Source organism: Vicugna pacos, chromosome 14, assembly GCF_048564905.1.
Source record: "Vicugna pacos chromosome 14, VicPac4, whole genome shotgun sequence".
NCBI lineage: Eukaryota > Metazoa > Chordata > Mammalia > Artiodactyla > Camelidae > Vicugna > Vicugna pacos.
In genome coordinates this window covers 23345612-23417700 of record NC_133000.1, presented here as the reverse complement: position 1 = coordinate 23417700, position 72089 = coordinate 23345612, and the positions used below count along the sequence as shown (strand labels likewise).

The 72089-nt window shown below is 35.5% G+C and overlaps 1 long non-coding RNA gene across 1 annotated transcript; it reads left to right on the top strand.

The window, feature by feature from the left end:
* Window positions 1-27549: 27549 nt before the first annotated feature.
* Window positions 27550-60841, top strand: LOC140701143 (uncharacterized). The gene is made up of 3 exons (XR_012080045.1): window positions 27550-27585; window positions 58816-58945; window positions 60534-60841. It is a non-coding gene; the product is annotated as an uncharacterized lncRNA (long non-coding RNA).
* The last annotated feature ends 11248 nt before the right edge of the window (window positions 60842-72089 follow it).

Genomic DNA, 72089 nt, shown 5'->3' with positions numbered 1-72089 from the left:
CAGCAGGTACAATGGGATCAGCATCTGATTAAGTTTATGATGATCTCTACTGAATCTTCAAGATCCAGCCCCCTTTCACATAGGCCAAACAGGCAAGTTCAATGTATATACATTACTTATCACCACCCTCGCATCATTAATTTCTGCAATCCTCCCAAAGCTGTAGTGCTACATCTGGTTTACTACCTTTCCAGTTTTTTAATGGGCCATGGTGATGTCTTGGCTCTCCAGAAAGCACTGTCAATTCAGAGCCAACATTGCAATTCCAATAAATTCTGGGCATTTACGTATTCCTGTACACAGGTACTCCATAAATGTCTGCTAGTTCCTTTGAAAACAGGCTTGAAAGAATATTATAGCATATATTTGCTGCAATAGTGTGAAGTTCTTTTCCAAGAGGGACCAGTCTCCCTTACAGTCAAGGTGCTCTATGGTGGTGCCTGGCTTCAGTCTAGAAACTGAGTGCAAGGCCATGATTTTTCATTGTAGTGACTCATTAGATTTTTGGCCAACAGATCTAGAAGGCTTTTTCCCCCTGCTATACAAGTCATATAATATTCTAGACTGCCATCCATCTATTTGTTTTCTTTGAAGGTGATGATTAATTACATACATAGAGACCCCTATAGGCCAAAGCTTTAAGCAGTTATCAGTGTGTCCTTGCTGTTCTTCACAATAAATTGTTGGAAGATATTCTCCAGGAATATTTTCATGTTTCTATATGCCCCAGCCTTTCTAAGTAAGAAGTATGTTTGAATAGTGAAGGCCTTGGAAGCTAGAAATAACATATCCTTTTGGAGACATTTAGATAATTCTCTCATTGGAGCCATTTCCTTACATTCATGTTGATATCTGACTATTTATGGGTCACATAGCAATAAGGGGTGATTTCTTAGGATCCTGAGAAGAATCAGTACCCTCTAACAAATGCTTGCACCAGGGGAGATTATCACGGCATTTTTCAAGCCAAGGAAGGCTGATTTCCTCAGGCACGGGTGATCAGTCTACTTAAATGAAACAGGGAAGCTGAGAGTTAGTAATAGGTTCGAATCGTCAATTTCTTCTAAATTCAACCTGTTCATAGGATTAAGCTCCAGTTTAATAAAACAATGAGCTGAGAGGCAGTCAATGATAATTACCACAGAATAGAATTAATTTTTCAAAAACAGAGCGATTACAAACAGTTATCACAGATGTGAAGGTTTAAATAAGACTGTGCCAGGAAAACAAGTTAGTTATTTGGATCAGAAATAGCCAATATTTCACTCTGCTCTCATTGTGCATGAAACACAGTTTATCAATACATTCTCTGTCCTTGAACTGCATTGAGATACTACATGATCTTCTTCAACAAAACAGTATAGGTGCAATCGTAATTTTATGTGTAAAATAAAAATTGTATTGTGAGATAATTTAATATAATAAAATATGTTTTAATATAGATTGATGACATTTGTTTGCATTTAATAAAAGCACTCATTAAAATTAGTACCCATAGGGTGTGAAGATGAATGGTGTACTTTATACTATTAACTTTTTGTAGAAACTAAAGAATGCAAAAAATTAAGTCACTGACCCAAAACCACTGAATGATTTAAGAATTCTCACTGTTGACTTATTCTTGACCAACATAGATTACTTTTTTTTACGACAATAGCTATTTTCGTGAATTACTTTCATTTTTCTCATACAGGGCGATAGATACTAATGAACATTATTACTGTGTTATATATTATATGATGGTAATTTCTGTCTCAAAGTCCATGGGAAAAAAAGAGAGAAAAGATATATTTCAATGTGGAGGAAGAGGGAAGCAGATATATATTTTGCATATGAATATGCTTATTAAAGTTAGGAAAAATTGAGATAAATCATGAATAATTTTCTCAACCCAAATGAAAATAAAAGGTAAAATATTCCCAATGCATCCTTTAGTCCATCTTCCATTTTCATGCTTTATTGCATCAAGTGTTTCACTCCTTCCTTCTCAGTCACTTTTAACTTACAAAACTGTCTATATATCTTTCTCTATTAACCGAAGAACCCCTGGCATGCGTACTGCTTCAGTGCTTACCTTACTAGGATAAAACTTTCCAACAAATATTGTCTGAATACTGTCCTTCTGCCTTCCCACTCATGTGTGACTCCCGTTTGTTCTCCTGAGAGCTACTGGCTCGTTTCCTGCTGTGAGTACTCAAAGACCTGTTCACCTTGAGATTATGATGCAAAATAGCCTAATGGTTTTATATCCATCCGTGTTCCTTTTGTTTCTGTCACTCAAGTATTCTGCCAACATCAGCGCATGGGTTAAAATGTGATTAAAATCAATATTATTTGTGACTGGTATGCTATTTTTTGTTATATTGTTGATGGACTACTTCTAAATCAATGTGACTTGTAGTCACAGTTATGACAATAATTTGCGAAAGAAAAAAGGAAAAGGATGATTTTTTTACATAGTGCATCTTTTACTCTTTCCTGTTAGCTGTGATCACATGCTCATTCCGATAGGTATCACCCTGAGAGCTACATGCAGATTAATGAGGGGAAAAATGCACCCCCTGGTGAGAATTGTGAACTACCTGTACAGATACAGATGTCTTTCTATCTGTCTTCTGGAATTCTGGTTAGGGAAAACATGCACCAGAGTATAAAGGTTCTCCCCTTCAACCTTTAGTTATTATCTGGCAACCAATAACATTTTCAATCCAAATTGAGTTAGAAAATAATTTTCCATGTTATTCTGACATTGGAAGGTCAATTTTCTAACTTCAGTTAAATATAAGGAAACAATGATACTGATAATAACACTAATAGTACTAATTATAAAGCAAGGAATGAACCAAGCTCTCTGCCAAGTGTTCTCCATGAATTGTTTCACTGATGTTCATTACCATGCTATTAATCGAGAAACTAAAATTAGATGTATTGAATAATTTGTTCAAAATGATCATGCATCAGTAAAAGAAAAGAAAAGGACTGTCATTGGCTAAATCCATGAACAATTCCACAAGCAGACGACATTCTGCTATTTTCTCAAGACAGGGAAGCTGAAGCTTGGGAAGGGCAGGTGTAATCTGTAAATGTAATTAGTAACTGGGTCATTTTACATGTGAGAAAATAGACACCAAAAAGCTAAACAGTCCAGCGATTTATCAGGCTCACCAAAGTGAGTCATTACATAAACAGGAGCCTTAGTAGACTTCGAATCCTGTCTTTGTAGAGGTAACAAATCAGACTATAGTCTCTCTGACTTACTAAATTGGGTCAAGCATTTCTACATTAAGGCAAAAATTCACAGGAAAACAACTGCTCTCCTTGACCACTGTATTTATACCCTGTATCTTCTAGGTACAGCTGTATCAGTGAATTTCAACTGATACAAGGTTCTTAGAGTGCGGATCATGACTGTCTCAGACCTACGGACTTCAGTCACTGCTTTAGTAATAATGATAGCTATGTGTCAAGCATTACACTGAGAGATTTACATTTATTTACATATGTTTTCATTTTCTATTCTCAGAAGAATCACAAAAGGTAAGTTTCCTTATCACCATTTGGAGATAAGGGAACTTATGTTCCATGAAGTTAAGTAACTCGTCCAAGAGTCCAAGATCTTCCAGCTGGTATGTACCAACCCAGGATTTGAATGGAATTCTTTCTCTGACAGTCTTTGATCTTAGTAACTACTGTCTAACATTTTGTCTTTAACTATCTTGAAGCAAATAAATGTTATTCTGACAACCATGGTTTTGTCAAAATAATGTACTGGATTCTCTATACACAAATCGCTAGATGCACGAATATAATTAATAACCTGTATTACTGTAAATATTTAGTTCCTTTTAAAAGTAGGAGTTGTACTGATAGTTCATGAAGTTCCTAGCTTACTACAGGCTCTCAATGAATATTAAATTGCAACAACAGATCATTCAGCAACAAAACAGCATCACGCAGTTAAAAATCAAAGCAGGACAACCCACTCTAACATTGCTATATGCAAACATTCTCTTTCACATTTGCTTTTGATCCACACATGTTGTTGCTGTTCAAACAGAAGGACAGATGTTACAGGATAATTTACCTTTATAGGTAGATTTAATCTACACTATGCTGGAGTGAAAACATTTGACAGTGCTCTTTAATTTTGAGGGGTATACAGGGATACAATAATCAGGAAAAAAAATCCTATCTTTAAATGACAGGTCTTTGCCTAGGCTAATGGAGAAAATCTGCAGGGGCTGGGGGTGGCAGTGGGGGCTGATCTGACCTGTTTTATAATATTGTAGTGATGTGGGATGTAATTAAAAAAAAAAAACAGACCTAAATGTGAGGTTCCCCCGTCAGTAAAGGCAGAGTTTGTCTGAGGTATGAAAACACTCGGTCTCTGTGTCAAGAGAAAGAGCTCTGCATTGCTTTGAAGCATCCCTGGCAGTTGATAATGGAGAGCTGTTGGCAATGATTTGGGAGGCAGATGCTTACCTGTCCTCCTACAGTGTACAATCTTGGCTGGATGACAAGGTGAGGAGAAGGAGAAGCTGTCACAGAATGGGGGCAACTGGCAGCTGAAACCCTAGCGGGGAAGGGTAAACTGGTTGCCCAGGGCTGCTTGCTTGACTGTAGCCGACCTCATCAATCACGCCAACATATGCAGCTGCCTGCAAATAAACAGGCTTCTCAGACGGGAGACAAAATGAGGCAAATTAAAAGACCAATAATTTAAACAAATCCGTTTCCAGTTTCACCACAAAGATGGATGGAGAAATTGTGCTGAGAGACCCAGATTCCTGGTTAATTGATAAAAGTCACTGATACATACTAATGCCATCCGCTTAAACATGCCAATTCTAAAACAAGATTCTTTTATAAATTCTTTAAAGTCATTCTTTAAATATAGGTGTGTCAGATTTTTAGAAATCTATTAATTATTATTGTCTCCTAGATTTCTCTAAATTTCTTACTAAAATAAACATTGCAGTTCTAAGTGTCCTACTGAAGCATAAGTCTTCTGGTTCTGTCCAAAACCCCAGCTGAAACCAGTGGGAATTTGGCTGCAACGAGGACTGCAGAAGTATCTTCATAGTGTAAGACAGTACTTTCTATTTTCATTTCATTCTCCTTTGTCCTATTGGTCTGACAATTAGCTAATCTCGAAATCGCTTAAGACGATATCGCTTCCATCTGTTACTTCATCATCACAATCTCTCATTTACTTTTTTTATTCTGATTAGGTTACATTAACCTGTCTTGATTCCTTCCTAATGTATAATGCATATACATTATTTTTGTTGTGAACATTCCCTTCTTATTCCTCATCGTCCTGCAGCAACCTTCTATTTTACATCAAGAACACAAATTACTTGCAGTCCTTTCCTTTTTTGGCTTAAAACAGACTTCCCCTGGGATCTCCTGACTAACAACCACAGATTTCCTAAGGTTAAATGATGAACTCCACCGTGAGAGACTTGGTAGTTTTTACTCCTTGTTATCACATCTCTTCTCGAGTCTATCACTTACCCTTCATCTAATTTAGATCTCTCTAAAAGGACCAAAGAGCTCACGTCCTTCTCGCTGATGCACTTGGTATTTATACGCTTCTGATTGCTACCGAGTGCCCTACAGAGAGCACCGAGGGGTCTGATGAGACAATATCGGAAGGTGGTGATTTTCTTTTTCAAATCTGACAGTGGTGCAGAAATTAGAGAGACAAAACTAGCCTGAGGTCAATGTAATTCTCCCGTCTCTCAGGCTCATCTCCTTACACAGGTGGCGTTACAGCTGCTGTTATGTCTGCAGGGGAATCACAGTCGCTGGCAGCCCCTTACACAGCTGGCAGCCGGATGCAGGGACATGACAATCAGGTTCGACACTGCTAATCGGGAAGCATCCACCTTGCCTTCCAAATGTCTGCATTGCTTTAACCCACACTACCAGACGGGCTGCTTTTGTTTTTGTTGTTGCTGTTTTAATCATGGCTGAGAGTTCAAATTTTTCCTCACCTAGTCAATTGCTTAATGATCTGTAATCTCATTTCACCAGCTCTCTCCACCTTAGGGACAAATAGACATCTTTTGGAAATGAATTAGCTAAAGATTGTTAATAATTTTTAAGCTAATAGTTCTTTTTAACCTTTCTTCAGCATCTGTAATAGCTTGGGTATAATAATATACCCTGAAGGAAAACATGTTGGATTTCAATATAGCGGCATTTCACAGTAGTAATTATTGTAGGAAACTATGGAAAACATGGCATTTAGGGGAAGGAAAAGAAGGGATGATGAATTCAGTAACCAAAACAATGACGATGACATTTTGCAACATCCACAGGTAAAACACAGACATCAGGGTACTCTTATTTATTGTTTTGGACATCTTCCTCGAGAATAAATATCACAGATTCTTTATGGCTTACATTGGATTGCATCTCTCTGTCAGATGGTTACTGTAGTCGTTTGAGAATCCCTGGGACTAATTGTCATAAGCGCATTGACAGCTGTGAGTTTTTTCAGCCCTCTAATTCAGTATTAGTAGTAACCTGGGTTCCACAAATCTGTCCTTTATCACAATTTTCCTTTGACTTCAAAGAATGTCCATGGTACATGTACACTCTAAGCTTCATTAACTCTGATGGCCGTGCCATATGCTTACAACAAAAATGAGATTATGCACATAACTTAGCCCAGGCACAGGTTAAAATAGTCATGAAGAACCACCTTACACGTTGAGTGTGACACGCAGTAAGAGCACCGTGAATCGGCTCTAAGCTGCAGTGCATGAAATCCCACTATAATTAATTAGTGTTGTTATAGCAACACTTTTGATAGTATTGCTTGACACCCAAAGGATGCAGTGACATGGGGTAAAGCATATAAAAAATAATTTTGTCAATATAAACCTCAACCACTCTCATCCTACTATCTTTTTTTCCCTTTTTATTTTAGTCATGTTCCCCCTTTACTTGGATGTCTCCCTTCTGCAGAAACTGACTAGTCCAAACTCAGCACAGCAGCAGGTCTTAATATCAGGGTGCTCGTGCGAATACTGAGAAAGCTAGCACTAGTTTTCGGTCGTGAGAAACAAACACAGTATTTATTTAAGTTAAAATTAACTTTGTTATTTAGCATGATTGGATACAACATGGAAACAGCATGCCACATTTGACTACCAGTAATCACTCTCCTGCATCCAGAGTGCACCGTTAGGAGAAAAACAGTATTTTTTATAACAAAATATCAGACTAGCTAAGCTTGCTATCGTATTTGTAAAAAAAAAAAAAAAAACTGAGTTGGAAAGGAATTGATAGGCTATTTGGTGCAGCCTTTCTAATTTACAGATTGAGAGACAGGGAGGACAGAATATCCAGAGGTCTCACGAGTAGTTAACACAGAACTGGGATGTGAACCAAGGTCTCCACATTCCCTAATCGGTATTCTTTACACCAAATTACAAACTGCCTTCTGTTACACAGTACAACACACACAGCATCCTTTCTAAAGATATAAAACAGATCTAAGGAATGCTGTATGGCAAGGCTAGCTGCAGTGCGTGACAGGCTGGCTTGCTTGGTGGTAGAAAACCTGCACTACAGAATCAAGGTGCCAGGTATCTGTCTGTATACTAAGGCAGGGTTAATTTCAAGTGAAACTGAGTAGGAGAGAGAACAGAAAGCCTGAACATGTTGAACTGTATGAATTATTATGTTATTTCTATATCTATTTAATGATAAATTATTTTATTCTTGTTTTATCTTTCTTTTGAAAACGTTTCTCTGTGCAATGTTTTCTTTTTACTGCCTTCTTATGAAACAGAGAATAAACTCCCCGTCATTGGTCAAAATTTTATGAATTTAGGCTTATTTTTAGTTGTGTAGGAAAAAAAAAGTAAGTGGGTAAGGGGAAGACCCTAAAGATCATGGTGAGAGAATGTGTATTAAGGCTCGCCTCTTAGTTACCCTAACAGCTAGAGGAAACCAGACCATCTTTCCATGCCTCTCTTTTCTTATTTGATAAAGCAAAATTATCATTAATATCTTCAATTAAAAAAGAATTCCTTGAAACTAAATTGAAGTGATTTATCAATTAATGCTTTCGAAGCATAGAAATATCCACCTGATTACCTTTGATTCTATTTCTTAGCCTCCTAATACTGACAAACACTGCTTCTGGTACTAAGTGATCAGAAAGCATAGTTTATTTACCAAACCAAATATGAAAAAAAAATATCTAAACCAGAGGCAAAAAAAGAACAGACAGGTGACATGTATGACGTTAGAGATAGAGCCTCACTCGAAATGCACTTAGCAGTCTCCTTCACAAGCGTTCACTCAAGTACAGCTTTCTCTGCTGGCTCTATGTTGTCCACCAGTCCCACAGTATTCTCCGCGAACCTGGTTATGGATCCTCCTTGAAACTCATTAATCTACATTTATTGCCAATCTAATTGTCTCCTTTCCCAGATTGCTACTAAACTGAAAGCAAGAATAGAATTGTTATCCATCCATCCATCTTTCATCCTTTCTCTCCGCCTCTCCCTTTCTCTCATCCCTCCTATCTTTCTATCTGGGTATACTTGGTACCTAATAGAATGCTTAGCTCTGGGACAGTGGTTCTAAACCTTGAACATTTATTGGAATCATCTGGAGGTGATTTTAACACAGAATGCTGCCCCAACCTCAGAATTTTCAGTTCAGTAGGTCCGGAGTTGCACACCTGTGGGTTATCATTTCTACTAAGTCTCCAAGTGACGCTGATGCTGCCCTTATGGGAACCACACATTGAGAATAACGCTCTTTCTTATAAAAAGTGGTCAATATATGTTTACTGAATAAAAAAAATTAGACTTCTATACTAGTGTGCCCCACACTGTAATCTCTTCCATTGCTAAAGGAGGCTTTGGTCAATTTGACGGTCAACTCTAATAAATGTTTTTAATGACTCCTGTGAGAAGGCAGTGAATGAAACACATTGTGGGTTTCACAGTACTAGTAAGATAATACCAGACCTAAATCAGACAAGTAGTTTTATAAAAGTTACAAGATCAAGGACAAATTATAAAAATTATCCTCAAAAGTCTATGACTTTTTAAAGAAAATAGTCACAAAAGATAAAAAATTTAAACATATAATGTACACACTCTTGCTTTCACTAATGTTTCTAAATTGTTTCCCTGTGAAACTTGAGTATCAGGCTAGCAACACCTGCTATAAGTTTGCTGATTCTTGTTTACTAAGCAAAGCTCTTGATCTTTGCCTTTTGAACAGCTCACTCAGTAAGCAGGCAGAGAAAATGTGAGTTTTATTAGAGCAGGGCTAATATATGCATTGCTAACAAAGCCAAGAAAATAAATTGCATTTCAAATTCTTCATTGAGAAGCCAATTGCTAAATATTCTTCCCACGATTTTTAAAATTTGTGTATTTACAAATGAATAGTAAAACTGGCCATTGATAATTATGCATAACCTGACCCAGTGACTGACGTCATGGTATACAAGCATAGACTATCATGTGAGTTCCAAAATTTAAATTCCCATCATGCATTTTATGACAATTATTAGTTCATTCTGAAAAACTAAACACATTTTCACATTTCTAAAGGATTTTGCATGAAAAATGAAGATAAACTCATTTTTCCCTCTGATTTTATTTTATTTTTTTCTATCACTTTGTTTTACATTCTAAATGAGGTATCCATTGATTCTTACTCTTTGAGAATAGCTTACTTTCTCACTGAAAGCTGATTTATTATTTAAGACTGTGGTTCTCAAATGGTACTGCCTAAGAAATCACCTGGAAGACTTGTTAAAACAGAGTGTGGGGCCCTAGTAAGATATTTTAATTCACTAGGTCAGGGGTGGGGCCAGAAAATGTGCATTTCTAACCAGTTCCCAGATGACAGTGATGATGCTGGTACAAGCATTCTGAGGAAAATTCACTGCTTATATATACATGAGGGCACTTGGTGTCTTATTCATTTTTGTACAAATCTCTGTACAAATTTTGTTCTTTAAAAAAAGAAAACAGAGAATAAATTATAACTTGTACCTTTCCAATTATTTATGTTCATAATTGATGCCAAACCAAAATTTTTAATTGAAATTATAACTGTGACTTGCAAATTCATTAGTCATGATTCTTTAACTATTTCTCCCTGATGAAGGGGAAGGCCTACATCTACAAAAATACTATTCTAACAGTGGTATTAATAAATGCAACTATAGATATATAAACAACATAGGTGATATTTAGGAGATCTGAGTGGATCAATTTAAACTTTAAAGCAGACTAAAATTTTTTAAATTGTATTTCTAATCCATCTAATACCAGATTGGCCACAAAAAAGAAGAATAAAGTTTAAAAATAACATTTAGTAAAATACACAATTTAAGACTACATGGAACATTTTTATGAGAAATCTGTTATTGCTCAATTTCATTTACATTTAAGTTCAAAGGGATAGGGGAAATTAAAAGTACTAGTATTTGAAACTTGGAAGTTGTTCCTATCAAATATGCTAGTAGGAAGTCTATTCCTGGAGAGAACCCTACGAGGTCAATACCTTTGTAGAATTCCACCAGAAGGAATAGATTATGAAATTCCTCACACAGAAATATTCCAAATACAAACTAGAAAGTGGTAATCTTAGGGGTAGCTGAAGCGAAAGAGTGTGATTTGAATCCTTAACAAATTGGCTAGACTGATTCAGAGAGTCAGTCCTAGAGATATGGAGAGGCAAATAATCATGAAAAGGAAATAGTTACAGGGAGGTATTTATCAGTCCTGGGGAACCAATAGGGAATTGAGTTTAGAATGAATGAAAAATGTCTGTAGTAAAATGGTCCTGAAATCAATGTTTTATAGTAGAAAATGCACCTACTAACAATCTCACTTTTTTTCTCTCTCTTTAAATCAGTATTGGTGTTAGAAATTGAGGCTGGCTTAGATCTTTCAGGTAAAAGTTAAACGAATCCAACGAGATGGGGACTTCAGGGTCTGAAAAACCAACTGGAACCCACATAGCACAATTTTAATGTTTTTTTTAAAATTATTAGTCTTTCACTACTAGGCAACTTCTAGAACTAATTCCTCAAGCCCAGGAGCTTAAGATTGAGAAGATCTTTGTAAGTAATATAGGAAAACTGTGAAAATGACTGTAAAACAAAACATCTGTGCTATTTTAGGGACATTATCAGTGACTTTTCCAGTTCACAAAGAAAGAAAAGATGAAATTAAAAGAAAAATAGTTCAGATGGCCATGAGCAACTGTTAGTAAACCACTATTCACAGTGTATGGTTTTGAGATACCATTTGAGAATGAAAGGCTAGTTTCCATTACCTCACAGGACTACTATTAGGAGAAAGAATACCAAAATCTGAGGAAAGCAATTTTCTACTTGAACAATGACTGTTCAGTAGTATAGATACAAAAGCTTTAAATGCCTATATGATAAAGTAACGCTGGCTAGGAATAAACATATATATTGATAAGTTAGTTATAGTACACAGGAAAACTCTAAATCAGGATTTAGAAAATCAGATTTTTTTCCCTAGATTTTTATTAATTTACCACTTAAATCTGCTTCCAATCACTTAACATTTCTGAATCTCAGTTTCCTCATCTTTAAATTATACACTGATATATTCAAGGCCATTTGAGTTCTTACACTCCTTCTTGAGTATATTAGTTACTAATAAATAATCCATCAACTAATGTGGATAATAGTTTTTATAAAGTAAAACATGTTTGGAAATGCTGAGTTGAAGCCTAACATGAATAGCAGCAGAAGTGAAGCAGAGGAATTTCAGCCTAATTTCTCATCTGCTGAATGATCAATAGTCTAAAGCTCTGAGAGGCCAGCTACTGAGAGACAGCATGAGAGCATGGCAGAGTCTGCATGAGTTCCAACAAAAAGGAGTTTAAAGTGAATGGGAGTTAGTAGCTGAGTGGGTAAACAGACGTAGTGACTAGTAGAGGACGGAATGTAAAAGAAAGGGAAAAACAGATCAATGGAATGTTAGCTTAAGAATCAACTATAGGAAAGGAGTTTCTGAGGGAGTTCAAAAGCGTTCATGGAGTTGATGTCATTCACATTTACAAGATCCTACAAATGAGGCAGCTTACTGAAAAGCAGCTACAGAGAAACTGACAGAAGTCAGAATCCAAAACAAAGAGCTGGGAAAAGCTCTCAAAAGAACCATTCCAGTAGGAAAAGAACATGAAAATGTTCCCTTTTTTTCCTTCTAACAAAGGACAATTAAAAAGAAAAAAATTAAGACCATGTCCATTCTGGAGTCCAAAATGAAGATGAAACCATCATCAGTATCAGTAACTTGAGAAGAAACTGTTGGGGGGTAAAAAACAAAAAAAAAAGGAACGGTGCTTGCACCCGGAAATGGACCATTCTTTGAGACCAAAGTATGAGTAGCTCCTCTACATTTACTATGTATTAAACCTTTGAAGAGTGGTCTCCTTCCTGGAGAACATACTGCTAATTAGTGTAAGGTCAGTGCTTTTGTTCTGCAGAGCAACTTGTATTCATGGATTAGATTTCTTGGTGTGTAACCATGTGCTCTGGGGATATACAGAACGTCTCCTATAGTCCCATGCTTTAGAGGAGTCTGTGTTTGTGTGATGAGGACAACATGTATGCATGTTTGTTTTTACCCTGTTTATAGAAGAAAATACCTTCCTATTTAAACATGAACATTAAATATTAATAATAAGTAGAAACTATTAAAAAAAGATCTGTAAAAGACTGAGGGGGTCATTCATGCCTTTAAATGATGATTAACAGATATACACAGAGTTTCTCAGACAAACAAGAGAAACAATCCTTTTATTCTTCTAGGAAACACAGGGTAATATACAGTTGTTGACTGAAAAAAAAAATCCACCATATGAAAGCTGTGAATTGAGTTTATTCAGTGTCTTACTGAGGACTATAGCCCAGGAAACAGCCTCTCAAGATATCTCTGAGAAACTGCTCCAAAGAGGTGAGGGAGGTGGTTAGTGTATGTGCGATTTTGGTGAAGGAGATATGTATGACCAAGCTCACATTTCATTAGAATGTTGCTGCTAGTTATGAGGAATGGATATTTTAGTTAATGGTTTTAGTGCTTTTCTAAGTATGGCAAGAAGCAACAATACAGGTTCATAAAAAAAATCTCCTAAAAATATCTATGTGAAGACCTGTTCTGCCAGTTTGCCTAGAGAACAGAGTGTCTCATTCCTGATCTCTCCCCTGAACTCCTTTCAGAGTCTGTTTAAGGTCAGCAGCTGTACTGACAACTAAACTCTGTAGAGCCAGATGGCTAGCGACAGTCTTCAGTTGGCATAGAACTTAATATAGAAGTTGACGTGGCACAGCTGCATGGAAGAAGTATCTATTCTTTTTTCAATTCAACAGACATTTATAAATGTCCTAAAGTTAATAATAAATATGTATTAAAACAATGGGTTGGTACTCTAAGAGAAAAGAAAGAATGAATAAATTATGGCTGATATTCTTAACATTGGCAGTTTTGCAAAGTATGAGCTGCGGACATGACATCCAGGTAGAAATGCCCAAAATATAAATGGAAATTGACAGTTGAAATTCAGGGTAGTTGCAGCACTTATGTATGTGGTTTTTGTTTTCTGTTTCTTTGTTTTAAGTCATATTTAGAGAATTTCTACAAAAAAAGAGATTAAGTAAATAAAAGAACACGTTTGAAAGAATTATTCACCTGTTGAAGGGTCAGGTACGTTTTGATGGTGGTGCCTTGGTATGGTATTTGAGAGGAATGTAAATGTAACTATAACCTGATCACCAAAGGTTTTAATATCCATACTATTTAATTTCAAGTATATTTTATAGGTAGTAGAGAGATACAAAAATGTCATTAGCAAAATTAACAACATCAAAATGACTATTTACATAAAGAGGTGAAAGTAGTGATTCTCAAAATATGATTCTTATACCAGTGGCATCAACACCACTTTTTGAAAATGTTTATTCTTGAGCATCGCCACAAACCTATTAAATCAGATGTCTAAAGGTGGAGTCCAGCACTTTGTTCTAAAGATTGAGTCTACCATCCACACAAGTCTGATGCTCACTCAAGTTTGAAAGTCATAGTATTAATGGAAAAAGATGAGTTGAGTATAATCTGAACTCTTTGGGAAGATACTGATGTCGTTAACCTCACATAGGATATATGGTAGACAGAACAGGTTTGGGGAGGAAAATTTAAATCTTAGTGTTATACATTTTTTAGCTTTAAGTAATAGCAGGCTGTCCATGTGGAGATACCCAGGAACATACTGGAAAAAGAATTTGTAAATCAAGGTAAGATAAAACCTTAAAATGTAGAATTTTGTACATATTTTAGATATATTTATTTACATATACTCAGATAAATATATTTATATATATTTAGAGGTGAATAGCCATCCATCAGTATGCACAGATGTTATAGAATATTATAAAGAAAAAAATAAGGATAATGGAAACCTTGAGAGATACCCATGTATCATGGCTTGGTTGAGAAGGAAAATCTAATGAAAGAGAGAAAAATTTCTGTGTCATCTTTAAAGATAGAGGAAATGAAGAAATATTGGGTGAAACAAAAAAAAAAAAATAAGATATTTGGAATACATGAGAAGTAAACAGTTTTTTTTTTCCAGAAAAAGGAATTGTGAGTGAGCTGAAAGTAAAATGAGTGGAAAATTAGAAAAGAAAAGAAAACTATAGTTGGGGTTAGAGAGAATGAATTTGGAGGAGATTCAATTGTCATTCATGTATTTTTGTAGAACTACCAAGCCAACCTGGAGCAGTATTAAGAAAATGAATAACAATTATTCCATAAGTTATCAAACCATGAGATTGATATGATGGGTAGAAAAAAAAGAAAAAAATAGATACTCAGAAAATCAAGTGATTTACCCAAACCTAAAATGTTAGCCCACCTAGCATTCCTATATTATGGTCCTAAATTTAACTGACTATGAATCAAGGACACTTCAGTTTTGTTTCATGCTAATACTTCAAATTCTTCTTGGTTCTCTTAAGATAACAGCATTCAATTTTTTTCACTATATGTTAATTTATCAACACCTCATGGTAGCACTTATATTTATCCGGCACTTCTGTTTTAGTCCTGCTGATAACATTTCCTTTCTTTAATATCGACCTACAGTATACTTTCTAAGGACTTATTTTGTACTTATCTCCAAATTCTCTCTGATATCTTCAACAGAAATTTCACTATCGTTAGCACGTAAGTTCTTGGGACTGATCTATCTCCGCTGTGCAACAGGGAAGATTCCTTCATCTAGGATGCCTATGATCACATCACTGATTGTCTGAAGCCTGGGAATGGAGGCAAGTCAAGAGGAGAGATCGCAGGAAGTCATGAAAGCATTATACAAGTGCCATTGTTAATGGAGTCAAATGACAAGGAAACCAATAGAACCATTCATCTTTAAATTCCTAAGAGTGATGATAGGATAGAAGGCAGAATAATTAATTGCCAGCTGACTAGCACTTAGGTGTTCCAAAACATATAAAACAGTGTCAAGATAAGTGGATAATAAGTAACATAGAGGGTAGAAGGGAGATGTGCATACCTTACGTGAAGTATTTTATAGACGGAAGAGTTATTAGGAACCAGTGATGAAACTGTGGTCTAGGGAAGTGCAGTAAGGGGAGAGTAACTCCTCTAAACTTCTGATACCCATGCTCTTGGAAAGTGTTGCTACAGAGGAAGAAAGTGACATTTGCGAACTCACCACCTGCTCTCCTATTTTCCCTGTTTGGAAAATTCCAATTTACGCTTCAAGTATTAACTTATATTTTACCTCTGCCTGGGAGGCTCTCCTGTTCTCTCCCTAAGAGACATCCAGTTAATTTAGGTGTTCTGTGCTTACTCTTCGCAACTTATGATGCCTACATTGAATGTGTCCACAGCATCTGGTTTAAAGCTTGGAACAAAGTATGTAAGGAATGAGTATGTGTTAAGTTAAAAAAAAAATAAAATTTCATTGAGTTTCTTTGTTAACTAAAAAATAATTCAATTACACAGAACTTGCATAGAAAGCATATGTATAAATAAAAGTTAAATCCATCAATATTGCCCAGTAAATTAAAGATGAGTTTGCATATTTTGCCTATTATAAGATATGAAGGAACAAGAAGTAGTGGCCAAAGGTTCGTAAACATGATCTAATGACATGAAATCATAGAAATATATTGCTTTTACTAAAGCTAATTTTATTTTTTTTAAATTTGTGATAAACAGTAAGATATATTCTCTTCAAAAACAAACATAATTATTCTAGACAACAAAGTATACAAGATCGGATAACAAATTGACTATTCTTAGATATCTATTACTACATCAGAGAAGAAAAGGAAAATTAGAATAAAAATTAGAATAAAAATATTTGGACATGGCTAAAACCTAAGTAGGGGAATCTGATAACTGGGGTTGCAAACAGATTGATTCATTATTGCACCTGGCAGTGATGAAAACATAAGCTGGTTTGGAAGAACCACATATCCACCGCATATCGAAAGTTGTAAAAACACAATAGTTCAAATACAACTACTTAAATAGTTGCTCTTCCAGAATACTAGAAGTATTTAAAGGAATACTAGAAGTATTTAAAGTAATACTTACAAAAAATATAGTCAAAGGAAAATCCACAATGAAAACTGACTACAAAACTGACAAAAGCAGACAGTAACATTCTACAAGAATTGTTGGAGTTAATAGATCTCTGATTCTTTTTTTTTTTTCATATGATTCAGAAAAATAGCTAAAGCAGAACTTCTTAGGCCTCTAAAACAACTTTGCTTTGTCATTTTGCTGTCATTTTAGATCAAATTTCCTTACTGTCTGAAGGTTTTCCTGTCAAAAGTTGAGTATACTCATAAGGTTAAATAAATAGACCAGAGACAATGACAATGATTGATTTATAAAAGTGTAGAATCTTGGATCTTCATATCATTTTAGTGGTCATTGAGTCTAGACACATCGTTTTCAAAGGTAAAGGTGCTAGAGAATAGATAAGGTGTGAAGATTTGTTCATGACAGATATTCAGAGTTAAACTCATGGCAAAATTGGAATCAGAACTTGGTCCTCCTAACTCATGGCAGTGCTTCTTCTATGATAGCACACTGCCTATTACTTACAAACAAAACACAGTAGGAAAATTTTCTAATTTAGCAAATTAAAAAATGTAAGAGATCATTATGAAAACAAAGTACCAAATAGTTTAAAGTATTTAAAATACAAGTTAAAAAGAATCTCTCAAAACTAGAAGAAAGGTAGCATATAAAATAAAACAGCACATAAGAGTTTTGAAGGTATATAGTAGAAATATATTCTGAACTATCAAGTTGTTTAATCAGTAATCTAGAAAAATGGACCAGAAAAGTCACCTGATTTTTTCTGCATTTGATATTCAATTTCAAAGTACTTTAATTCCACCAAAGGTCAAAGAAACTGTAGATAAGAAATTGCTAAGTTAAAAATACAGTCAAGAAATAGGAAAAAAAGTTCCCCTCAGAGCATCACAAGTATTTCATCAGATGGGGGAATAATTTAAAAAACATTAAATAAGAGAGCAAAACCAGAAAATCATCATCAACATCATCATAATCATAATAGCAGCCTCCACTTCTGGGAAGATGGAGTGTAATTTTCACCACTCCTCCTGCTAAGTGCAACTAAAAACAATAGGAATTATACCAAAACAAAACAAAGCAAAATAAAAATCTTATTCAACACAATAACACAAAAATAAGGTAGATCATCAAGGGAACTTGGGACCTGAGAAACTACATGATCACAAACTTTGGGGGATTTCTTTCTGCCTCATATATGCAAAACTTGGAGCTGAAGAAGCCAGCAATCTAGAAATGCCAATGAGCACAGACATTAAAAGCCAACAAAAGCCTGCTCTCTCTAGGTAAAGACAAACAAATGGGCAGGCTAAGAAGGCCGAAAACATGTAGACAACAACCAGTCTAACCCATCCCCATTAAACAGGAAAAAACTTGGCCCCACATGCATCACCCTAGCAAGGGCTGAGGGCAGAGCCTAGATTTCCACTCTCTGGAGCCTGAAGCAAGTCATACAAATATCCCTGCATGGATGATGTGAGAAAAGGCCAAGAAGGGTGTTAGCAGTTTCAACCCTGATGACTTATAATCAGCTTGCTCACAGAAGCGTCAGTGGAGAACCACAGTGGTAGCCTGGACTTCCAGTCTTCTCCTCAGCATTGATCAGGAATCCCCTCCCCTCATTTCAGATGTCAACAAAGGCTGAGTAGAAAACCTAGACTTCAACATTTATCTGGCAGTAATGAGGTGCCATCCCTCTCTCCCCTACTTGAGGGGTGTCAGAGAAAGCCAGCTAAAACGAAAGACTTAAATAAGCTCCAGAGCCTCAGATAAAATATAAAGTAGCCTGGTTTCATCTGAAAAATCTCTCCTCTTAACAAGAGCCAGGAAAATCTCAATTTGAATGAGAAAAGCAATCAACAGATGCCAACATCAAGATGACACAGATGTTAAATCTAATTTAAAACCTAAGTCCAATTTAAAATTAGATTTTTAACAGTTATGATAAGAATGCTTCAGCTAGCAATTACGAACAAAATGGAAACAAACAAACAAAAAATACAAAGCCTCTGCAAAGGTATAGAGAGTCTCATCAAAGAAACAGAAGATATAAACCAGAACCAAATGAAAACTTCAAAACTCAAAAATGCAACAAAAGCTCAGTGGGGGCATTCAACACCAGAATGGAGGAGACAGAGGAAAGAAATCAGTAACTGGAAGACTGAATAATAGATATTATCCAATCTGAAAACAGAAAGCAAACAGACTCAGAGGAAAAAAAAAAAAAAACAGGCTGAGTAGTGGGTTGTCTTTTTGTGACACGACATTGTAAACTGACTATACTTCAATAAAAACATATTAAAAATACAAGTATTTTTTTTAAAAAGAAAAAAAAATGAGCAAAGCCTAGGGACCTTTGGAAATGCAACAAAATATCTAACTTTATGTTTTCAGGGCCCAAGAAGGAGAGGAGAAAACCTGCAGGGCTGAAAAAGCATTCACTGGTTGAAAACTTCCCAAATGCGGTCGGAGATATAAACTTACAGGTCTAACAAGCTGAATGAAACTTAAACTGGGTAAAACCAAAGAAATCCACACTAATAGACATTATAATTAAACTTCTAAAAACTAAAAGTAAAAAAAAATCTGAAAAGCATCGAGTGAAAAATACCATTGTAAAGAAAAAAATTATTAGAAATATAGTATTATTCATAAGAACCAATGGAGGTCAGAAAAATGGCACACCAATTTTTGAGAACTAGAAGAAAATAAATCTGTCAACCCAGAATTTCAGATACAGTGAAAATATCTTTCAGAATCTTTCAGGAATATATCCTTTTAAGTATATATTTAAAATCACTGGGTGGGGGGTGCGCAAACATATCTCAAAAAAGCATTACGTGAAACACATGCACAAATGAAATCTTAAACTGGTATTCTATTAGCACCACCTATGTTAGTGTAACTATGTTAATGCCATTATTTAAATAACTAATTATGGCCCTCATTACCATGCTTGCTTCCACTTATCCTATAGTAAAGAGAATTATAAGATGGCCATCACTCCCATGATCATGCTCCATTATACATAAAAAGGGATTTTTCAGATATAATTAAGGTCCCTTATCAGCTGACTTTGAGTTAATGAAAAAGGAGATAACATGAGGTGGGCCCGACTTAATCAGGTCGAGAAGCAGCAGCAGCAGCTCTCCTGCAGGCCCGGGAAGAGCAACAGCCACGTTACGGGCTGCGGATAGAAGCGGCTACGTAGCCAGCACCGCTGAGGGTGATGTCCAGGAGCTGCAAGAGGTCTCCAGGCAGCGGCTGGCAAGAAAACTGGAACCTCAGTCATATCATCTCAAATTAATTCTGAATTCTGTCAACATCCTGACTGTGCTTGGAAGAGAACCCTGGGCCTTAGATGCAATCACGTCTCCACCCGGTGCCTTTCCTTCACCCTGAGAAGAGGACCCCGCTAATCTGAAAATGGTCTCCTGACCCGCAGAAACGAGATAATAAATTGTTTGTTTGTTTAAGCAAAAGCATTACCTGGTTTACTTGTAGGGTCAGTTTCCCCATATTAGACACAGAAGAACGCGAAGCTCCAGGAAGACCGTGCCTCACCGGCTTCCTCCGGCTGCCGGAAGCGCTTCCTGCGCAGGACGACTTCCAGGACGGCTTCCAGGACGACTTCCAGGATGCCCCGCGGCTCTTCACGCCGCGGCCGCCCGAACTGGAGCAAGAGAAAGCCCCGCTCATTCGCTACTCTGCCTCCTCGGCTGCGGAGGCAGAGCAGCGGACGCAGTGTGGACTTCCGGTGCGAGGTCCCCTAGGAGGAGGCGAACCGCCGCCAGCTCTGAGCCCCGGGCCCACGGCTGGGCCCTCCCACCTTGGCGCTGTCTGTCTGCATCCCTCCCACCTTCCCCGACCCCATCTCTGGAGGACTCCGGACTGTGGGCCTCAGCCTCTCATTCTTCCTGGAGCTTGAGCCACCCCACCGACCCCATGCCGCTGCTGCTCCAGGTATGGCTAAAAATCCTCAACTACCAAGGGCTCAGGACTCACATAGTGACAGCCCCAGTCGCCGCAGCCCTGCCTGGGCCAGCCTCTGGCGATGGGACTGGGCCTCAGTGGAAGGTAAGGAGGAGATGTACCCTTCTGTCCGATCCAGGCTCTTAGACTTAAACAGGACAAGGATGGGTGGGCCTTTTGGGGCAGTGGCCACCTGGCATCCCCTTTGGCTGTGGGCAAGCTCTCATAATTCTGGAAAGGGAGAGAGCGTCCAAGTACCAGCCTCAGTGCTCCCTGGGCATTCCCGGTCACCAGCTAAAAGGGATCTCCGTCCGTCACGCCCAGCAGTCTTATGTGTCTCGGAGCTTCTAGGTACCCCAGTGCCTCCCACTAACTCCCTCCACCATCCCAGCTCTGCACTCTTCACGGCCAACCCTACCCCATCCTACTGTAAATGGTTCCTTGGCTGTTGGAAAAACAGAAGCAGCAGGTGGGATGCTGCACTTCGGTTCCCTAAATCCACAAATAGGGAGAAAAGTGAAGTGACAGAGGGTTTATTTAAATCATCTGTGTCCCCTATTAGACTGTAAATTTCATTTTTGGGGGGAGTGTGTGTGTGTGTGTGTTATGTATGTGTGTATATGCTGTATCAAAACCTTGCAAAGTGCTTGTCACGCTCTTTAGGTGTTAAGTGAGTATTAGATGAGTAGAAACTTTTTTTGAGATAGGCATTTATCTCAATGCAATTTATTCCACATTTAAACCTTAGGTATTGATCACTTAGGTATGGTCAGTGCCACTGAGACTTTCACACTGAAGGCTCTGTCATCTAACAGAACTGCCCAAATGGGCTGACTGTTTCAGAATATGCTGCAAAATATTTGTACCTGCTATTTTAAAAACTGGGAGAGGCTTCACTTTTATTTTATTTATGTATTTTAATTGAGATACTGGAGATTGAACCGAGGACCTCTTGCATGCTAAGCATGCGCTTTACCACTGAGCTATCCCCTTCTCTTTATATGCATAATACTAGAGTTTCAAAATTATCTTTCTGAATTAATTAATCCATGTGATAGCTAAACTAAGTAACAGCTATGACAGGCATTCTGCTAGGAGCTAGAGTAACAGTGGGAATTATAGAGTCACAATGGGGATAAAACAACTGGCAGTGTCTCTGTCTTCATGAAGACAATGACCTTCTGATGGGGACAGCATAAATCAAAGAATTTCACAAAGAATAAAATATGGGTGCTCCCAGAATTCAGTCTTTGCATTATTGGACTCAGTGCACTACCTCTTCCAGTATTCTTCCTTAGAGTAGAAATAATATTTAGTTTGATTTTTGTTGTGGAGAATTTAGAATGCCTTGTATCTCCTGTGCTGTCATTCATCCTCCCTTTATTGTAAAGCCAGCATTTGCAGTATTGTATCTTTTAAATTACACAGACGTACTCTGACAAGTACAGAAGACATAACAAAGAATATCCCCATCATCTCTAAACTGTTTTTAAGACAGCTATTTCTCTGTATATTATAAATGTGAAAAATTATAATCTGAGCTTTTGTCCTGAAATGATCAGTGCCAGGTTTTAAATGGCAAGCTCTTGACTCTTACTCCAATATGCCTTGATTAAAGGAGCAAATCTCACGTGTGTGTGTGTGTGTGTGTGTGTGTGTGTGTGTGTGTGTATAGTATATACCTACCACTTAATGATTATGGAGATTTTGAGCATATTTCAAACTTTAAAAAAAATCAGTCTTTTTGCCTGGTCTCAGGCAGCTTTATCTGCTGCATGTTAGCAAGGTAATTAAACATCTTTTGAATGTCTCCAATTCTATTTTGTCTTTTTTGTCATATACAGTATTCTGTGTACTTGTATACTTGTATAAGGAGGGACTCAGAATTAGATTAATCTAGATTCAGATTCAGGCCACATGATTTATCAACTGGCAAAAATTACTTGAAAAAGCTTACTTTCTCCCCTCTAATCTGCATTTTCCTTGTCTGTAAAGTGAAGGTAGTGATAGCCCTTGTATTTAATCCCATCCAAAACACCATGTATTGTAAGTGATGCTTTACTCACCGCTGAAAAAGAGTAAATGTGGCTGATTAATTGCAACAAGTCATCAATAGCAAAATGCATTCTAATTTCAGAAATGTGCTTCTTAAAAAATCACAAAGACATTTCATCTTTGTTACATAATGCAATATAGTATATGTAAAATACATAACATAGTTCCTTAGATCTTTTGAATGTCAGTTTCTTTTCTGATTCACCTTCAGTTGGACTCTTATTATAGCAGTTTTGATGAGCAGATTAAATGTGGTGTATAAACATGATAATATCCTACAAATCCATTGCCAGTTCTCTTGCTTACTGTTGCATTATATGATCAGAATCTATGAATATTTACTCGAGCACTACTATTAATTGACCTTATGATTTTAGAGACATAACTTAATGTTCTTAACTCAACTTATTAATTACCAAAAGGGAAATACAAGCTTACAAACATATTATTAAGTTTAAAATAGACAGTCGATTCTAAAATAATTTCCAAATATGATATGTTAAGTAGGAGTGGAAAGAATGCCTAAAGCAAATGAAATCTGTGTAGGAGTATTAATTCAAAAAACATTTTTGCCTGTGTAAGTGCCACTGCATGAGGAACCCTCTCAAGAGAAAGACAAAGGCAAAGAGCTTGAAAAATCCTCTTATCCTTTATAGGTAAAATCTCCAGAGCAGTGGTTTGGGCAGATGGGAAATTTTTCCTCCCTGTGCTGTATCTGTTCAGTTGATAAAAAGAGGACTTTGATCTCTGAGACTGTCAATCCAGCTCTTTTTACGAAAAACTTGCTTAAAGTAAATAGTAAAATTAGCAAAGCAGCTATTAAAATTCCACCCCAATTGGCTATGCTCCCAGTTCCAAAACCCAAAACATAATGCCCATCTGATTATTCAGATTACGCTTAAGACTTTTCATGTGTGTGTTTAAAAAAAAAAAACACCCCTATAAATAACCAATCTAGTTGAGAATATTACAAATCTTCCCTTTCAAATTCTAATCATATTAGATGAGTTAAAGTAAGATCCAGCAAAAATCCTTTCAGTGACATTTCTATTGATACAAGCTCTAAGTACTAAATTCTGAGCTGCATCCAGCCACTAGAGTTTTGTGGATAACTATAAAATATTACTCTTGAGCTTAAAATCACTGCTTGCCAATCATCTGAAAAGCACACTGATCTGTAAAACTCTTGTGTGTGTGTGTGTGTGTGTGTGTGTGTGTATTCTTTCTTTTTTAAGCTTGATATGTTAATCTATTCACTAAGGCTGTCTTTTCCCACAGCTAGTCTCTTTCAGATCTTTTTTTTTTTTTTTAAAGTTGTCTGCTGGGGTTTTCAAGCAAATTAGCAATATATGTGAAATAAAAAGTCCACCTAAGACATCCAATTACTTGACAATCTTGTTACATACAACGGTGTAGTAGATACATTAGCTTTCATCATTCCATTTTTTTGCTATTTAGAAAAGATAGGACGTATGAAAACTCTGTTTCTAGGTCTATGTTGCAGTCAAGTTTCTGGAAATGAGTGGATAGATTCACTTGTTTACTTACAGAAAGCAAATGTGTAGCAGGGGCGCCCCTTGCTGCTGTTTCAGCAAGTGACAAGGCAGAAGAATTGAGTGTTTAAGGCATCCAGAGTCAGCATTTCCGCCCTGAGGGCATCTGGAGGCAGAGTGGCTGTAGTCAGGGTAGCAGTGAAGTGCAGCTTGGTTACAGTGACTCTGACTTCCTTTGTCTGCACTTCCGGTACTTTAAAGTCTCCTCTATTGAATTCCATTCATGGGAAATAACTAACGTGGCTTCTGTTTCTTCTGTGAAATCCTGATAGCCAATTTGCTACTGGTAGTGCATTGAATTTTAAAGTATTTTTCCAACATATGGAGACATAAAGGGAAAATGAAAGATTACTGATAATATGTATTTGAATCAAGAATGAAAGAGTGAAAAGTCTAGGGAATCAGTTATACGTTTCAAAGGAATTAATATTGCTGTGTATCTCTGAAAATTTTATTCATGGTTAAATGATGTGGCATAGTTCTTGACCCAAAACTAATCATGTCATTTCAGAAGGAAAGAACTTAACACTATCAAGTCACTTAGATTTGGTTTGCAAAAAAAAAAAAAAAAAAAACTGAGATCTAAAGAGTGATGTGATTGTCTCAATATTATATAGTTAGGGTCACATGTATGAGTAGAACATATCTCCTAACTTTTCTTAAGACTCACTGGGACACTATAAAGAGTCCCAACTTTGAGAGTTTCAGCTCACTTACATTAAAAAAGAAGAAGGAATAGGCAAAGAACATGAAGATATTTATTTACTTAGCATCCAGAAATACTACACAGCATGCACACAATATATTTTTAACATAAAAGTGCAAAATATATCTAAACATTTAAAATTAAGTACCAGTAAACAAATAAAGGGAAAATGAATAAACTGTGATTTTGAACAATGTTGGAAAAAACAGTGTAGTGGTCAGAGGAACTGTTTGGGAAGGCATACATTCATTTTCAAAACAGAAATGCTTAGGATGCATGAGGTCCTGGGTTCAATCCCCAATACCTCCATTAAAAAAAAAAGGAAATACATAAACCTAGTTACCTGACCCCCCCCAAAGACAAAACAGAAACCAACCAACCAACCAAATAAAAACAAACACACACACACACACAACAGGATAATCCCTGACCAAATGTACATTTTTCTGAGTTCAAGATTAACTTGAGAAAAAAAAATACTGTAAAAGAATAAAAAGCATAGCATTGAAAAACTGCAATAAATGCCATCATAGATATGAGACTTTTTTTTTCTCAGATTATATAATAGACCAAAAGGCACTTCTGACTAATGAGGGTAAAACTTCTAACTGAGGAAATGCTTCTACAGAACCAAGAAACTCTCCCACACAAATATTTTGATATTCTTGTAACTTTGAGGTTCCTGGAATTTTAAAAGTACAACCACATGCCAAGTGCTTCCCAGATTAAATATGCATTAGGTTAAGGTTATTTATAATTAAATTCTGCAAGACGAATCTGAAGACTGAACAAAAATACACCCCTGTGGACGCACTCCCATCAAGTGACTCCAAATGCCTATTTTCTTAGTTCCTGCACAAATGGAGTAGCAAAAACTAATTTCTAATATTTAAATACAGTGATTGCGACCACTAAGGTTGTGAATTTTATTTTAATGTATTTTTATTGTATTGTAACAACCGCATCTCTAAATGTGAGTGTCATTTCATTTGCAAAAAGAGTATAAGCAATTCTTAGGTAAATTTAATGTCAGAAAAATCTGTTATGACTCATTTTACATGCAGCTTTTGAATATTTGTATACATGTTTCCATGTACACACACTAAACACAATAAATAGATCTATTTGTTAATTAGAAATAGTAAAAACCTAAAAACAAACCAAAAACTGAGAATGTGCACACACAGAGACACCTCATTCACACTTACATTCAATCTGTATAAAATCAGTCTCTAGTCAGCAGAAAATTCTCTTTCATTAGAAAATAAATAAGAATGAAGATTCAAGACTGGTGGAAAAATAAATGATTTTAAAAATCCTAAAAGCAAACACTGAAAAATACATTTGGTGCACATGGTGCATTTGCTTTGCTCTTTAAAGCAACAAAACCAACCCTAAGCATTATCAGATAAATATTACTTACAATTTTAATCTTATACATATTTGAAAGTACTGTAATGAGTTATGATGATAATTTAACTGTATTCCAAAATATAGAATGTTATAACTCACTAAAAACAATTGATTAAAGATAAGGCTCTGGCCCAACTAGTCTTGAATTGGCTTTCCTTCAGGAGGATAAGTAAGATAAAATTATGAAAATTTGGGGAGAATAAAATACATAGATACGTATTTTTCATAAAGAGATTGTTTAAAAATGATTCATCTGACAGCAAAATCTTAGTGTTACATATGGCTTAGAGGAATGCATGTTTATTTATCCTGTGTAGCTGCCACATTTTAATTGAGACATATGGGAAATTTCTGATTGGGCACTTAATAGTCCTAACAGCTTGCCATCCTAGAGAAATTCAATTACAGTAAATACAGCAGTGTTCGTAGCCTAGCACTGGTACTACCTAAATGACTGGCACAAAGACACTGCATTTTACAGAATGAATACTTAGTGATTTTCATTGTATAAAGATGAAAAGATGTATTTCAGCAGTGGCAATTTGCATTATAGTAAGTGTTACCTTTAGAGGTGGGTGAGTTGGAGTAGAAACTAGATAGTTTTATACTTATTTCAGTGTAAACACATGACTCTGATGGATTTTAAAGTAAAATGTTGCCTACGTTTTGTTTTATTTCCAAAGAAAGATTTGGCCTAATAACAAGGACTGAGAGCAAAAATACCCAGATTCAAGTGTTCAGAGCAACAACCTATTTATTTCACATTTGAAGAACTCTGGCTGTAAGTAGTCAGAGATCACTGGTTTGGTAGGCATGGAATAAGAATTTTAATTTGCTTTATGCAGGGAGATAACTTGGCAGAGAAAATAGCCCCTGGTGGGAGATTATGGTTAGGCGGAGGCCCCAGAATAAAAGAGAAGAAGGATGCCAACAAATAAAGTGCAACAGTGAAGGGGTGGGGGGTTGATACTAGACTTAGCAAGGAAATTTGTTATGAAACAAATCATGGTCTCAGATCTCAAAAGCACTGCTGTCTGAAATGATCTTTTACACAGTTTGGAATATACAGGCACATATTCTCATCCATTTCCTTAGACTGTGAGTTCCTTGAACACAGGAGTGTGTGCTTTACTTATGTTTATGACCTCAGAACTTCAGAATGTTTTGTATCCAAGTACTAAGAGGTATTGGAAACATGTTTGCCTTAAATTACCTAGGCAATGTGAGTACTCTGGTTTTGAATATAATAAGCTGTCCATGTAGTATTAAATATTTAGTTTGTATATAGGTACTGGAGTATTTGGCTGGGGGCACTAATAGCATTTTTGAACATCCATCATATATCACTGATGCGTTATTGATTCACTTATGTAACCAACGTTCATTGGGTGGGCATTGATCTAGTTACTGGGGAAGCAGAAATCTACAAAATATGTGTGAAACTCTCATAGAGCTTATGTTTTAGTGAAGCAAACAGACAATTACTAAATTATATGTCAGAGATAATCAGCATTGTGATGATGAATAAGGCAGGATGAGTGATAAGTGATAGATTGAGGATGCTTACTTAAGGAAAATTGTTAAAGAAAGCCTCTCAGATGGAATGACATGTAAGCAGAGCCCTGAACGAAGTGAGGAAGCAAGCAAGCCACCCAGATACTTTGTTCAGAATCATTCCAAATAGAGATAATGCTAAGTATAAGTGCTCTAGAGTAAGAGTGATTTTGACCTGTTTGGGGGAAAATCAAGAAGACAGTGTGGCTGGAGCCAAGTGAATAATGGGAAGAAATTTTGGAGAAGAAGCCTGAGAGTTGGGGTGGCCATGTTAATCCATAGTAAAAATATACAACTTTGGAATATAATCTGAAAAAATGAATCATTATGCTGTACGCCTGAAAGTAATATAATATTATAAATCAACTATACTTCAATTAAAAAAATTAAAATAAATGTGTATCTCTGACAGAGAAATACAAACATTGTCTGTTTTCAGTTATATTTGAAATTAAAATAAATGAACAAATAAAACAGAAACAGAATCACAGATACAGAGAATGAAGTAGTGGTTATTAGAAGGGAGGGGGTGGGGAAAGGGGAAGATAGGTGAAGGGGATTAAGAGGTACAGTGGAAATGTAGCCAATATTTTATAATTTTATATAGAGTGTAACGTATAAAAATACTGAATTACTATGTTGTACCCTGAAACTAATATAATATTGTAAGTCAACTATACTTCAATAAAAAAGAAAAATAAATCAAAATTAATGAATTTAAAAAAGAGTACAGCTAAGCTCCCCAAATTTTTGAATGCCTTTAAGCTTTATGACCTGTTGTTATTTATCAAAATTTCAGTTGACAGTAATAATTTTTAGGGAAGATTGCACAAAAGGAATATAATTCATTCCCTTTACTTTGTTTTATAATGCATGCCCTTATATCAAGCCAGTTCAGGACACTATTGGATATTTAGATCACAATTTATTGACCACCAATGGAATTCTTTCTATAAAATTTTGAAGTTGCTTAATTTAGGGGTTAATATAAATGGGATATTCAGTATTTTCTTTACAGACAACTCTGAGAAAAACCCAGTCATATATTGTTACCAGAAATAATATATTTCTCCTGAGAAACCTTGTTTTTGTTGCTGTTATCATTGCTTTTAATCTCACATCATTTTGAATTATTTAACTAATAATGGTACGCTTTTTGATTTTCCTTTCAAAGGATAAATCTGTGAACTCGAATTTAGTATGCAAGAAATCATTATGTTTAATAATTTTAGCCTTATTTTTGGCTTTACTTTTTCCTACTGTGATTTCTATGTTCTCATTCTTTCCACTTTAAACTCGTTTTATAATGAAGTAATGAAAGCTGACATTCTGAAACAAATCTGGGCATGAATATAATATTTTAATTAAAATATATACAAATTAAATAACAAACTAAATATAAATAGTGTTGTCTAACAAATTAGCATAATGGCAATGGCATTCACTGTTTAGGATTCTGAATATTTAAAGCAAAAGCATTTTTTAGGCTATTTCTGCTAAAGATGCATGTTAGTATTTAAAGCACATTATTGCTCTATCAGTGTTTTTCTATAAATGTATTTACAAAAACAAATGCCATGTATTACTTTATCACATTCCAGTTCTGTGTGAATTCTAATAAAAATACCTATATAACTAAACTTAGACAAATAATTGTATTAGAAACCAAAAATAATATGCTCTCAGTAGTTAAGGCAGTTCCTTTAGATATGGATACATGAAAATCAAAGTGATACTTATTTTATATTATCAGTTGCTTATTCAGCAAAACAAGGAAACAGTTTTTGCTAGTAAGAATCATCTAATGATTTTTAATAGAGATATCATTAATGTGTCAAAAGATAATGAAGGTATTTATCTTTTATTTACTTTATAGCCCATACAATAACATCTGAATGTTCTCTAAAAGTTGTATCTTCCATTTTTTTAACGTAACCATAGGCTGAAAATGTTAACCATTTTTGGCTTAATCTTTTCTCAACCTTCTCTTCCCTCCCTGCCTCTTCACTTTACCCAGGTTGTTTCTTTTTTCCAGCATCTTATAGTCCCTCATCTACAGGGTCAAACTCTATTCATCCTTCAAACTCAAAGGTCCAACTCAAAGGTCATTGTTTTGAAGTGTGGAAAAATTCCGTTTCGCTCTTTAACTTCATTCCCAGAAAGGCACTCAATTTATATACTAGAGTACATATTTAATATTGAACTGGCTATTGTTGTATCTTTATTTGATCGAAATACTTGTGCATCTTTAAACACATCCAATATCTCTTGCTGTATGTATTGTTTATTTGGCTGATTGCTCTACCATCCCATCCCAAGCACTACTTGAAGACATGTTTAAATGTTAAGTCATCAACAGTTCCTAGCATGGTGCCTGGTACAGATAAATACTTACTGCATCTGCTTGGTGTTAAGAAATGATACAAGATGGGGGAGGGTATAGCTCACTGGTAGAGTGCGTTCAATCCCCAGTACCTCCATTAAATAAATAAATAAGTAAATAAATAAACAAATAAATAAACCTAATCTCCCCCTAAAACAAAACAAAAACAAAACAAAAAAATTGAAAAGGAAGTGAACTTCTTTATTAAAAAAAATTAAGAAAAGAAATGATATATTTAGCCTTAGCCTTGTAAAATTAATAATTTTCTTTTATGAATTAGAGAATTCTACCACATCAGGACAAGCAAGTATGCAGAAAAGTCCATTTTCATAAATCTCTTCCCCACATTTATATAAAAAGAAAATTCATCTGCTTTTATAGAAATTACTAAAGTCTCAAAAATCTCAGATTAAACTACAGAATAACTGATGACTAGGTATATAAGAGCCATTGCCAACTCAGAGAAATGGAAATTTTAGTTTTGTCTCTTCAGGCATCATAATTGAATCAAGACAGAAAGAACTTAGTAATCAATTCAAAATTATCATTAGAAAGTTCAAAAACACATCTACCATAGAATTATACAGGACATCTCTAAATTCCCCATTCCTTTAGACTTACTTTACATTTTAAAAAAAGAACACTTTTTCTCTCTCTTAATTATTTCCTATATTTTATTGAAAACCCCTAACAGTGTTAGAGTCTTAAGCATGCATCTGCAATAGATAGACACTTATCTTATTATATTTAAATTATGTATAGATATAATTACACAAATACATTACCTCCTTCTTGCTTTTAGGCAAGGAGTAACACTAGTCTTCCATTTAGAACTTTTTAGGCCAGACCTCAGACCTACTGAATGACATTTTACATTTTAACATGACTTCCCAGGTGAGATAGATAGATAGATAGATAGATAGATATAACATGTGTGAAGCACTGATTTATTATAAAGTCTGACACTTAGTTTATATTAAATAAATGTTATTTCACTTCTTCCGCTTATCATGTCCTCACTTGATCTTTGTAGCCTCCAAATTTATAGGAAGAAAAGGGCTTATGTCCCCTACTCCCATAGCCACATGACCTGGTCATTTAACCCAACAAATGTAAATCTAAGACCAAATTTTACCACATGAATAAACTTTTTTCAGTGATCGAAGAAAAACACTAGCTATTTTTGTTGCATGATTAACTCCATCTCTAGTTGATTAAGTATGTGAATCCTTCATCTTAGTGGTTGGACACAGAATTGAATAGGGTCTTTGACCTCAGGAACGACTGCAGTGTGGATATTATTATATAATAGTTATTCAACTATGTGGATGCCTATAATAATATTTCTAGTCAATCTGTGTATGTTAACACCTACTAATAGTATCAGTGGTAAATATTTGTAGCATTCTATCAATGCTTGGGACCATAAACTCTGGCTTAGTCTCTCAAATGTTAACAAAACCATTCCTGGGGTGAAACTTGCTCATTAGAACACCTCAAAGTGTAACTCAATTATAGACTTAGTGTATTAAGACCAAGGCAAAAATCAATTCAAACCTTAATTCAAAAAGACACATGCACACCAATGTTCATAGCAGCATTGCTTACAGTAGCCAGGACATGGAAACAACTTAAATGTCCATCGACAGATGATTGGATAAAGGAATAGTGGTATTTTTATACAATGGAATACTATTCAGCTGTAAAAAATAATAACATAATGCCATTTGCAACAACATGAATGGACCTAGAGATCATCATTCTAAGTGAAGTAAGTCAGAGAAAGAAAAATACCACATGATATCACTTATATGTGGAATCTAAAAAAAAAGACAAATGAACTTACCTACAAAACAGAAACAGACTCACAGACATAGAAAACAAACTTATGGTTACCAGCGGGGGAAGGGGGTAGGAAGGGATAAATTGAGAGTTAGAGATTTGCAGATACTAATATATATATATAAAATAGATAAATAACAAATTTGTACTGTACAGTACTGGAACCATATTCAGTATCTTGTAGTAACCTATGGTGAAGAAGAGTATGAGAACGAATGTGTGTATGTTTCTATGTGACTGACGTATTGTGCTGTACCAAAAATAGGAAAAAAAAGCAAACATATGTATCACCTTGTATAGGATAAAGCAATTTTCAATGAATTATAGTACCCTTTTCAATCTCTAATATTTCCTTGAGGAAAGTTTACCGTAAAGTGAAAATATATTTTTCTCTCTTCACATCAAGTTTCCTGTTGAAAATTGAGGTAGGCTCAGTAAGTTTGCTTTAAGAGCAGTGTTTCTGGATTAGTCTGAACTATGATTTTTTTTTTTTAACTCTAGACAGGAAACTGCAGATAAGGGATTGCCATGGATGGTTGACAAATGTTTTCTGCTTTACTGGAGCGGTGGGGCTTTAGTAGACTTTCAAAATAATAAATAATGGGGATCTTCTGAAAAGCCAACTTTTTTTTTAATGTTTGTACTAATAATCATCTCTGGAAGAACTTCAGTGCCTTCAGGGATTAAGAGGAGAATTTACAGGCAAAGTGGCTTATTTCAGGATTGTTCCAGGAACACGACACAGTGGAAAATAGTGCGAGACAGAGAGGAGAAACCTCAAAGGCCTGGATGTAAGACAGTCAATTTTCTGGCAGAATAAATAGTGAAAATAGTACCTTAAGAATTTGTGGAGTTAGGGAGGATTCAAATTAATTATGATATTCCTTTTCAAATGTTCTGTGTGTTGTGGCTGTTGAGTTTCCTGCACTAGTTTCCACAGAAGGATGTTAAAGGCTGTGGTTGACCAGAAATGTCCCTTATGTCTTTGACAAAGTGTAAAGCAGGAAAGTTTACAATTGCTGGAAACAGCAATTGAAATGGAAGGAGAACAGTGGTTCTCTCTTACTCTAAGTGGTTGGTTCTACGAGGCACTTTGCTGAATTTGCTGTATTATCTAAGGGGGCCAAAGTATAAGACTTGTCAGGTAACATTGTTGACTGGAATTTTAAAGGATGACTTTCACTGATTAAAACTCACAAAACACAAAGTATGTAATCCAGAGAGGCAATTAATTAATTTACAGTGAGAGATGTTACAGGAGGTAGGTCAGACTTCTGTGTTTGCCTTAGTACTAATTTGTTTTCCCTATAGACAACCTACATGGGGAGAAAAATTATCGCTAGGAGATAACTGAATGGATGTGAATCTAGTTATTGGAGGCAGGTATTTAGTAGCATAAAGTCTGGTAGCTTCATGAGTTCATCTCAACATACTTTTTTATCTTTTTCATATTATTTTCCATTGTAGGTTATTACAAGACATTGAATGTTGTTTCCCTGTGCTGTACAGTAGGACCTTGTTTATCTATTTTATACATAGTAGTTTGTATTTGCTAATCCCAAACTCCTAATTTACCCCTCCCTCCTTTCCCCTTTGTAACCATAAGTTTGCTTTCTATGTCTGTGAGTCTCTTTCTGATTTGTAAATAAGTTCATTTGTATCATTTTTTAGATTCCACATATAAGTGATATCATATGATATTTGTCTTTGTCTGACTTGCTTCACTTAGTATGAGAATCTCTAGGTCCATTCATGCTGCTGCAAATGTCATTATTTCATTTTTTTTATGGATGAGTAGTATTCTGTCTTACATATATGTATATATTACACATATATACACTACAATTTCTTTATCCAGTCGTCTGTCAGTGTGCACTTAGGTTGCTTCCATGTCTTGGCTCTTCTAAATAGTGCTGCTGTGAACATTGGGGTCTACACGTTTTAACACCACTCACTCACATGCTCTAACTTAAAACTTGGGCATGATCTATCATCCTATTTCTCTTTATAGCCCACAACAATTGCACTGCCATGTCTTTTCAACTTCATCTCTAATATAATTCATGTTCCTGATTACTTCTCACTATTATATTATTCAGCTTTAGTCAAAGCCACCCTCATCCCTAAAGTGAACCGTTACTATAGACTAGTAATTAGTCTCTCATTTATCACACCTAGTCTCCATTCTTATCTCCACAGTTTATTCTTATAATAAACCACTGTGGAGAGGTTTGTATAAAAAGTAAAGTAGATCAAAAGTTGACTGTGAATCTAGCTCTCGTTCCCTGTATAATAAAATTCACAATTTTTTCAAGAAAATCTCTAAATGCTTCTCTTACCACTCACAGTCTCATTCATTATGCTCAGGCACCTACCCTGTCACTGTCCTGTCCCTGTGTTATGTTGGACCTGGCACCCTGACCAATGCACTGATTATAGACATGTTAGCATCCATAGTGTTTGTTGGGGAAAACAAGCACCAGACACAGTATGGAATGTGGTTGGTCCCCTCCAAGCTAAGATGAGCATCTCTTCCTTCATCCCTCTGGACTTTTCACATGAGCAAAGCAGCAAGGGACAATCAGTTCTAATTGACGTTTCTCTTCTCTAACTGGCTTACTCCTGAGACCCAGCGTTATCAAGCTGTCAAATTAACACTTAGCAAATGGAGCCCAGTGTGCCTTATGATGGTCCTCCTCAATTCTACAACAGACCACAAGAGGAACTAAAATGGAGAAGTTTAAAACTTATAGGTCCTGGAGGAAGTACCTGGCACACCTTGAGGGGCCACTCAGAGAGATCAAGGCAAAGTGCAGACTAAGACAGAACCCTGGGCACATGCTGTATTAGGGTCCATGGATGGAGTGTTCTAGGATTTCTAATGCAAGTTAGATTACTGTATTTAAGTCAAAAGAACAAAGTTTGCCAAGCCCTGGGGTCTTATCTGAGAGGCACATAAATCATACAACTGCTGGGAGGCAGGGGAGACTGTTAATCACATGAACTGTTGACGAGGTCATATGAGCAACTTACATTTGCTTGGGACTCTGTGGGCTGCTGTCTCAGGCATGTGCTTACATGAGGGGACTAGTGTCAGTTTAAAGTCACTACCGAATGGATGCAGTGCCATGAAGTAGCTTAGCTAAACTCTTTAACACTCAAAAAATTGTTCTTCCTCATCCCGTATGGTTAAAATCTATCCCATAATTTATATCCATTTGATGTATTTATTGTATAAACTTTATAGCCTATTAGAACCCAAGTTTGTCTTATACTGTTAGTATCCAGCTTTGAGTATTCAGAGAAAGTTCATTTCTTTCTTAGTAAAGTCAAACTTCTGCAAATTAAATGTGTTTGCTTTCAAATGACTATTTCTAGGAGACATTAAAAAACTCTATTAAAAAAAACCCAAGTCTGGCCTTCTCATAGGCTGCTCTAGAAGCACTAAATGCTACATATTCTTTGGGTGAAAAGATGTGGGGTAGTTAGGAACATTTGGTGGTGGGGCTGGGTGAAGGTCAAAAATATTATCCCTTTGTTGCTGCATAATTTCCAAGGTATTAATTGTCTTTATTAGGAGACGATATGAGCATGTAGGAAAAAATGTGGTTGTATTGTTCTCTGAAGCTCCCAGAAGCTGCGAGTGATACACACTGTCTAAGAAGTAAAGGGCAGATATGCAATGTGAAACCAGAGTGGATTATTGATTGCCTAATTAGATACATCAGGAACCAAGTAGTGAAGTAGTGCTGGCAAGAGAACTCTAAACACAGCATGGAAGGAGATAACCAAGAGTCATCAAAGAACATGAAATGGTAGTGAATGGTATTTTAGTATCTAAAGATTTTTTTTCCTTTTTACTTTAGAATATCATGGCTTTAGTCAACTAAAGACTGTATACAAAACTATTCATGCCATATAGTGTCTTAAAGCCTCCAAATTTATCTCTGCTAAACAAAACTTCCAAATTTGCACTCTAACCTCAGATTTTCTTTTATATTTCTAATTTTACCTAGATGAATTGCCAGACCCCCCCAAAAAATGCATAATCAAAACCCAACTCATACTTTTGTCCCCAAAATTTGTTCTTCTTATAATTCTATGTTTTGATGACACCATCACTGTTTGTCACTCCAGCTTCAAATCTTAGGACACCTGTCAACTTCCCCCTGATTTTTGTTACAGTATTAGTCACTAAGTGCTCTGCCTACTCAGCCTGAGAATATAGGAAAACACACACTCACACTCACTCTGTCTCTCTCTCTCTGTTTCTAGTTAAATGTACTCATTCTAGAGTCAAATTGTGTTTGAATCCAGGCTCAGTGACTTACTAGCTACATGACCTTAGTTTGAGCATGCTACTTAGTTTGTTTTTTAGAACCTACTCCACAAAATGTGAATGACAACAATAGCATTAAACTCAGATGAAATAATTTATCTAAAATGGTTAATATCTAGTAGCATCTTATGAAATCTTTGCTATTACTATTTATGTGTTTTCTCTACAATGAACTACTTTCTTTACTTGTCTACGAATAGTACAGAAAGTACACTCATTAGCTTTCACAAGAAATACTGCAATACCTTATATGCTTTTGTCCATTTTTAGTTTCATTCTACTTCCCATTCATTGACTTCTCTGTTAACAATCGTGTAAATGTCATGCTAAAAATGTGTCTTCAAAATAAGCTGCAAAGAACTTAAAATAATATTCAGGTGTCTCAGTGATGTGGTAAAAAATATCATTTTTCCAATTGTTTGTTTTCTTCCCTCCTTACTAGAAAAAAATCTTCATTTTCCTGCGTGTATGTTTTGTATATTAAGGCTGTTGTATATACTGAGATTAGATTTCCTACTCTGATCTTGGATCATTGAAGTCTATAATGAAAGCTGTGAATGTGCCACCTGGACTCTCCTTTAGGACTAAAATATTTATTACTTCAACTGCTGGAATTAAGGTTGTAGAGCCTTCAGCTATAACTCTTAGAAATATCTGAGTTGTCTTGCCCACAACCGGTGAATGGCCAATAATAAAAATACAAATGGCCACCTCACTGCTCTATCTTTGGGTAACAATGAAGGACTAGCCCAGCTTCAGCGACTTCCTTGACTTTGCTTGAGAGTCTCTTGAGATGTCCAGCCTTACATCTCCCTCTGTGTTACTTGCTTCTTGCCCTTCCTGTCCACAGTAATAATCCCAATAGCACGACCTAGTCATTCCCCACTATGCTAATATCTGTCTCAGAGTCTCCTTACCTGAGCGGCCCAACTGGGACACAATCCTGTCTATCCTTCAAGGCCTACTTCCAACATAACTCTCTCTCACTCTCCGTCACAAACAGCTCTATCCTCTTTGATTTCCTAGAACTCTATATTGTTCTTATACTTGCCACATTCTTTTTAATATTCTAATATGAGTTATAAATATGATGATAATTTTATCATTTTAGTAGACAAGATAAGTCTATCTTTATATCCACCATAGTCCTAGAGCAGTAAATATTTTATTAATATTTTAAATTTCTTTTTCAAGTTAAAGACTTTAAAGCCATCTGCAGACTGCTGTATTCTTTTTAAGGAATATTTTGTAATCATTTATATGTGTGTTTTATAAAACAAATTTCCTGTGTTAGTTGAACTATAAAGAAATGTGTTTATAAGAAGGTATTCAGAACAAATGTGCTCTATACAGAAAAATTGGAAATTCATACATTTTCTGAATTTAATTTTTTTTTATTGAGTTGTAGTCAGTTTACAATGTCAATTTCTGGTGTACAGCACAATTTTTCAGTTGTACATGAATATGCATATATTTATTTTCATATTCTTTTTTCACCATGAGCTACTACAAGATCATTAATATATTTCCCTGTGCTATACAGTATAAACTTGTTTGTCTATTCTATATATACATGTCAGTATAAATTTTAAATTCCAATTTCTAAGTAATACAGTTGAAATTCCCATTTTCATACCTGATATATCTAAAACTACACATGCATTCTGGAAAGTATGAGCTTGGAATATTCAGCATATGTGAACAGTTACCGTTCTGCTAGCTGAACAATTCCTAAATCTTCAGTTACTTCTATAAAAATTTCTTTGATGTAAATTTCACATATTTGGGGGAGAATCTTCTGAGTTTGCATGTTATCACCCCATTCTTTATATTCACATAGTATTTTTATCAGACTTTTATTTTACTGTGTATTATACTACAGGATAGTCATTATGTTCAATCAATTTCATTAACTTGGAAGATACCTAAGTTTGTGAGATACGTATTTTTCATCTATTCTATACTAAATGATGGCAAACTCAGGTCTTGGTACATATTACATGTTCAGTAAATATGTATTAAATGAACTTTTTACTGTCATACTTTTCTGTAGACATTACATCCACACACACACATATTTATATAAGTTGTACCCAAATATTAAAGTTACATCTATTATTAGAGTCCTATAAATGTAAGTATTAAAATTGTAAAAAATTTACTCACTATTTTTCTGTATTTGCAATTTGTAAATTTGTTTTTAAATTCCATAATCTGTTTAAAAGAATATGAACATTTTGTTAATGCTAACTGGATTGCCTCTTATCCAGATTAAACCACAGGATATAACAAAATATAACACAACCATTGTTTTTTCATTCAGTCAGTATATTCATTCTTCTCAAACAGGTATGCATTATTCTAAGAAAAATTGTAAATGCTGACGTGTATCTCTATTTTAAGATGTGCCTACTGTAGTGTGGAATTACAGAATAAACCTTTTAACGTGTAGAAAAAGTTACAGCCATCTAAATATTGCTGGAGGAAGTGTAACTAAATATATATTACTCAAGTGATTTAAACTTTTTTTTATAGAAATGACAGGAAGAACCTTGAGGATATATGTATATTATTTCTAGAACAGGGAAGATGTTGTGAAAAGCAGAAGTAAGCTATATTGACAAACTAAACATCAGACAACATTGAACAAGTTAAGAAACTAATTTACATTTACCCTGAGGAGGAAAAGCCTAGAGACAAATTTTAATGTAGAAATAAGTATGGAAGAACTTTTCTATTATTTTAGGATTATCATAAAAATTCTAGAAGTCTGCTTCTCCTTTCCGTATGAAAAACGTATAAGGGCCTTCATTAATGTAAACCTTCTCTCTGAAAAGATGCACTACATTTCACCAAAGTACATTTTAAGAAAAAGAAAACAAGCAGAGAGTGAGGGGTATTTTTCTACCAGATATCAAGAGGTAAAACTTTAGTAATTAAGGCAATTGGTACTGATGCAGGGATAGATCAATGGAACAGAATAGAGTCTCCATGGGGGGAAATACATAAAGGAAAATTTGATTTATCTCAGAGTGAGTTGACAGAATGGTAAGGAAATTGATAGGCTATTAAAAATAATGGAATATTTAGATATGTAGAAAATGAATGTAAGACTCCTATTTCATATCATATCCAAAAAAATTTAGGGTAAGTTAAAGATCAAAATGAGGAAAGTAAAACAAATATTTTAAAAACATTACAGAGGAAAAATTTGTAATGTAGTTTTTTTTTAAGGAAATAACTTTAGACTTAGTCTAAATTCTCAGTCAGTTTTTGAATAAGATGTATGCAAGAAAATATAAAATATAAAGAAAAGTTTTGACACATTCTATTAAAGTTTAAGAACTATTTAAATTGAAGTATAATTGATTTACAGTATTGTATAGTTTCAGGTGTATAGCTAAGTGATTCAATTATATAAGCATATTTTTCAGATTATTTTCCATTATAGGTTATTACAAAATATTAAATTTTGTTCCTTGTGTTATACAATATATACTTGTTGCTTATTTATTTTATATATAGTGGTGTGTATCTGTTAATCCCATACCCCTAATTTATCCCTCCTCCCATTCCTTTCCTCGTTGGTAACCATGGGTTTGTTTTCTATGTCTGTGAATCTGTTTCTGTTTTATAAAGAGTTAATTTGTATTATTTTTTGATTCCATGTATAAGTAATATATAATATTTGTCTTTCTCTGTTGACCTAGTTCATGTAGTATGATATTCTCTAGGTCCATCATGTTGCTGCAAATTGACAGTATTTCATTCTTTTTACAGCTGAGTAATATACCGTAGTGTGTGTGTGTGTGTGTGTGTGTGTGTGTGTGTGTGTGTGTGTGTATGCCACATATTCTTTATTCGTTCATCTGTTCATGGACACTTAGTTTGTTTCCATGTCTTGGCTATTGTAAACAGTGCAGCTATGAACATTGGGATGCATGTATCTTTTCAAATTAGACTTTTCATCTTTTTAGGATATATGCCCAGAAGTGGGATTGCTGGGTCCTATGTTATCTCTATTTTTAGTTTTTTAAAGAAACTCCAAACTGTTTTCCATAGTGGCTGCATCAGTTTACATTTCCACCTACAATGTGGGGGGTTTCTTTTTCTCCACACCCTCTCCAGCATTTATCATTTTTGTGGACTTTTTAATGATGACCACTCTAACCAGTGTGAGGTGAGATCTCATTGTAGTTTCGATTTTCATTTCTCTAATGATTAGTGATGTTGAGCATCTTTTCATGTGCCTGTTGGCCATCTGTATGCCTTCTTTCAAGAAATGTCTGCTTCAGTCTTCTGCCCACTTTTTGACTGGGTTGTTTGTTTTTTTTGATACTGAGTTATATGAGCTGTTTGGATATTTTGGAAATTAACCCATTGTCTGCCATATCATTTGCAAATATTTTCTCCTATTCCGAAGGTTGTCTTTGTGTTTGTTGATGGTTTCCTTTGCTGTGCAAAAGCTTTTAAGTTTCATTAGGTCCCATGTATTTACTTTTGCCTTTATTTCTTTTGCTTTGGAATACTGATCTAAGAAAATAAGAAACTTTTTTTTTTTTTTCAAATAGATTCTGTAGAAGAGTGAAACAGCATTCCATAGACTGGAAGTTATTTACTATAGATGTGACAGAAAAAGAATTGATACTCAGCATTTACCTCAAAAAAAAAAAGAAAAAAACCTTAAAGTAAAGAAAAATAGGAATCCCTCAGTAGAAAATGATCGAAAGACCTCAGTAGGCACTTAAAAAAAGGGAGACGTAATATAATCTATACCCGTTAATGAGACATAAGTTTTTTAATCATATAACGTCAAAGGATAACAGGAATGCAGAGTAATGTTTACAATCATCCACTAAAAGTGAAAAATAGTAAAACCAATTTATTAAACATTTTGGTGTTGCTTAAAAAACCAACTCTATGCATAACTTACGACTCAAGAATTCCATGCTTAGGTATATATCCTCTAAAGTAATTTCTTGTGACCATGTACCATGATTCATGTTCAAGAATATTTTTAGACTTTTGTTCTCCATAAAAACAACAAAATAACTGCAAATAGAACAAATGTTCATTAACAGTAGAATGGATACACTAATTGTGGCATATTCATAAAATGGGTTACTGTGGAGCCCTCTAAATGAATGAACTATAGATACTTGTGATAAGACAAGTAAATATCACAAAAAAAGTAGATTAAGTAAATATCAAAAAACAATGAAACAATGTGGATTAGGCAAATATAACACAAAAGATTACCTGTAGTATGATTCTGTTTTCGGAAAATTTTAAAACATAAATATGGTGCAATTTACTGTTTAGGTGTACAAATGTAACACAACTCTAAAGTAGGAATATTATAAAGCAAAAAAGCCAATAGTAAATAAAATATTCATGTTAATAATCTCTCATGGAAATGGAGAACAGTACATCATTAGGGTGGAGCACACAGAAAATTCCTAGGGCCCTGCTAATACTCAGTTCATTGTCCAAGTCTAGAATAATAATTTTAAAAAATGAAAGTGAGCACATTATAAGCACTTACTATGTTCCAAAAACTAAAAACTATGAGATGCATATGATGCTCTTATTCTAGATGAGGGAACTATGACACAGAGTGGCATACTGGTTTGTCCTGCTGCACATTGATAGTAAGCCCCAGGGGCATGATTCAAACCCAGGTGTCTTAGTCTAGACACCCTGCTCCAAATTCTAGGGTCTGGATCTCAATCCTGACTTTGTGTAGCAATCACCAGAGGAGCTGTTCATACATGAATGTCTGAGTGTCACTCTCAGAGACTCTGGTTTAATTGGTCTGGTATGCATCTTTGGTGTTTTTTTAAGAGCTCCCCAGGTCATTCTTCTTCAGCCAAGTTAAAGAACCACAGCTTAGGCAATTCTTGTTCACATTACATACTGGGACACTTAGCCCTTCTCAGATCCATCAGAGAATTGAAGTAGCAAGGAAAACTGCCATCTCAAAACCTGGAGAGACAAGTATATAAAGAAAATTGCTGCCGAGATCAGCTTACCTGAAGCAGAAGCCACTAGAGCCAGTAGGAATAACTAAACAGAAACTTTGAAGAATTGCTGGAGGTTGAGTGTGGACTGTCTTGAGAGTTAAAAACAAATGGGGAGGTTTCCAGTTCCACATGGAAGGTGCTTATCAGTTGCCACTTCGCCTACCAAGTAAAACGCTGAGTAAACTGAAACATCAACAACTATTCTTGGATCCATAAGCAAACTGCTGCCTGCAAGATTGGAGAGACAAGACAAGTGGTTACAGACAGAACTCACTGCTTAGCAGAGCAGAGAATTATGGTTGGAAACAACCACAGGAAGCAGTGCTAGGAAAGGAAAACCTGAACTGTAACTGACAAATTGCTGGAAGCTCAATGCAGACAATCCTGAGAGCTAGAAACTCCAGAGGGACTCAGTCATAGTAGAAGTGCCCCTTCAATATTGTGAAATTTATCACTAGGATCTTGAACAGGTTGCACACCAACTATCACAGAAAACAAAACAAAACAAAACAAAACAAAACGTGCGCCTCTGTCAGAGAGAGGAGGAAAGGAACCATTTTGAAATGCATCAGAACACTCTGTTCTTCTCAGCAAACCTCGTCTCTGGGAAAACTAGTTAACCAGAGCCTAATCTGCTGGGGTCTTATCAGATCCTAACTGACCTGAAAGAAGAAAAATACTTGGTATTTATCAAAAGAAATAAAAAATGCATCCACACAAAACCTGTATGAGGATGTTTATAACAACTTTATTCATAATTGCCAAAACTTGGAAGCAATTTGAGTGCCCTTCAGTAGGTAAATTAATAAATAAACCATGGTGCTTTTAGACAGTGCAGTATTATTTGATAGCTAAAAAAATGAGCTAACAAACCATGAAAAGACATGGAGGAAACTTAAATGCATATTACTAAGTGAAATTGTTTATCTAATAAAGACTACCTATTAAATGATTGTAAGTATATGACAGTTTGGAAAAGGCAAACTATGGAGACAGTAAAAAAAATCAGTGGTGGCCAGAGGCTTTGTTAGGAGAGGAATGAATAGGCAAAGTACAGAGGATTTTTAGGGGTGAAAATATTCTGTCTGCTACCATAACATTGAATACATTTGTCCAAATCCATAGAATTATAAATCAGAAGTTAACTGTAACATAAACTATGAACATTGGGGATTATGTTGTATGAACATAATTTTATCAGTTGTAAAAAATGTACCATACTGTTAGGTGATATTTATAATGGGGAGGGAGCTATACATCTATGGAGCCAGAGGTCTATGGGAAATCTCTGTACTGCCCTTCAATTTTGCTATTAACCTAGAACTGCTTGAAAAAAATAAAATCTCAATAACAATATAATACAAAACAAAACAAAAACTACTAGGACCAGTTTTACAGAAGCCCCTAAACCATTGTGGGTTTGGCCATCAGATTCTCATGAAAAAAATTGGAGGAAAATCTGTGTTTTAGCAGGGGAAGGAAACAAGTCACCATTTTGAAATACGCTAAAGTTTTCTTCATAACCAAGGCTTGACTTCCAAGGATATCAACATTACCAAAGACTTCCTATGACCTGGGGAAGGGTAATTAGTAAACTCCAAATTAGACTTTCTATCTCACTTAAGCAGAGAAGAAAAGATAAGAAACAACTTTAAAGATCATAGCCAGAGTCCACTAAAAGCTGAGATTTAATCATGATAGAACACTTTTCTCCTTCCCAAAACTTTATCACCACATCAGCAAGCTTCAGCCTAATTACAGTGGATTGCAGCTGAGAGAGAACAAGACAAACACTAGCAGAATTTCTTAAAGAAACCTAAAAACAACAAGCAAAAGGAAAAATAAACAATCAAAAACAAGGAAATTAGAGTAAAATGAAATTTCTGGCACCTACACTATAGCACACAGTAAATACAGCACAGTTCCCAGCCAAATTAACATGCAAATTCACATTAAATGTCAGATTATGTCAGTGCTTATTACATGATACATCATGGTCACCTTTCAACAAAAAATTCCTGAAAATCAAGGGAAAGGAAAAAAAAATTCAGTGTGAAGGAAAAAGGAAACATTTAAACCAGTCTCAGATAAACTGCATATTTTTCGATCGTTAGGCAGAGGATTTAAAATAACTATGTTTTAGAATTCAGAAGTCTTGACCAAGATGGTGAAATGGGAAGACTCTGACCTCATTTCCTCCCAGCACAAGCACACCAAAATTACAATTTATAGAGCAACTATAGATGAGAAGTCTAACAGAAAAGATTTTCTACAACTAAACAAGGTACCAAAACAGGTTGGGTAGGAGGAGCAGAGACAGGGTATATTCAAAGCCCACTGTCTGGGGTTGGCAACCCACAAGAAGATAATCACAATTGCACGTGTTCTCCCCAAGGAGCAAGGAGTTTGAGTCCCACATTGGCTTCCCAGCCTGGAGGTCCTACTCCAGATGAGATCTCAGAACATCCTGGCTTTGAAGGCCAGCAGGGCTTACAAACGGGAGAGCTGGAGGGCAGAAGAAAACTGAGACTCCACTCTTAAAAGGGGCACACAAATTCTAGCATGCTCTGAGACCCAGTGCAGAGGCAGTAATTTGAAAGGAGCCTGGGTCAGGCCCACTTGCTGATCTTGGAGAAACCTCTCAGAGAAGCAGGAGGCCACTGGGACACCCCTAGGTACATACATGCTCTGCCAGCCATTTTTGCAGCTTGTTCTACCATGAGTTCATTGGTGCTGGTAAGTGCTATTTTGGAGTTTTCCCTCGACTGTTAGCACCAGGACACGACCCTACCAATCAGCCATTAGACACCATTCCTAAGATACCCAGGTGAGCAGCCAGTCTCCTTGGGACCCAGCCCTGCCCACCAACAGAACAAGACCAGCCCTGGGCTCCCTCAGGCCTCCTAGCCAGCCCCTGTGGGACAAGCCTCACCCACCAGAGGGATAACAGTAGCCTCAGGACTTTCAAGGCCACAGTCCCACCAACCAGTGGCCTGTTAGCAGCCCCAGGACACCTGGGCCCACAGTCTGCCACCCTGGCCCCAGCCCCACCCACTTGTGGGCTGGTACCAGACTCAAGATCCCATAGACTCTGGACCCAACCATGCCAGGACCCACTGCTGTCAACCAACTGGCAGACACCAGTACCAGAAACTCCTAGTGCTGCAGTGAGCCACTCTGGGACTGGCCTTCCTGCCGTCAGGCCAGCACCAACCCCAGGACTTTATGGACAACACAGCCAGCTATGCCTTGATCGGTCTTGCTCAACAATGATGGGTAGCCTCTGCACAAGGAAGAGCATGGAAGCCAGCCAGGGCATCCACAGCCCCACCTAGAAGCACACCCACAATAGTTGGCCTTGCCAAAACAGAAGGGCCCCCTCAGCCTACATACGAGTCACTCTTCAATCATATAGTTCTGGTGAACAGAGGGGAGTGTGCTGCTGGGCCCCCTAAGACATCTTTTACATAAGTCCACTTCTCTAAAATTGAACAAATGTAACCAAATAACCTAATAAATGCAAATAAATACATAGAATTAGCAAAATAAAATGACAAAATGATACGCTCCGAACAAAGGAACAAGATAAAACCTGCAAAGGAGAAATGAAGTAGATAAGTAATCTACTCAAAAAGAGTCCAAGAAGAACCAACAGACCTGAAGAATACAATAATTTATATAAACAATATACCAGAAGGATTCAAAAGTAGATTAGATGATACAAAAGAATGGGTCAGTGAACTGGAAGACAGATAAATGGAAATCACCCAAACTGAACAACAACAACAACAACAAAGGATTAAAAAAGGAGGACACTTTAAGAATCCTCTGGGACAGCATGAAATGTATAAACATTTGCATTATAGGGTCCCAGTAGGAAAAGAGGGAAAGTAAGTGTCAGAGAACACTTTTGAAGAAATAAATGCTTAAAACTTCCCTAGCCTGGGAAAGGAAACAGACATCCAGGTCCAGAATGCAGAGAGATTTCCAAACAAGATTAACCCAAAGAAGACTACACTAAGACACATTGTAGTTAAAATGGAAAAATTAAAGATAAAGAGAAAAATATTAAAAGCAGAAAGGGAGAAGCAACTAGTTACATATAATGGAACTCATTCATATGACTCTTAGCTGACTTTTCAACAGAAACATTTCAGGCCAGAAGGGAAAGGCACAATTCATATAAAGTGATAAAAGGAAAAAACCTACAACCAAAAATACTCTGTGAAGCAAGGGTATCATTCAGATTTGAAGGAGAAATAAAGAGATTTACAAACAACAAAGCTAAGAGTTCAGCACCACTGAACTGGCTTGACAAGAAATATTAAGGGGACTTCTCTAAGCAGAAGAGAAAAGACCACAATGAGAAATACGGAAATAAGAAAAAGAAAAATCTCACTGGTAAAGCAAATATACAGTAAATGTAGTAGATCCATCACTTATAAGGCTAGTAGGAAGATTAAAAGATTAAAAAGGAGTAAAATAATCAATTTCCACAGTAAGTAGTTAACAGGTAAAACAAAAAGATGTAAAATGTAATATCAAAAACATTAAAAGTGGAGGAAGGGAGTAAAAATACAGGGTTGACAGAATGTGTTAGAACTTGAGATCAACAAACTAATCATATACATACACACACACACACACACATACATGTATATATATTTGTATGTATAGGCTACTATATATAAACCCCATGGTAGCCACAAACCAAAAACCTGTAATAGATACACATATAAAAAGAGAAAAGAATCCAAACATAACACTAAAGATAAGTCATCAAATAACAGAAGAGAGCAAAAGAAAAATAAAGGAGCACAAAAGAACTACAATAACAATATGAAAACAATTAACAAGATAGCAGTAAGTACATACCTATCAATAATTACTTTAATGGTAAATGGATTAAATGCTTCAGTCAAAAGACAGAGTGGCTGAATGGATACAGAAAACAGGACCTATGTATATGATGCCTAAAAGAGACTGAGTTCAGCTCTAAACAAACACAGACTGAAGGTGAAAGGCACCAAAAGATATTCCCTGCAAATGGAAACAAAAAGAAAGTTGGGATAGCAAATCTTGTATCAGACCAAATAGGCTTTGAAACAAAGACTGTAACAAGAGGCAAAGGAAGACACTGCATAATTATTAAGGGATTCATCCAAGAAGATAGAATAACTGTAAATATCTGTGGACCCAACAAAGAAACACCGAAATATATAAAGGCAATATTAATAAGCATAAGAAGTTGACAGTGACACAATAATAGCAGGAGACCTAAAGATCCCACTTATATCAATGGACAGGTCCTCCAGGCAGAAAATCAGTAAGGAGACACTCAACTTACATGACACATTAGATCAAATAGACTTAATAGATATATACATGCATACATATATAACAAAAGCAGTAAAATACACATTCTTTTCAAGTACACATGGGCTGTTCTCCAGGATAGATGACATGATAGGCCACAAAATAAGTTTCAGTGAACTTAAGAAGATTAAAATCATATCAAGCATCTTTTCCTACCACAATGCTGTGAGACTAAAGATCAACTATAAGAAAAAAAAAAACTACTAGAAACACAAACACTTGGAGGCTAAACAATATGCTACTAAAAACGAATAGGTTAGTGAAGAAAACAAGAGAAGATTAAAAAAAAAATACCTGAAACCTCAGTTCTCTTATTAGTCCAAGAAAAATCATTGATTTTCAGGTTATTCAGTGATTACTTCTTGAAAGAATGGCGTGATGACTTCCAAGCTCTTTAAATATTAGAGCTGAAACGAGAAGTACTACTGAGTTATCTTTTTAAATGGCATTTAAATACTACCTTGGAAGTACTTTTTTAATAGACAGTTTTTTAGAGCAGTTTTAGGTTTACAGAAAAACCGAGAGAAAATTACAGAGAATTGCCAAATGCCCTCTTATCCCCTATGCATCGCTTCCCCCATTCTCAATATCCCCCAGCAGAGACATTTGCTGTAGTTAATATACCCATATTGACATATCAAAATCACCAAAAAAATTGGTGATTAGGCTACAAATACACAATGATACATATCCATCATCATGGTACCATACAGGGTATTTTCACTGCCCTAAAAATCTCTGTGCTCCACCTATTCATCCCTCCTCCAACTACCTGCACATATTTTAAAAAATAAAATTTTCTGTTACGGTCATGCAATTCAGATTTCATCATGGGAGCGGGCACTAAAGTAATTATTCCATTTCTGAAATGCTTGAAATTATGCATCAATTTATTTGCTGATTTACACTTTATTTAAATTCATTCTGTTTAAAAAATAATGCTCTAGTGATTTATTTTTCTGATAAATATTTGCATAAAGCATTTGTCCATTTTCATTATACAGTCATGAGAAAAGTATATTTGGCATCCTGAGGCAATTTTTTCACTTAAAAAAGTACATTAAAAAAAAAAGTAACTCAATCACCCAAACGTGCTTCTAGCAAGGATTGCACATTTTTTTCTTGTTCAGATAGTTTTCAAATAAAAGGAAACAATTGAGGAAAATGTGTTTGGGTTACAGCTTCTTTCTTCAACTTGTATAGTATGAAACAAAGGGTGTCCTAGAGTATTTTCCATAAATTGTTTCCATTGTGTGTGAATTACTCTGAATATCCAAGACATTTTATTCTACAGTCTCTCATTAAAACCAAAGCAGCTAAAGTTGGTGGGCCATCATTTTCTATGCTACATTTAATATGCAAACTAATTTTGAAAGGCATGAGGCACCTGCACCACAGATTTCAAAGGAATTTGCATAATAAATATAGTACAGACTTAAAGCTTGCCTTGTAAAGGACAATGACAGATGTGTAAGCAGTTTTGTGTGAGTCCTGCATAACAAAATTTGCTTTAGAGTTGAATTTCAGGGTCGAAGTAGGACAAGCAATCTATTATATGATAAACATTTTATGTAAGCAAACATCCTATATTAAAGCACCCAAGGTTTATTCTTCATGCAAGCACGGGAGCGCTTTTCTTCTATCAACAAATCCTGGATTCTCTACTTGAATATGTCACTGGCTTAAATCTGAAGATAAAAATCTGTAACCTCTATTCAGCATGGCAAGAAAAAGATCATTAAATTCTGATACTGTCCTTTTCCCTATTTAATTTATTGTGTTTACACTTAATCTCCTGGAAAATTGTATCAGATCTTTTTGTGTGTACGTGATTGTGATGGTCGTAAATATTAATAAACAAATAGCAAAATATAACTGATCAATAGGAAAATAATGCTGTCCATAAATTTATCATATCTACTGGTTTTTCCCTCCCCCAAAACTATAAAATTGCACAAAACTAATTCACTAACAAAGTCAACTTTCCGGGATAGTTCAGAAGAAAATGTTCTCTTAAAGAGATTTGTAAACTGATTGACTTGAGATTCAGAGATTTATTAAACTCCATCGTTTTAGGCACTGAATAGCTGAAATAAAGAATAAACAATGCCCTACATCTGCCCCAGGGTAGCCCCAGGTAAATTATAAATTATAAGACAGAAGAACTGTGGAGAAAACATTTACTTCTCCAGAATAATGCCTGTGTATATTGTAATTTATTGGTGTCTTACAAATAGAGTATCATCACAAAACAGAAATCTCTTTCCACATAGCCATCTCCTAGAGTACCCCCCCAAAGGAAAATGTATGACAACAAAAGCACAAAGGTCAGAAGAAGGCAAGTGAAAATATACTATTTATGGTTCTTATACCATGTGAAGTGGTACAACACTTGAAGGTAGACTATGATGAGTTAAAGATCTGTGCTATCAGCCCTAAAGCAAAAACTAAGAAAAAAGGCAAAGTGTTATAGCTAATAAACCCCCTCAAAAAAGGAAACAAAATAAAATTATGTTCAAAATAGTCAATCAAAGAGAAGGCAGAAAAAGAAGAAAGGGGAAACAAGATGGAATAAATAGGGAAAAAATCAAGCTAATAGTTTTAAATCTAACCATATCAATAGCTACATAAAGGTAAACTATTAGAAGTTATACAGAAGGTCCAGATTGTCTTTACACACAAGGCAGCAGACAACTGCTTTTTGCCAAACTACTTGAGGTGGCCCAGTAAAATCCATAACTGAACTCTTAGGTTCAGGATATACTGGTTACCCTGATTAATTCTTTGATTAATATTTCTCTTCCTCTCTTTTTCCTTTCCCCACATAGGTAAGAACACTTTTAAGAAATGCAGTAGCCCAACAGCAAGCGAATAAACAATTTAGTTCAAAGATCTAAATCATTATTAGCCCATAGCAAATTCTGAATAATGAAATGATGGCTGTACGTGAACATTTCAGGACTGTTATTCATTTCTGCTCACCTCAGCATCTCTTTTTGATCCATTGGTCATCAAACTAAGATATGATCACTATCTGTATGATCATGGCACTGAATATTGGAGACACTTTAGTTTTACCTCCATGATTGTACAATTTAGTAAAGGATTATGCTATGTAAGATAAAAGAAATGGACTGACACCGTAAATATTCTAAGAGATGCTATTTAAAAAGTGACAAATACCAGATAAGGGGGCATAATATGGGAATATAATTATTTTCATAAATATTTGTATATACCGAACAATTGTGATAGAATGTCAAGTGATACAGTAACTCCTGTTGTAGTTTGGCACTGTATCTAATAGTTTGGGTGTTTGGGTTAGGTGAATAGCAATTTTCATGATAGAGTTGCATCAAATAATGACTAAACTATCACCTATGACGTCCCATTACTATTTTCATAAGATCCAAAGCCCATGCCATGTTCTATGAGAAAAAGCTTGCATCACATTGTCTCTATCTTTCCCACAGCAACCTTTACAAATACTCTCTCCTGTATGCCCTGTACATTGGCCCCTTTTCAGTCTCTCACTGCATCTTTAGGGTTTTGAACCTTCTATTATGTCTACCTGAATTGCCCCTCCCAAGATTTCCCCATTATCTGCTTTCTCTCCTCCATCAGGTCCCAGCTCCAATATTGCTCTTCATAGAGACCATCCCGGAGCTGCCTTTATAAGTTTCACCTCCATCATTCTTTCCTCATACCCTGTTCTATTATATCTATATCATTAATCTCTATTTGAAGGACAGTTTATCTTTACAGCAATATTTTTACTCACAAGAGAGAAAGCACCAAAAGAATAAGGTATCACACACCTTTATGAAGCACTTAAAACAGTGCTTAGCATAGAGTAGATATTCAGTCAATGTTCAGTTAATGAAACCTCAGCTGTAATTTCTAGCATTTTGTGATTTGGGATATTAATAAGAAATCATTAAATTTTGTAGTACTTATTTAATTGTTAAATTTGGGGACATATTTTCAAACCCTGGAAATCCATTTAAAAGCTCAGGAAGCATTGTTTCATACATAGATAAACCACTATGCTTGAAATAATCTGATATCTTTCTAGAAAAGTAATCATCATGTAGATATGTTCACATCTATTACAGTTTAAAGTGGACAAAAAAAAAAAAGATCGTCTACCTTGAAGCATCTCCAGATCAACTTAGGGTATGTCAGTTATGCTTACAGTATGTAATTATATACAAGTAAGCTGAAAGCCAGTTGCCTTGTAGAATCTAATGAACAGAAAGTGTCTTGGAAATCAGTATAGAGAGGATGATGATGGAAATTCCTGAGAATAATTATTAGCTAGGAAACTACAGAAAATAAAACAAAAATGTTCTCCCAGGGCAGTCTACCAGGCAAGAGAAATAAAGCTAAAATAAATGGGACCTAATTAAACTTACAAGCTTCTGCACAGCAAAGGAAACCATAAGCAAAACAAAAAAACAACCTACAGAATGGGAAAAAAATATTTGACCAGGGCTTAATTTCCAGAATATATAAACAGCTCATACCCCTTTAATAAGAAAAAAACAAATAACCTAATCAAAAAAATGGGTGGAAGACCTAAATAGACATTTCTTCAGTGAAGACACACAGATGGCCAACAGGCACATGAAAAGATGCCCAGTATTACTAATTATTAGAGAAAAGCAAATCCGAACTACAATGAGATATCACCTCACACCAGTCAGAATGGCCGTCATTCAAAAGTCCACAAACAATAAATGCTGGAGAGGGTGTGGGGAAAAGGCAGCCCTCCTACACTGTTGGTGGATATTTAGCTTGGTGCAGCCATTATGGGAAACATTATGGAGATTTCTCAAAAGACTAAAAATAGACTTACCACATGATCAAGCAATCCCACTCATGGGCATATATCCAGAGGGAACCTTAATTCAAAAAGACACATGCACCCCAATGTTCATCGCAGCACTGTTTACAATATCCAAGACATGGAAACAACCTGAATGTCCATCAACAGATGACTGAATAAGGAAGTTGTGGTATATTTATATGGTAGAATACTACTCAGCCATAAAAATAGTAGCATAATGCCATTTGCAGCAACATGAATGGACCTGGAGAATGTCATTCTAAGTAAAGTAAGCTAGAAAGAGAAAGAAAACTACCATATAATATCATTTATATGTGGAATCTAAATGAAAAAAACAAAAAGGCAAACGGACATATTTACAAAACAGAAACAGACTCCCATAGATAACAAACTTATGATTACCAGTGGGGAAGGGTGTGGGAAGGGATAGATTGGGAGTTCGAGATTCTCAAATAGTAACTACTATATATGAAATAGATGAACAAGTTTATACTGTATAGCGCAGGGAACTGTATTCAATATCTTGTAACTTATGGTGAAAAAGAATATGAAAACAAATATATGTATGTTCATGTACGATGGAGCATTGTGCTGTACACTAGAAATTGACACAACATTGTAAACTGACTATACGTCAATAAAAATATATAAATACAAAATACAAAACAAAGCAAAACAAAAATGTACTCTAAAATTTCAGTTAAAGAACATCAGTAATAAGAAATGTGGAAGAAATTCACATTCAAAATGTTTAAATCTAAACATGTCAGCTAAAGCATACATACATAAAACATAAATACAGGTGCATGTATGCACATTCCCTAAAGACTCTCAGCATAATACACAGGGCTTTAGCTTTAGGGAAAGAAGACGGGAAGCCTTGAATCAACAAGCATTCTCTTCTGTAACGTAGATTTATGTCGTGTGAACACATGTAAAATAAATTTTAAACATATTGTAGTGATGTAATTGATTGAGCCTGAAAGCATGTTTGCATCATAAATCATAGAACTCTAAGCCAATGTTAGAAGGCCTGAATAATCTGGAAGTGCTGAATATCTATATTTAGTGTCAATTTTGTATGTGTTGGTGATTCAAATGAAAAATGTAACATCTTCATGCAGTTATTTTAAAATAACTTTTATATACACACGTGTGTGCACATGTGTGTGACCTATTTTATTTTTTATTAAATGCACTTAAAATTTATGGTATGGATTGAAAGGTCAAGTAAAATAGTTATGTATTTGTGCTAGGATTACTTATTATTGATAATTTTCATAAAACTATTTGAATGATAAGAATTAAAGCATTGGGTGATAGTGTAATTCCACAACTATAATAAATAGTTGACTTTTCCTAGAGGAGAAAGCATAGCAAAATATCTGAAACAAAAAAATGAAACAAAGTATTTGTCAATACAAACAACTCTTAATTGAAACCGAAATTTAATTAAAAGGATGCTAAAACAGTTACCATGTTCTTAATGAAATCCTGGAGATTTTAAGCACAATGAAATGAAAAAGGAGAAGGAAAAATTAAAAGTGCCTTTACTTAAGTATAAACGTTACATCCTAGGCATGTAAATTGAGCTTAATCACTTGAACTATCTTTGAATCAAGAATTATTTCTAAAATTAACTGCTTCAGTCCTTGGTGTACCTCTTGAGTAGGGGTTCTGATTGATTCTGACTCAGTTCAAACTAGAGATTTGCCAGATTAAACTGAGACATTACAATAGGATCATTGAGGCAAAACTTTCTGGTATCTCATCTGAGAGATTTTGGAGAATGGAATAAAAAAAAAAAACTGTGGTATTGAACTAAAAGGCAAGATAATAGATATAAATGTCAGACTGAAAACCTTGAGCTTTTGGGAATTGGGTGGAATCTTTGGTTATTAGCACCAGGAAAAATCAAGATGCTTAAATAGCAATAGATAACTATAGTTAGTATTTCTTATTTTATGAAAACTTAATATATGCACCATGTATTCTTTTGTAAATGGCTTTGTCACTTACTGTAACACTTCTTCCACTTAGTGTTTAACTAAGTATATGACTGACTTTTTTATTCTCAAAACATTGTCTTTTGAAGAGAAAGCAGTTCTAAGTTTGGCTGAATTTTCGTCTACTTATTTACTTATCACTCAGTTGCCCTGGAAGTATTGTGTTTAGCTGTCTTCCCCTTTTCCGCATCTTTGAGACAAAGCATTCAGTCTTTCACTATTAAGAGTGTTGTTAATTTTTAAGTTTTTTGTAGATACCTTTTATCTGGTTGAGGACTTTCCTAATTTAATAACTGAATTTTTTTTATTATAAATGGGTGGATTTCTTTCAAATGTTCGTTTTGCATCCATTGTGATAATTTATTTATTTTCTTGTTTGTTTATTTCAGTGTCTTTGGTTTTTATAGCAGGGTAGCAGAATGATTCTAGCCTCATGGATGAAATTGGGTATTGTTCTTTTTGTCTTTGATGGTTTGAAAGATTTTGTGTAGAATTGATATGATTTCTTCCAAAATTTTGTAGAACTCACAAGGGGCGCTATCTAGACTTGGGGGGGCGTTAATTTCATTAATAGATAAGGGGCATTCATGTCTTGAGTAAGCTTTGTTAGTTTGTGTATTTCAAGGAATTTGCTATTTTATCTCATTTGTTGAATGTGTTGATGGAAGTTTTTTTTTAATACTCGATTATTACACTTTTAATACCTGTAGGATATATAAAGAAGTTCTCTCATTCCTGATGTGGTAAAATGTGTTTTGCCTGCCGTCCATCCTTTATTTTTCTATCTTTTCCTCCTTTCTTCTTGTTTAATCTGTCCAACCAGAGTTTTGTCAATTTTATTGTCAGTGTCAGAAAACCAACTTTTTAACTCATTGGTTTCTCTCTACTTTCCTGTTTTTTATTTCACTGATTTCTGTTTATTTCTTTATTATCTCCTTCCTTCTTCTTATTTTGGACTTAATTTGCACTTCTTTTTCAAGTAATCATTTTTTTTCAGAAGCTACTGAAACTGTCAGGTTCTCTTGGAGTACATACTGTTATCTAAAGGGTTAAAAGTATTAAGTATTATATTTATTGCAACTCTCTCACAATATAAATCTCCAAACAATTAATAAATAACTTTCAGATCTGATTATTCCACTGAGGAAATTATCCAAAACTTAGAATTATTTTAATATAATTGTCATGAGCCATGGTAAAAATATATCCTAAAAAGTGCTAGATACTATGGGCCCGGGTAGTCTTCTAGAAAATAACCTCTAGTTACAATACATAAACTGATTTGGATCCTTATTCACACCATACAACGTGAAAACTCATAAAGAAATGGATAGCTAAAACCACTTATAAGACACCCAAAGACTCAGAAATACTCACTGAATAGTTGATAATGTTAAGGAATTATTGGTAATTTCTAGATGTGATAATAGTATTGTAGTTATGTTATATTTTTAAAAGCGTCCATGATTTAGGAATGTAAATGAAGACTTATTATAGATAAAATAATGAGATGTCTAGAATTTCTTGAAATAATTTGAGAGGGAGTAAGATTGAGTTATAGATAAAAGAGATTGACCGCATATTGATAATTATAGAAAATAGATGATGGGTATGTTCAGTTGTCTATTTCATCCTCTCTACTTTTTTATAAATTTAAAAATTATCTAAATAAACATGTATTTTTCAAACATTTTAAAGGTGTTTGTTGGTTCAAAGGACTGGAAACAGTGCCAGTGTTTACCTATTAAAAGTTAAAAATTCCCCACAGAAAATACATTCCATTATTATATATACACCATACCATCATATAAACTATCCCTAATATTTTATGAATAAAAATCAGACACTGAATATGTCCACTAATCTGAATCAGAATTCTATTCTTTAAAAAAATCATTTGCAGTAGATCCCTTAATTTAGAGTATAATGACAAGTGGTCTACAGGAGCCTAAAGAGAGGTTGAAGCAAGTGTGTTGATACACTCAGTCCTGATCACACAACATGAAACATTATATTTTGGTGTTTTTGAGGATACAGTGATGCAAATGTTAAGCATAACCATCATACTTCTTAGCTACAACTCATAGGCAGATGAATGAAAGTGAACATCATCCCTCCACGGTAAAGATGCCCCTTTAAGAGATCTATAATATGTAATAACAATAATCAACATCCCATTTGCAAAACACAGCAAAGTAATGTGCACATACTGCTGGAAGTATGTTCTGGTTACTTTGAAGCAGTGTTTTCTGTCTAAGATTTTTAGTTAATTTACTTTTTTTTACTTTTTTGCCAATGAAATTAAACATTGCCTGCAACAGTGTCAACTGAAAAGCTCCTCAATTTAATGACAGTGTTAAATTTTGTATACTCTTCCACCTTATCTGAAACCTTTCAACAGTATGAGATTGTTTCTTGAGTCTATCGAGTGCAAACCTTTGCTCATCAACCAGGTGAATTATACGTCTGAGAGGATGGCATGTTCCCTGGAGAGGGAAGCTTAGATTTCTCTGCTTTCAGCTCGGCAACGCAGCCAGCTTTTCAGGAAGAGCTCTTAGCTGGCTGTTAGCAGTGTGGGCAGCAGCAATTTACCTGGCGAGCCTCCTGTCATCAAGTATGTAACTCTTAATCACAAAAAAAAATCATGGAGTTAAAAACCTGTAGGGAAATTAAAAGACCTGCAGCAAAAAGCCCTGATAGGGAGATCTACTTTACACAGATGAAATTGACTTACGTTACCCGAACAGTCCTGATGATTTGGAAAGTCTGTCTTTTTAGCATTGCAGACCAGCAGTAACTTTATGGTTCATTAGCTTAAAAGATATAAGTTTGTTCAAATGGAAAAAAATGCAAAGAGCACCTGATTAAAAGATTAAAAATAATGGTAGATCAACTTACTTTAATTAGATTGTGGATCTCTTGAGAAAGGCAAACTTTATGTACACGTTTTCTCTAACTTTTTTTCAAGTTTTCCTTATTTAGCGTTCTTGAATCTTTAGAAATAAAATATTTCCCTTCAATTCAAAGAACAAAGTTTCCATTATGCATTAAAAGAGTCCTGCAAATAATGTTTTGTGTCAAAGTTACAAAAGAAAGGGGGAAGCTAATGGCATTTTGAAATGCATTTTGCTTATGCTGCCAAGTTTAATTTTGTGGACATGGATACAATTATAGCAAAATTCCTGATTACTTTGCATACTATGAGGGATGTGTAAGTTGTAGTAGTACTTTACTCATTAAGAAAAAGTTGTTCTATATTTATATAATGGAATACTACTCAGCCATAAAAAACGATAACATAATGCCATTTGCAGCAACATGGATGGACCTGGAGATGTTATTCTAAGTGAAGGAAGCCAGAAAGAGAAAGAAAAATACCATATGATGTCACTTGTATGTAGAATCTAAAAAAAAGACAGGTGACCTTATTTACAAAATAAACAGACTCACAGACAGAAAACAAATTTATGGTTAGCAGAGGAGGAAGAGGGTGGGAAGGAATAAATTGGGAGTTTGAGATTTTCAGATACTAATTACTATATATAAAATAGATAAACAACAAGTTTATACTGTATAGCACAGGGAACTATATACAATATCTTGTAGTAACCTATAAAAAAAACAAAAATGAATATATGTATGTATATGTATGACTGAACTATTATTCTGTACACCAGAAATTGACACAACATTGTATACTGACTACACTTCAATAAAATAATAATAATAATTTTTTTAAAAAAGAAAAACATATTGGGCGTGGGGAGCTTAGCTCAGTGGTAGAGTGCATACTTAGCACGCACAAGGTCCAGTGTTCAGCACCCAGTGCCTCCATTAAGGGGAAAACTTTTTTTAATTTTTAAAAAATTATTAAAAAAAGAAAAATTATCTATGTGTGATAAGAATATTAAACTATTAACAGGGAGAAGAGAGAAATAACAGCATGAGTCTTTGGTCAAGGAAAGATACAAAATTAAGTAGTAAAACTGTATGAGGGCAATATGGACAAAATAAATGTGACTCAAGGTTTATGGAGAGAAGGATTAGGTATTTATAGGGCTTTATGAAATTTGTCATCAGGTCACTTCAAATCGTTTTGGGCATCAGAAGGGCCAGTAGACAACTGTGCCCACAATGGAAAGCTGAGCTCCTGACAGCCATGGCATTAAAATACCTAGGAATAAAATACAGAAATGATGGAAGTAGAAGGGTAAGTTAGTTTAAAAAGGGTGGATTCAAGTGGGAAGTTTTAGGTCTTAGTTTTAAGAGAGTGTCAGCTCCACCAAGCAGCTTGTAGAAACTTGACGTAGTGCGGAGACTCAGTACTAAAGAATGAACACATGAATGAGGAGCAGAGCAATGAATGGGAGTCAGGTTGGTTGTGGGATATGGTGGAGTTGGGCGAAAGCAAATAGCCTGCAATGCTCTTCTTCACGATATCCAGTCGGTATCATAATCAAGCTTGCTTCCTTCCCGGGAGCATTTTTGACACTCATATTTGACCTCGGTATTTGCACTACTGTTTTTCTTTCGGGGTTACCATCTGTTCACGTGTCTTTTCCTTATCCTGGACTGTAAGCTTTTCAAGGTTAGAGATGCCTATGTGATCACCCAGCCGCCACAAACATACACACATAGTCACTAGCATTATAGCCAAGAAATAGTAATATAGATATTTGTTGAATAAATTAAAAAATAACAAATGTTTTTGAAAACAACAAAAATTAGGTCAGATTTCAGGTTAACTTAGAATCCATTTTTGTAGCCTACATATTTCCTAGTTTGGAGTAGTGTTCTTTTTGAATATTTCCCCCAAAATACTGTGCCTGAACCCTTCAGAATATGACTCTCCAAAAAATATTTACAAACATTGAAAATAGTCTCTCCTTATCCACACTGCAATCTCATGCTGTTCACCTACAACTGAAGCATATGAGAAAATATCAGATTTAGATAATTTCTAAGTTTTCATTTGGCTACGCACATCATTACAGCAATATTATACATTCTAAGAGATGCTAAAATGTCTTACCCTTTTTTTGCACAAGAACTAAGCAGAATCACACCAAATATTCCTTCAATTAAAAGAAAAATCTTATAACTGTGATCTCTGACTCACCTCTATTAATTTCCTGCACTTTTGAAATTATGTAATATAAATATTATTTTTTTTCTCCTGTTGCAATTCCTCAAGCGCAGGAGATGTGATTAATATGTACAATAACCACTGACTTTAGCATTATATACCCCATAGTTGCTGATATTTTAAAATTGAAGCCACTTCTTTTCTCATGATTTCTAGTTGATTTGAAACAAAGTTTATAAATCCTGAGACCTCTTTGGAGCCAAATCACAGCCCTCCTGTCTCTGCACACATCAGGAGAAACATTTAATCATGTTTCTCTCATTTCTAACAAGTGCCCCTTAACAATACACCCATTTTGACCATCATTTAGCTCCACTGAAATTGCCTTTTAGCAGTCTCTCCCATTGATTCTATTTGCATTAAAACTCCACATATTTTTATTACTTTCATTATAAAAAGTAGAACATGATTTTTATATGTTTGGTTAGTTGCCTTCTTCTTAGACCAAATGAAAATTTCATCCCTTCCCACAAAAAGCAGATAGCAAAGCAGTAGTGGTACCCATACCACCGAGATTGTCTGTGACAACTGACAAACAAGCTCTGGAAAGGCTTCACAGAGGAACTCATATATCATGTTAGTATGATAGAATCATTGGGTGAGAAAGTTCATGCTAAAAATGACCTGTTATGTCCCTCTCTTCTCTCACTAGATCATAAGCACTTCGAGGACAAGGAGAACAAGGACTATGTCTTTTTCATTTCCTATCATCCATGAGTCACATAGCACTTGGGATACAAAAGGTGTATAAAACAAGTTTGTTAAATGAAACTGTTGAACTAAGAATAAGCAGAAGGTTGTAACATAAACGGATTTTTCTGACGTACAGAGGAGTGTGATTGAACATGTACTGCAAGTCAGTAAAGAAAGGAGACTCACTGAGGAATGTGATAAGATTTATGCAATGTTGTAAAATAATGAAGTGAAAATAAAAAGAAACAACTGGATTTTGTAATTACAGGTTAGATTCCAGGTCTTTTTCTATGTTAATTGGCCTTGTGTGTTTCCCAGTCTTTGAAATACACATTCCTATTGGTCATCCTGTTTCTTCCCTAGCTTTTTATACTGCTTTTATTGATTTATACAAATTCTTTATGTATTCCTGATAGGAATCCTTTGTTGATGTCTGTTTAAATGTCCTTTTATAGTTAAACAGTTTATAACCTGTGTCTTTACCATCTTTAAGTGTTTTTATTTTAATGTGGTTAAATTTACTAAACTTTTCTTTTATGTCTTACTTATGAAATCCTTTCCCACATCAGGTCCAAAAATTACTCACCTACATGTCCTATGAGCTTTAAAGTGTTTTTGCTAAACAGACCTGGATTCCATCAGTATTTGAATGTACATATTTTTCATCTCTATTTATTTATCCATATATCTTGGGAATAAAACAGTGAAGAACGAAACTAATGAACTATATTACTACTTAACACAAATAATGTTTTAGAAATAAACTCCATCAGAGGTAAAAAAGACTTGTGCAATAAAACAGATCCAAAATAAGAATAGTGATGGTCATATTAACACCAACTGGTGTTTATAAGACATAATAGAAAGTAAACATTTGGTTCTTTATATAATTTTGACCACAGAAACATATTTTCTGCACATTTGGAAGAAAATCAGCTGTCATTAGGGTCATTACAAAGACAGAAATACACAGGTTTCAAGGATGGGCTGTGGCAAATCCAAACTCAAGTTTTGATGCCACTAATGACATGGAAATAAATGGTAGAGAAGCAAAACTAATTTGAGAATAACTGTAGGCAGTTCTTTGACACAAACAACCCCAGAAAGACAAGTTAAGAATTCAACTGGAGCCAAAAGATGGAGGGTTGTGTATAAACATATATTTCCAAACAAGGTTTTTGAATTTTTTTGTTTCTATAAAGCAGTTAGTTTTCCTGTTGACTCTAGATAGGTCAGTGACATTAATGAATTATATAATGATATAAAAATTTGCTTTACTTGTTTACTAGTTGGTCAGTATGGAAGCGTGGAGGAAAATATGATAGGAAAAAAACAGAGTTTACTGTTTGTCTTGGTATTCAAGGTAGCCACCAGGGTGGGAAAGAAAGAGCCCAGATTGGTAGCGTATGGCTTAGCTGGTTCTAGAATTCCCTGAGGATCCTGCCTGCTGAGGCCAAGGATTATTGCAAAGAGGAAACTTGTCTGTCAACAACCTCCAAATCCAAATTAGTTCAGTGCAACTGTCAGTCTGGAATAAGAATGAAGTAAAAGACAGAAACTGCTAGAAAAGAAAGTGCCATAGATCTGGTCTTCTTTTTTTTTGTTTTGTTAATACTCATTTCTTAATGTGCATGTTTCAATATGACAGTGAAAATAATTTCAAATGTTTGTTAATTTAAGAGTAGCCACTAGCAAAACAGGTAGTAACCTATAATGAAAAAGAATATGGAAAGGAATATATTTATGTACATGTGTGACTGAAACATTATGTACACCAGAAATTGACACAACATTGTAAACTGAGTATACTTCAATTAAAAAAAATAAATAAAGATAACGTAGAGCAATGAGTGAGAATGTGGTCACTGGAGCCTCCCTCCCTCACTTATGACATGAATAACTCCAACATGTGACTTCGAACATCTTGCATCTCAAGTTCCGTATGTGTATAATGGAGTAATAATGAAACCCACTTCTTGGGGTTATTGTAAACATCAAATGAGTTAATATATGTGAAGACCTCAGAGAAGTGTCTGGCATCAATTAATAAGAATTTAAAATATATTCAAAATTGTTATTTGAATATCCAAATGTATAAGAGAAAACTAAAGGGAAAGTTTTGATCAATTTGACTAAAGTCAAGGAGGGAAAAGAAGATGCTCATACTATGATAGGAAGGCAGGAGGCAAACAAAATGCATGAAAAACCACAATCCTATAAATAGATTACATGTTCCTATTGTTTACTGGTCTGTTCATGTATTAATTTTACAGATATTTTATATACTTGCTATGGCTACATATGAACATTCTAAAGTCATAAAATACTGTGCACAAATTCTAAGCATAAAACTTGAGGAAATTAAGAATGAATGGGGGCCCCTGACACATGGGCATAGTGCCTGAGGGAGAGTATTGAGAAAAGAGGACAGGTAAGTAGGAAGATACTAGATCAGGTGGGGCTTTGTGGGCCAGAATAAAGGATTTGGATTTAATTCTAAGTGTAATGCAAAGCCACTGAACATTTTTACATGATGCAAGTAAAACAAATGAGTCAACAAGCTAATGAACAAATGAACTTTATAACTGAGTTAAAAAAATTCCTTCAACATTTTGTTGTTAAAAATTTAAAAATAACAATACAGCATCACTGAATATTATGCAATGGATGAACTCCAGGCAAGTGAATGTAAAGCTACAAAAAAGGCATTAGTAGCAAAATTGCTAAGTTGAACTGAAAACCAAAACAATAGGAAAGGATAAAAGACAACATTTTATAATGATTAATATACAATGCACAGACCTTCAGGTTTGTCCTAAAAGATTCCATGTAAAGCATTGCTAAGTATTGCAAAGGCAACTCTTTGTAGTTCAAAAATTCAGTACACTTACAATCATAGTGAGGCATACGTTATAGGATGAATTGTGTCTTCCCCCCAATTCCTATAATGAAGTCCAATTCCCCAGTAGTTCAGAAAGTGACTATACTTGGAGATTGGGTTTTTAAAGAGATAAGTACATGATATCCTATGGGTGGGCTCTCATCCAATCTGACTGGTGTTCTTATAAGAGATTAGGCACAAATCAGCAGAGAGAGAAGACCATGTGAAGACACGGGGAGAAGATGGCCATATACAAGTCAAGGAGAGAGGCTTCAAAAGAAATCAGCCTTTGCTTCACCTTGACCGTGGACTACTAGTCTGCAGAATTGTGAGAAGATAAGTATCTGTTGTTTAAACCACTCAGTCTGAGGTACTTCATGACAGCAACCCTAGTAAACTAATACAGTGCTTGAATACATTTGAATTTTAAAGAAAATCTGGTCCTATTTCCCTCCAGCCATCCCTGAAATAACGGAGGCTGTATGTGTTACAAATACATTTCAAAAAAATTAGAAGTTTTCGAAAAACATATGCCTTCTCAAAAGTCAACAATGATAATAACATGCAAGTCTTTGTTTTTTAATTAATAGTAGAAATTATTATTTTTAAATAAGCAAAACATGAATTTTTATTTGGTCCTCCCCATTATTTCTTTGAATATACAAGTGCTCAAAATAAAGATTGGTTATTGTTCAACTATTACTACTTACACTGGGGCTTTTGGACATAATCCTTAGGAGTGCCCCCTCATTCCCACCCACATCACTTAGTTCTTAAGCTGTCTCAAATCTATTTTAGAAAAGAGAACATAATCTATATTCCTTTTTAGCACAGAATTCATGACAGATCTGCATTTCAGTAATCCTATGAATATATACATATACTCTCACTTTTACAAATTAAACTTGAAAATGTTGAATCTTTTAAGAAAACATCGCTTGTAATTGGTAAATTACATCTAGAAACAAAGTTTTTATTACTCCAAAGCTCTTCTGTTTTTATAGAGTTGTAATGCTGCTCCCCCCCCACCTTTGAATACATTTAAATAATAGTTACATGGTACTATTGAATTTTCTTAACTGGTGTATCTTTACTGTTAAAAGTCTGCATGTAGATGAAATTGATGTCAAAAGGTCATGTAGTTCATCTTTCAGCCTCTGGACAGGAATCTATAAAAACCAATTCTAAAGAGATTCAGTAGGAGAGAAGGGTATCACCTTTCATAGGAGATAACATGGTGGCTTCCAACTACTCATCTCCGTAAAAATAAAAAAAGTGCATACAGTGGTGTCTTTTTATTACAGATTCATGTCATCCCAGACTGAATCTGAAATAATGTAATCTCAGCCGATATCTATACTTTAAACAAAGTACATATGTGGATTAGCAAAAGTGAAAAAGTATCTCTACAGCAATTCATAATTTTTTTTAAAAAGTCATTGAGACATCTATTTTACCATTCACCAGTGTTTTAATTAAGAGATGCATACTAACTTGAACAATGCTCGTTCATAGCTCAGGTGTCAGCCACGTCATTCTTAATTTATTCTTACTTGAAGTTCATATGAAAAAAAGCATTATCACTATAAAGGAAGCTGGGAAGGGGAAAAAAGGAAAGCCGGCAAGATGAGTTCACCTTTTGGTTTTCATGTGAGTAGAGCAAATGACTAAATCTGTATTTGTCAAAATGTGTGCATAGTTGTTAAAGGAGCAGCTGGGAATGTTGTATTCAAGCTGTTCTCCAGAAATTAATTGTGAATATTAAGAATAATCCTGACCTGGGTCACAGCTGCACTGATTTATTTTTTCCTCCTAGACATTTATCAGGTCTGTCTTTTCTTCTACCTAACTGAAAGCAGGATGTCTGAGTTCATGATGAAAAAGCTGCCAAGGTATTATGGACCTATACAAGTAAGACATCTGTTTAAACTCCATGCTTTTGGTCTTTTCATGATTGTAGTATGCCAAATTACGAACACCATATGAAGCATAAAATTGCTCTGGCCCAACTTCTCTTTGAAGGTAATTAAAAAGAAAAAGACTTCTTTAAATGATCGTATTAAATACAATCTAGTAGCGTATATTCAAGCAGTAGAAGTAGGTCTAATGATAATAATAATTTAGTGTCTGGATAGAAAAAATCTGCGTGAAGTATATAGTCTTTCATGGCAATTAAAACCAATCTAAGTAAATTATTTCTAGGGTTTTTACCCCAGCTAGTTTCTATTTGTGTTAATATACTTTGTGTCCTCATTTTTAATGAAGCAAGCTTTAGTATATTTTTTCAAATAAGAATAAATTGGTAATGGCATATAATTTTAATTTTGCTATTTCTTAGTACAGAACAAAACATGGTAAACTGACTTTCAAATTGTGAAATTCGGTGCTACTTCAACATTGTCTTAATTTCTTCATTTTTAAAAATAATTATAGGGAGAAGAGGCAAGATGGCAGAGTAGAAGGACGCTTGTAAGTCACCCTCTCCCACAAATACACCAAGATCCACATCTACAGACTCACTCAGCCAACCAGAGCACCTGCGGAACTCCGACAGAACATTGCCCTCTTCAAAAGATAAAGACGCCAAAAATCTGGTAGGAGAAAAGGAAAAAAGAAAGAACAAAAGGCAAAGCAGCGTGGGACGGGTCCCGCGGGGAGGGAGCGGCAAAGGAGGACTGGCGCTCGCTCGCTGGGTCTCCCCTCTCCAACTGAGAGGCCAGCGGGATGGAGGGGGAGCCTCCGAGGCTCGGATCTGTACAGAGCAGCCCTTGTCTGACAGAACTAAGTTAAACGGGCACAGATCGTCCCCCCGACACCCAGCCTGAGACGCGGGCCAGCAGCAGCGGGCAGGGTCAGGCTGCACAAGCCGGGCGGAGGACGGGGGCGGCTGCACGGAGGCAGCTCCAGGGGACTGCAAGGGGCTGGTCGCCGTGGCTGTGGGTGTACAGGACAGAACAACCTGGGCCCTCCATAAAACAGCAAGGTTGATGTGCTCTCGGGGGAAGGGTGCATACCCCCATCTCTGAAAACCCGCGGAAACTTTTCAGAGGAAGAGAGGCGGGGGCCCAGGCACAGCCGCCATATTCTCTGGCGCTGAGCACCCAGGCGGGGGCAGGGGCGAAACCTGCATCCGCACCGAAGGGCTCAGCAGCCTCAAGGGCCAGACTGAGACGGGCCTACAGCCCGGGGAAGGTGGGATCCTTCCATCCTGGTCCCTCAGAGAACTTGCTCCACAAAGACAAACAAGGAGCTGGGTCTTGGCTCGGAGCAGGGAAGAGGCTGCCTCTCGGCCTTCCCCGAGCCCACCCACGGAGCGCGGCCAGGGCGGAGCGCGCAGCCTCACAAAGCAGCGGAGCTACCGGCTGAGCAGGCAGAGGGAGAGCACCCCCCCCCCCCCCCCCGCCTGTCGGGCAGGAACACAGCCCCTGACCGAGCTGCTGGGAGGAGGCAAGACCCGCCCTCCTGCCTGGCCAGTCTGCAACATCTGACTGCGGCATCCGGAGGGGCAGTGACCTGCCCGCCCACAGCAGAGAAGAGCTGCATCTGACCCCGTGTTAGGAGGAGGCGCGATCTGCTTGCCTACAGGTGCTGGGAGCAGCACAGAAGAGGGCGCCAACGGAGGGCCTATGAAAACAAGCTGAGCTTCCAAAACAGGACGAAGACAGAAGGACTTCACATTAAAAGCACACAGACTCCAGGAGAACACCGACAACCCCTTTTTTTCTTGTTTTGTTTTTTGGGGTTTTTTTTGTTTGTTTTTTGTTTTGTTCTTAAATCTGTATTTACCTGTTCTATTTTCAATTACTCTCTTAATTTTTACTTCTTAATTCATTTCTATTTCTCTTTGGTTTTGATGTCCTGTTGTGATTAGACACAGGCTTCAAATACATCTATTCATCTCCCCACCCCTTTTTTTTCTTTTTCTTTTTTTTTAAAGGTTTTAAAGGAAGTCTCCACCCGATTAATACTCTGCTTCAACTCGCTCTTCTATTATTCATTATAAACTGTTTTCAAACCCTCTTTCTCCATTATTTTAAAAATCTTTCTCTCTCTCTCTTATTATTTCTTTCTTTTTTTTCCCTAAGTTCTATTCATAGATAGGCATTAGATAGATAAAATCCTTAAGATCCAAAATAGACAACTGATACTCCATAAACCACAGTGCCAGAGAAGTATGAGCAAGATGAAGAAGCAGAGAAACCTTTCCCAATTAAAAGAATAAGAGGAATCCCCTGAAAGAAAGCTCAATGAAATAGACATCGCTACCCTACTAGATCAAGATTTCAAAAAAGGAGTGATCAAATTGCTGAAGGAATTAAAAGAGATAGTGCTTAGAGAGATAAAATATGTCAAAAATGAAATTGAGGCTATAAAGAAGAGCCAAGCTGAATGGGTAAACCCATTGACAGAGATGAGGAATGATCTAATAGCTGTGCAAAGCCAACTAGTTAATGCAGAGGAACGAATTAGTGATCTAGAAGACAGGGCAATAGAAAGCACCCACTCAGAAGAACTACAAGATAAGCAAATAAAAAATAATGATAATAGCATAAGGGACCTATGGGATAATATAAAGCGTCCCAATCTTCGCATAATAGGGGTCCCAGAAGGGGAAGAAGGATCAAAGGGGATTGAAAAGGTTTTTGAAGAAATCATGACTGAAAACTTCCCAAACTTAAGGAATCAGATATCCAAGTACAGGAAGCTCAGAGGGTCCCAAACAGGAAGAATCCATATAGACCCACACCAAGACATATCATAATCAAGATGGCCAGAGTCAAGGATAAAGAAATGATTCTAAAGGCAGCAAGAGAAAAGCAAAGAGTGAATTACAAGGGAACCCCCATAAGGCTCTCAGCTGATTTCTCTACACAAACACTACAGGCCAGAAGGGAGTGGCAAGATATATTCAAAGCCCTGAATGAAAAAAAGATGCAGCCTAGGATACTTTATCCAGCAAGGCTATCCTTTAGGATAGAAGGAGAAATAAAGAGTTTCACAGACAAAAAAAAAAAAAAAAGCTGCAGGAGTTTGGCAACACTAAACCCATGCTAAAAGAAATATTGACAATTCTACACTAAATAGAAAAGCAGCAGGATGCTATAGAAATGAGAAACGTACAACTGGAAAGGTGATATCTCATGAATTACAAATAAAGAAAACACGAAATTATAAAAGAAGACATACAAATCACTGAGAGTGGGAGAGGGAGGCAGGGAAATATAGAATTTTTCTTTCTTTCTTTTTTAATTTTTTTTAACAGTAGGATGGATTTGAGATCATGTTATTATCAGTTTAATAAAAACAGGTATAGGTTAATAGATTTACAAAAAAGGGGAACCACAAGTCAAAAATTTACAAGGGAGTCACAAAAATTAAATAAAATCCATGAGAATACAAAGGAAAATTACCAAACCACAAAAGGAAGAAGAAAGGAACAAAGAGGATATACCAATTCAACTGCAAAGAAAAGTTCAAAATGGCAATAAACACACATCTATCATTAATTACTGTAAATGTTAATGGGCTAAATGCTCCAGTCAAAAGACATAGAGTGGCAGACTGGATAAAAAAGCAAGAACCTTCAATATGCTGCCTACAAGAGACCCACTTTCAGGAGAAGGACACATATAGATTGAGAGTGAAAGGATGGAAAAGGATATTCCATGCAAATGGAAAAGCCAAAAAAGCAAGTGTTGCAGTACTGATTTCAGACAAAATAGACTTTAAAACAAAGGCCATAAAGAAAGATAAAGAGGGACATTTTATAATGATTAAAGGAGTGATACAAGATAAAGACATTACACTCATTAATATATATGCACCCAATATAGGAGCACCTAAGTACATACAAGAATTACTAACAGAGATAAAGGGGGATATTGATGGGAATACAATCATAGTTGGAGATTTTAACACTGCATTAACATCACTAGACAGGTCTTCCAGACAGAAAATAAACAAGGCAACAGAGAAATTAAATACTACAATAGAAAAACTAGATTTGGTGGATATTTTCAGAGCATTACACCCCCCAAAAATAGAATATACATTCTTTTCAAGTGCACATGGAACATTTTCCAGGATCGATCATGTACTTGGGCACAAAAGAAACCTCAACAAATTTAAGAAGATAGAAATTATCTCAAGTATCTTTACTGACCACAATGCCATGAAACTGGAAATCAACAACAGAGAAACCAAGGAGAAAAAAAGAAAAGCATGGAGATTAAACAATATGTTATTGAAAAAACAATGGGTCAATGAGGAAATCAAAACTGAAATTAAAAAATACCTTGAGACAAATGATAATGAAAGCACAACCACTCAAAACCTATGGGACACAGCAAAGGCAGTGCTAAGAGGGAAGTTTATAGCGATAAAGGCCTTCCTCAAAAAAGAAGAACAATCTCAAATAGACAAGTTAACCCACCACCTGAATGAATTAGAAAAAGAAGAACAAAAAGCCCCAAAAAGCAGCAGAAGGAAGGAAATAATAAAGATCAGAGAGGAATTAAATACAATAGAGATTAACAAGACCACAGGAAAAATCAACCAAACCAGAAGCTGGTTTCTTGAAAAAGTAAATAAAATCGACAAACCTCTGGCCAAACTCACAAAGAAGAAAAAAGAGAGAGCACAAATTAGCAAAATAAGAAAGGAAAATGGAGAAATTACAACAAACAAAATAGAAATACAGAATATCATACGAGAATATTATGAAAAACTATATGGAACCAAACTGGATAACCTAGAGGAGATGGACAAGTTTCTGGAAACATACTGTCCACCAAAACTGAATCAAGAAACTGAACACTTGAACAATCCGATCACTAGAAAGGAAATAGAAATAGCAATTAAAAGCCTCCCTACAAATAAAAGTCCAGGACCGGATGGCTTCACCGGGGAATTCTTCCAAACATACAAAGAAGAACACATACCATTCCTTCTCAAACTGTTCCAGACTATTGAAAAGGAGGGAATACTCCCAAACTCATTCTATGAAGCCATCATTACCCTGATACCAAAACCAGGCAAAGACACTACCAAAAAAGAGAATTATAGGCCAATATCACTGATGAACATAGACGCCAAAATCCTCACCAAAATTTTAGCAAATAGAATTCAACAACACATAAAAAAGATTATACATCATGACCAAGTGGGGTTCATCCCAGGGACACAAGGCTGGTTCAACATATGCAAATCAATCAATGTAATACATCACATCAACAAGAGAAAGGGCAAAAACTACATGATCATCTCAATTGACGCAGAAAAAGCATTTGATAAAATTCAACACCCATTTATGATAAAAACTCTCGCCAAAGTGGGTATAGAGGGAATATATCTCAACATAATAAAAGCTATATATGACAAACCTACAGCCAGCATAGTTCTCAACGGTGAAAAACTCAAAAGCTTCCCACTAAAATCTGGGACAAGACAAGGATGCCCACTATCACCCCTCCTATTCAACATAGTCCTGGAAGTCCTAGCCACAGCAATCAGGCAAGAGAAAGAAATAAAAGGGATCCAAATTGGAAAAGAAGAGGTAAAAGTGTCATTATATGCTGATGACATGTTACTATATATAGAAAACCCTAAAAGGTCCACCCAAAAGCTACTAGAGCTGATTGAAGAATTCAGCAAGGTAGCAGGTTACAAAATTAATGTTCAAAAATTTGTTGCATTTCTTTACCCTAACGATAAATCAACACAAAAAGAAAGTAAAGAAACAATCCCCTTTAAAATAGCACCCAAAGTAATAAAATATCTGGGAATAAATCTAACCAAGGAGGTGAAAGAATTATACACAGGAAACTATAAACCATTGATGAAGGAAATTAAAGAAGACTTTAAAAATGGAAAGATATTCCATGCTCTTGGATTGGAAGAATCAATATTGTTAAAATGGTCACACTGCCCAAGGCAATCTACAGATTTAATGCAATCCCTACCCAATTACCCAGGACATATTTCACAGAACTTGAACAAATCATAATAAAATTTATATGGAACCATCAAAGACCTAGAATTGCCAAAGCATTACTGAAGAGAAAGAAAGAGGCTGGAGGAATAACTCTCCCAAGACTTCAGACAATACTATAGAGCTACAGTCATCAAGACAGCATGGTATTGGTACCAAAACAGACATATGGACCAATGGAACAGAATAGAGAGCCCAGAAATGAACCCACAAACCTTTGGTCAACTAATCTTCGACAAAGGAGGCAAGAATATACAATGGAATAAAAACAGTCTCTTCAGCAAATGGTGCTGGGAAAACTGGACAGCAGCATGTAAAACAATGAAGCTCGAACACACCCTTACACCATATACAAAAATCAACTCAAAATGGATTAAAGACTTAAACATAAGACAAGATACAATAAACCTCCTAGAGGAAAACATAGGCAAAACATTATCTGACATACATTTCAAAAATTTTCTCCTAGAAGAAATAAAAGCAAGAATAAACAAATGGGACCTAGTGAAACTTACAAGCTTCTGCAGAGCAAAGGAAACCAGAAATAAAACAAGAAGAAAACCTACGGAATGGGAGAAAATTTTTGCAAGTGAAACCGACAAAGGCTTGATCTCCAAAATATATAAGCAGCTCATACGACTCAT